The following is a 72,089-nucleotide window of genomic DNA, read 5'->3' as shown; positions in this document are numbered from 1 at the left end:
AAGCAGGACACCCTATACCATTTCAGACAAGTGGCTGTCCAGTCTCTTCTTGAAAACCTCCAGTGTTAGAGCACCCACAACTTCTGAATGCAAGGCATTCCACTGGTTAATTGTTATCATTGTTAGGAAATTTCTCCTTAGTTCTAGGTTGCTTCTTTCTTTGATTAGCTTCCATCCATTGTTTCTTGCCTTGCCTTCTGGTGCTTTGGAAAATAAATTCACCCCCTCTTCTTTGTGGCAGCCCCTCAAATACTGGAATATGGCTAGCATGTCACCTCTAGCCCTTCTTTTCTCTAGATTAGCTATATCCAATTCCTGTAATTGTTTGACATGTTTTAGTCTCCGGGCTAGACTGATGCAAATAATGAGTTAAGCAACACTGCTTTCTCTCTACTGTCTGTTACTTCCTTGCCATTGTTTCTCTTTAGTGGATTGATTTTTTTCTTGTTATTTATATGTTGGAAAAAACTTTTTTTAAAAAAATTATCTTTGACTTTTTTTTGCAAGTCTTTGTTCATTCTGAACCTTTGCTTTCCTGACTTCATCTTGGTAGATTCAGTCTGTCTGTTGATATTCTGCCTTAATTTTGTGTCCCTCTTTCCCTTTTTTTAACTTGTCCTTTTTCTCTTTCACTTTATATGAAATAGATACATATTTAACCATGCTGGTTTCTTCTTGGATTTGTTTTTCTTTTTCATTGGTATTGTGCTGGACTGGGCTTTTATTAACATGTTTTTCATAGATTCCCAAGCTTCTTGGGTTGTTCATCCCTGGAATTTTCCCAAGCTCTCTCTTTGTTAAAATAAGTTTCTTTTTTTTTTAATGTTTAAGAACACTGGTTGGAACATGTTTTATTGCTTGGGTTTGCATAATATTCACTCTCCCCCAAAATTCCTGCAAATTTAATCTATATCATTCCTTCTCTGTTAGTAAAAATGAGGTACAGTATAGCAGTCAACAATCAATCAGAATAGAACTGGAAGGGAGTTTGGAGATCTTCTAGTCCAACTCCCTGCTCAAGCAGGACACCCTATACCATTTCAGACAAGTGGCTGTCCAGTCTCTTCTTGAAAACCTCCAATGTTAGAGCACCCACAACTTCTGAATGCAAGGCATTCCACTGGTTAATTGTTATCATTGTTAAGAAATTTCTCCTTAGTTCTAGGTTGCTTCTTTCTTTGATTAGCTTCCATCCATTGTTTCTTGCCTTGCCTTCTGGTGCTTTGGAAAATAAATTCACCCCCTCTTCTTTGTGGCAGCCCCTCAAATACTGGAATATAGCTAGCATGTCACCTCTAGCCCTTCTTTTCTCTAGATTAGCTATATCCAATTCCTGTAATTGTTTGACATATGTTTTAGTCTCCAGGCTAGACTGATGCAAAGAATGAGTTAAGCAGCACTCCTTTACTTTCTGTTACTTCCTTGCCATTGTTTCTCTTTAGTGGATTGAGTTTTTTTTCTTGTTCATTAATATGTTGAAAAAAACTTTTTTTTTAATTATCTTTGAGTTTTTTTGCAAGTCTTTGTTCATTCTGAGCCTTTGCTTTCCTGACTTTATCTTTGTAGAATCAGTCTATCTGTCGATATTCTGATTTAGTTTTGTGTCCCTCTTTCCATTTTTTTAACTTGTCCTTTTTGTCTTTCAGTTTATAAGAAATAGATACATATGTAATCCTGCTGGTTTCTTTCTTTCTTTTCTTTTCTTTTATTTGTCGAGTACATATTAGATAATATATATAAGCGTGAATTGAATACATAAAATTATAAGGCATATAAAGGCATATAAATCTAATTAAAAATAAAAAAAATAAAATAAAATGAATACAATTAAAGGGAACAATAGGACAGGGATGGTAGGCACGCTGGGGCTCTTATACACACCCCTTACAGACCTCTTAGGAATGGGGTGAGGTCAACAGTAGCCAGAGTTAGGTTAAAATTTTTGTGGTTTGGGGATGAAACCACAGAGTCAGGTAGTGCATTCCAGGCATTGACCACTTTGTTGCTGAAGTCATGTTTTCTGCAATCGAGTTTGGAGCAGTTTGCCTTAAGTTAGTATCTATTATGTGTTCGTGTATTGTTGCGGTTGAAGCTGAAGTAGTCATTGATAGGTAGGACATCATAGCAGATGATTTTATGAGCTATGCTTAGATCATACCGAAGGTGGCATAGTTCTAAATTTTATAAGGTATTTTGTTGCAAGCAGAAGAGTGGAGGACTCTTCTTTTGAAATATTTCTGGACACATTCAATGGTATTAATGTCCGATATGCAGTGCGGGTTCCAGACAGATGAGCTGTATTCGAGAATTGGTCTAACATATGTTTTGAATGCTCTGGTTAGTAGTGTAATATTACCGGAGAAGAAGCTACGCAAGATTCTTGGATTTCTTTTTCTTTTTCACTGTTATTGTGCTGGACTGGGCTTTTATTAACATGTTTTTGATAGATTCCCAAGCTTCTTGGGTTGTTCATCCCTGGAATCTTTCCCAAGCTCTCTCTTTGTTAAAATAAGTTTCTTTTTTTTAATGTTTAAGAACACTGGTTGGAACATGTTTTATTGCTTGGGTTTGCATAATATTCACTCTGCCCCAAAATACCTGCAAATTCAATGTATATCACTTCTTCTCTGTTAGTAAGAATTAGGTCCAGTATAGCATTTCCTCTAATTCCCTCCTCTACTTTTTGGATGATGAAATTGTGAGCTAGGGTGGTCAGGAATCTTTTCAATCTTCCACTTGCTGCAGTTTGTCTCCCAGATGATATCAAGGTAGTTAAAGTCCTCTGTTAATACTATGGGATGTTCGTTTTTCTTTTATTTTTACGTAATTGATGATTTTAACTTGTTACTTAAATTAATTAACTTAAATTAATTAATTTGTTAATGTTCTGCACTTTATCTCCTGCTTTTTTATATAGTTTAATGAGTAATCAACAATAAAGTATTTTAACATGTTCATGAGTATTAGGTTGGAGTTGTTAAAATCTAGTATTTTGGAATTGATCTGTCCCAAAATATAGCATAGCATTCTTCATTTGCCTTTTCAGATGAGTGATGCATTTGTTTCAGAGTCTCAGAATGAAAAAAGTCAATTCCCTTTTTTCCACCGGATGCTCCCCCCAAAAGGGATCACGTACCCAGCAATTCTCCAACTGCTCCTCCATTTTAGATGGACTTTGATTGGTCTCATTACTTCAGACACAGAGGAGGGAGAGAATTTCATGAGGACTTTTACTCCTACGCTTGTCAGAAATGGAATTTGTGTTGTTATATCACGACGATTCTCAGACACTGGATATACAGCAGCTCACAGTGATGATGTTTCTAAGTGGAGACAAGTCAATGTCTTTGTGAACTACATAGAAAATATTAACATTTGGGACAGAATTTGTAGTTTCCAGTTTAAATTTGACACTATGCCAGGACCGATTGAAGGGAAAATCTGGATCTTGGGAGCCATCGAGTATTTGGTATTGAGTAGGGTGGATCTTTACAAATACGCCCATAGTATTTAGAGCTTTGCTTTTCAGGAAAAAGGAAGGCCAGAAGATGATGCTGTTGGAAGTAAACTCTATGTGAAATTGGAAGATCGTTTTTTTCACTGTTCTTTTTCAAAGCACATCTTTTCTGTCAAAAGTCGGAAAAGATGTACCCAGAAAGCACCCCTGGAGCCTATACCAGAAAATAGAAGCAAGTGGATCCCTTTTCACCTCCGTTTACACAGTGTTGTTAAGACTCTGGCCCATGCCTTGAAAGCTGCATATTCTTCCAGATCCAGAAGGAGAAGCAAGAAGGGTGACGAGAGCATGGAGGCGTCAAAGCTGCAGCCATGGCAGGTATGGAGTTCCTCCCAGGATGCATAAAACCCCAAAGGAGAGGTAGAAGGACCTTCTCAACCTCCTTGTGCTACAAAAGGCCAAAAGGCTGGCCAGACTAACCACACAGAGAATCACATTGCAGGGATGGAGGATAAGAAGCTTTGGCTGAATGCTGGCAACACCAAGAGGCTTTTGCTGCGTGGATCTTTAGGATCTAATAATTTAACATCTTTAGTTCTGGACAGGGTTTCGCTACCCCTGAAAAACTGGTTCAGAACTTTTGGGTTCTTCTGGACTCACAACTCCTTGAAGAGCAGGTGGCAGTCACAGCTAAGACAGCCTTTGCACAACAGTGTGTTGTGCACCACTTGCATCCTTTCCTGGATCAGGAATCCCTGTGTTTAGTCACTCAATTTTTGGTCATCTCCTTCTTGGACTATTGCAATGCATTTTACATGGGGCTACCCTTGAAGAGATTTGGAGGCTACAACTGGTGCAGAATTCAGTGGTGTGGACAGTTCTTGGGATCCCTGGGGTAGCCCATGTTACATCACTGCTCCACTAGCTGCACTGTGTACCAGTTTGCTTCCAGGTGCAATTCAAGGTGTTGATTGTAACCTTTAAAGCCCTGCATGTCATGAGTCCAGGCTACCTGAGGAACCATTTCACCCCAGTGGGACAGGCCCAGCCCACCCATGCCAGAAAAATGACATCTTGTGGGTCCAATCAATTAAGGAATTCATGCTCCAAACTCTGGAAATCCTTATTTATAGAGAACAATTCTCTTTTGGACGTATCATTTCTGCTAAGATGCACAATAACATCAAGATCCTTGCTAGCATTCTTGACAATCCTAACAATTCACCACCTTTTCTCTGCTGGCAATTGTACCAGGCAGATACTTTATCTCCTTCAATACACCACATCCTTTCCTAAATAGATACCTCTTACAATTGAGTCACCAACCAGAATATGGCTTCTGTTTTTAGATACTGTACTCACCACCCATGGCTGATTTGCAATACCAGATGCAGGCCTTCCCTTATCAAGGTAACTTTTCCTGCATGGACCACCATCCCCTGCCCAATTGAGTCTTCATCATCAGAAACAGCTGGACCTACCCCCTTAGTTTCCCCATTAAGTTTAGCAGGGATAGAGCAACTCTTATGCAGGGATACATCAAAGTCATCTTTGATGTAAAGTCCACATTTCTCACTCTGCCAGATCCAACGAATTGTCCATACTGCCCTTCTCATGCAGGATCTTTGTGAAATAGGGGGCTAATAGTGGAGCACCTCAACAGAGCACACACGCTGAATTGGTCACCTAATTTCAGATTGAAGAGCACACGCTAAAGACTTTAGACAGACAATCTGTTCATGTATAGTAAACTAGTAATCTGCATACAAATAGGCAGTATTCAAAAAAAAAAAAATTGGAAGCACTTTATTCTTAAAATGATATCAGAATAAGTTTGTCCAGCTGGTGGGCTGCCCCCGGTTCGCACCAGTTCTATAGAACTGATAGTAAAACCGGTGGTTTTACTATCTACTATTTACTATTTTACTAAAGACAGCAAGAGGAGCCATGTCTTGCTCCACACACCCCAAAATAATAATGTTGCATATCCAGGAAGTTGAAGAGTTCTGATTGGCTGTGATGAAATAAATAAGACCTCCCTGAAAATAAGACCAAGTGCTTATTTCAGAGTTTAAAAAAATATATAAATATATATATATATAAATATATAAGACAGGGTCTTATTTTCAGGAAAACACAAAAATTGTTTTCCACCACTCCCCAGTTATACAAGGAGCATAGAAAATCATTTCAGTACAATTTTTAAGACTATTTTTATACATTTAGTTATCATATTATTCAGTCTTCACTTAAGATTCAGATTTCTAATCATCGCATCAGAAAATATATTGCTGATACTTTGATGAAATCAAGTTATATCACCAGCATTCTCATAATCTATTAAGAAAGTGTAATGATATTTGGATATATGGCATACCAGCAGGCTACATATTGGGATATTGTAAATTCAAATCCTGTCTTAACCATGAAAGCCATCTGGGTTACTTTGGCCAATCACTCACTCTCAGCCCGATCAACCTGATGGATCCCAGGTTGATTCAGTCTGATGGATCCCAGGTTGACCCATCCCAGTTGATCAATCTCTGCCCAACTAATCTCACAGGGTTGTTTTTTGGGGGGAGATTGGTATTGGTGGGAAATTTGTGCTATGAAACTTGTAAGAACTCATAATGTACCTTACAATAATGTAAAATTAGCTTATGGGGTCATGTTTCCCATCTGGTCTACTTGGAAAAAGATTAGCCTGGCAATTTTCTTCTTGAGAACTCCACGTTTCTTTCTCCCTCCCTCCCCCCAAGGCATTTATGAATAATCTCATTGTTTGTTTGTTTAATTTTTTTTGTGATGTGTTCTAAAATATTCCGTTTAATAGGCAAATTATATTTTGCCAATACCTATTCTTTTTCACATATCATCTACCAATTTATCTGAGCCAGATTTATCTGAGCATTTTTTAGTTGTGAAGATAGTGGTAACACTTGTTCTCCTAACTCACTATGCTTGCAAGTTAAACAACTTTGAATTAAAGTTTCAAATGTGAAAAGACCACCTGTGATAAGAAACCAAGTTTTCTGCTTTTAAAATTCCTGGATTTTTATTCTAGTTCCATCCATTTCTGGAGAAGAATGAGTTTTTCAATATTTCCCATTGGAAATTGTACGTGGACCAAAATGGAGATGTAGCAACAGATTTGAACGTCATAAGCTGGCTGCTTCTTCCCGGACGGGCTCCCATCAATGAGCAACTGGGGAGTTTTGAGAGGCAAAGATTTACTGCCAGTGATGAAACTCTGTCATTGCTAAAGTCAGTCAACAAGGTGGGAGAAATATTGCTGTCTTTCATCTTTTTCCTATAGCCTGAGCCTCCATTTCAGGTTAGAACAGAATAATAAAGTTGGGAGGGAGCTCTGAGCTCTTCTAGTCCAACTCCCTGCTCAAGCAGGAGACACTGTCCCATTTTGGACAAATGGTTGTCCTGTCTCTTTTTGTAAGCCTCCAATGATGGAACACCCACAACTTCTGAAGATTATTCATTGGTCTATTGGTCTATTGGACTATTCAAGCTATTCCCTTGGTTGATGACTTTCACCATTAGGGTTCTCTTTAGTTCTACGTTGCTCCTCTCCTTCATTAGTTTCAACCATTGTTTCTTGTCTTGCCTTTTGGTGCTTTGGAAAATAGTTTGAAACCCACCTGACTTTGTAGGAGCCCCTCAAATATTGGAACAGTGATCACCCCTAGTCCCCCCTAGTCCTTCTTTTCATTAGACTGGATATACCCATTTCCCGTAACCATTGTTCGTATGTTTTAGCCTCCAGTCCCCTGATCACCTTAGTTGCTCTTCTCTGCACTCTTTCCAGAGTCTCAACACTTTTTATATTGTGGTCACCAGAACTGGATGCAGGATTCCAAGTGTGGTCTCATTAAGGGTTTGTAAAGCAGTACTAGCTCTTCATGTGATCTTGATTCTGTTCTTCCATTAATGAATCCTAGGATTGCATTGGCTTTTTTGGCTGCTGTTGATTCATATTTAAATGTTGAACTACTAGGACTTCTACCGTGTTTCTCCAAAAAGACGACCCACCTTGAAAAGAAGTCCTATTGTGTTTTTGAGCACATGTAATCAGAATAAGCCCCACTCACAAAATTAGTCCTAATTAAGACCCTGCCCACCCTGATGTTCAAGGCACACAGGTAAAAAATAACCTAGGGTGGGGATGGGGGTAGAGCTGCCCTACTTACCAGGCCTCGCACACCCTGACACCTGCCTCACCTTCTTCTGCGGCTGCTTCTCCTGCGGCCACTTGCTGCCACTTGCACCCATCACTCTGGTCTCTGTTTTGTTTTTAGATGCCTGCCGGAAGGCACCTGCAGGTGATAACAGAGCTCCGGATCAATCCTGCTGGGCGGGGCTGTCGGCGCTACCATCGTGAAGTGAGTCAATAATTGGAACCCTCCAAATATAAGGCCTAGCCAGTTTTTCAGGGGTCAAAAAAAAAATAAGACCCGGCCTTCTTTTTGGAGAAACACAGGTAGATCCCCCTTAAGCGAAGTTTCACCTAGTCTATACCTATACAGTTGGTTTTTCTTTCCTATTCTTGCCTAAATGCAGAACCTGTCAGTAGTTGTATCTCTTGCAACTACTTGGAACTCGTTAGAGAGTTCAGGCTTATCTGATTGAAGTATAGAGTTTCTTTGGCTAAGGTTTATTTTGACCTTTGATTTTTATGGATGGTTAGTCCTAACATATTTTCTTTGGCATTAATTGTTTTTCTGCTTAGTCTCTGCCTGAGTCCAAATGTGTGGAAAGTTGTCATCCTGGATTTGAAAAGCGGGCTCGAGAAGGAGAGCCAGTTTGCTGTTATGACTGTGTTCCTTGTCCAGAGGGGACCATCTCCACTCAGGAAGGTAGGTGACACCAAAGAAAAGAGGAGGCATTGGGGAAGTAGATTCATCCAGAGCATTTTTCTGGAAGTGCAAGTTAAAAGACTGATTGAAACTCACCTGTTTTCTTCTTTATTGTAAAAGTGCACAATTTCTTATCTAATGGGAAGAACAGCAAAATGATCTTGAAAGAGAGGCTGCCAAGAGATAAGAGGGTTTGCCATATTAGGCAATCTGCATTACTACCATATAAAAGCTGTCTTCTAGATTTAATTTGGATATTTCCTTCCATATTTTGATTTCTAGGAAAATCAGATTTCTTTGAAACTTGAGGAAATACCTTAGTATAATCATGGAAAGAATCTTCCAATGTATTCTATATGGGCCTCCCACCAAGAAGTTATACTGTTCCACAATGAGGTGCTGTGGACAATTTTGGGGACATCTCATTTCACCCACATTTCCACTGTTCCTGTACACACACACACACACACACACACACAGAGAGAGAGAGAGAGAGAGAGAGAGAGAGAGAGAGAGAGAGAGAGAGAGAGAGAGAGAGAGGGAGGGAGGGAGAGGGAGAGGGAGAGAGTATATATTGTTGTTATTCGTGAAATTGTATCCAACCCATCATAACCCAATGGACAACATTCCTCCAGGCCTTCCTGTCCTCTACCATCCTCTGGAGTCCATTTAAGCTCATGTCTACTGCTTCAGTCACTCCATCCAGCCACCTCATTCTCTGTCATCCCCTTCTTCTTTTGCCCTCAATCTTTCCCAGCATTAGGCTCTTCTCCAGTGAGCCCTTCCTTCTCATTAGGTAGCCAAAGTATTTGAGTTTCATTTTCAGGATCTGGCCTTCTAAAGAGCAGTCAGGGTTGATCTCCTCTAGAACTGACCGTTTTGATCGATTTGCAGTCCAAGGGACTCGCAAGAGTCTTCTCCAGCAACATAGTTCAAAGGCCTCCATTCTTTGGCACTCAGCCTTTCTTATGGTCCAACTTTCACAGCCATACATTGCATATGTGTGTGTGTGTGTGTGTGTGTGTGTGTGTGTGTGTGTGTGTATTTCTCTATGTAAGTTTTCACGGGTATATATACTGTACACACACACACACACACACACACACATATGTATGTGTGTATGTGTGTGTGTAAAAAGTTAAAAACTCGGGTATTTTCCCGCATCATTAAAAATCTGTTGGTTAAAATGCTTAAAATCCTGATTAAAATCTCATCTTAAAATCCTCTAAATTCTCAACAAAATACTTTGTAAGGTCTTTTGAAACTTTGGCTAGAATCCTAACCAACACTTTAAAGGTTTTCTTTTTTTGGCAACGTTTCGACAAGCTCTCTAACTTGTCATCATCGGGCCCCTACCATCAGTTTAGAAGCTGAGGTCGGAATTGTCACTTTTCTATGTTCGCTGCTGCTGACGTATGCTGGTTTTGTTGGGAATTTAGAGGATTTTAAAATGGGATTTTAATCAGGATTTTAAACATTTTAACCAACAGATTTTTAATGACGCGGGAAAATACCTGAGATTTTAACTTTTTACATACATACACCCACGAAAACTTGAGAGCTCCGGAATTTAAAATGTTAAAATAATTAAAATTTTATTTTACTAACTTGATGAAAACTTGGTAAAATTTTAAAAATTTAAGTTCCGGAGCTTGCAGGATGTCTGCGTCTTTCTTTAGTATGTATATGTATATGTATATGTATATGTATATGTATATGTATATGTATATGTATATGTATATGTATATGTATATGTATATGTATAGATTTATAGATTTATAGATTTATAGATATGTGTGTATATGTGTGTATGTACATATGTGTGTATGTATGTATGTGTATACACACACACACACATATATCACAAACATGCACACATGCACATACATACATACAGGTATGTGTGCATGTATGTATATATATATATATTATCTTTATTTTGAGGAGGTCTTAAAACATGCATTTGGGGAAATGTTCTTGGTATCTGATGTCCTAAGAAGCTATTTCTTAAAATGTGAATGGAGAGGTTGTTTTAAAAAAATATTCTTTGATATTCTTAGATATAGAAAAATGCAGCAAGTGTCCACCTGATCAATATCCAAATGAGGACCGAATAAAATGTATCCCCAAAATTATAACCTTCCTGTCTTACGAAGAATACCTGGGCATCATCCTGGTCTCTTTTGCCCTAATCTTGTTCCTAACCACGGGCCTTGTTTTAATCATATTCATTAAATACCTAGAAACTCCCATTGTCAAAGCCAACAATCGGGACCTCTCTTACATCCTCCTGGTCTCCCTCCTGCTTTGCTTCTTGTCTTCTTTCCTTTTCATTGGTCAACCAAGAAAAGCCACCTGTCTTCTCCGACAAACACTTTTCAGCATCACTTTCTCAGTTGCCATTTCTTCTATCTTGGCCAAAACAATCACAGTGGTGCTGGCTTTTCTGGCCACAAAACCAGGAAACCAAGTGAAGAGATGGCTGGGGAAGAGCTTGGCCAACTCCGTCATCCTTTCTTGTTCTGCTGTCCAAATTATCATCTGCTCCATCTGGCTGTGTGTTTCTCCCCCATTCCCTGATTTTGACCTCCATTCCCAGCCTAGAATGATCATTCTGCAATGCAATGAAGGCTATGATGTCATGTTCTACATCATCCTCAGCTACCTGGGCTTCCTGGCTGTCGTCTGCTTCACCGTGGCTTTCCTTGCCAGGGATCTCCCCGGCGCCTTCAATGAAGCTAAGCTGATCACCTTCAGCATGCTAGTCTTCTGCAGTGTCTGGGTGACTTTTGTTCCCACCTACCTGAGCACTAAAGGGAAATACATGGTGGCTGTTCAGGTCTTCTCCATCTTGGCCTCCAGTGCTGCTCTGCTGGGCTGCATCTTCATCCCCAAGTGCTACATCATCATTCTGAGGCCAGACCTGAACACAAAGGAGCATCTTACAACCAGAAAAACTGTAGAAATATGAGACAGAGGAATTTTAGGTCTTAACCTTTTTCAATAGCCTGCACCAAGATAATGGTCCAAGCTCTTCTCCATACATAAGCAGGCCAATGATTGTCCCTACCATGTTTAAAGGGCATTTGGAAGATAATATACCAAACTGGATAAAGTAAAATTCAAAGATGTCCATTGAGCAGAATATCTGCCAATGTCCTTAGCCTACTTGAGGCCTCAGATGCCACACCCAGATTTTTTAAAATCTTGACCTGTGTGCAATTAGATTCTTGTTGCTATGCCAGAAATAATGTATATAATGGGGGCAGGGTGTTCGTGGTATGTTGCAGTAGTGGGTTTCAATTTTTTTTGCTACTGCTTCTATGGGTGTGGCTTGGTGGGCGTGGCAGGGGAAGGATACTGCAAAATCTCCATTCCTCCCCCACTTCAGGGGAATGTTACTGAAAAATCTCCATTCCCACCCCACTTCAGGTGACATTACTGCAAAATCCCCATTTCCTCCCAATCAGCTGAGACTCGGAAGGCATAGAACAGATGGGGATGGGGCCAGTCAGAGGTAGTATTTACCGGTTCTCCGAACTACTCAAATTTTCCGCTACCGGTTCTCCAGAACTGGTCAGAACCTGCTGAAACCCACCTCTGGTATGGTGGTAAAGTTCCATTATTTTGGTAATGTTTTTTTTAGGTACAAGAGCCTTTCAATCACCTCCTGGGGGAAGGTCTAAGTCATCTTTCTATGGCCATCTTCTCCAGCCTTCCTCTGAAAATTGGTATATCAAATAATAAAAGTGAAATGCTTCCTGAATGTCACTGAATTCTGTTCTTTCAAAACAGAGCTGATGTGAAAAAGAATGAAAAGATGACATTATCAGTATGCAAGTGACAGATACTGAGGTTAGAGGAGTGGATTTATGTAAAATATGGACTATATGAGAAAGAAAAAATGCTGAGTAAATATTTTGATGGTTGTATAATCGATACTATAATGGAAGATAGTATACTTTTTAATAACAATTGATATTGTCGCATGTATGTTTATGTAGATATGATTAGAATGATTAAGATGATGATGTTTATATGTTAACACTTTGGACACTTAGAAAACACACTGTTCAACATAGAAATGGAATATGTGATATAAAACAATAAAGAATATTTAACAATAGTATGCAATAGTGTGAGCTGATTTTTTTCAAAGAAAAAGGAAATTATTATAAAGATGGTGGTTGCTATGAAAAAACAAGTGATTTGTCCTGTTGGAGATGATAGAAAATTTGCTACAGGAAATCATTATCTCCTTATTTTGTTCAGACATTCCACTGTTTCTACTGACCCCCCTACAGCATGGAAAGTGGGCTACAGAACATTATACATATACATCTTAGATTTTGTAGAAGGCCAACGTGGTGGCAATCTGAGAGGAGATGTCCATTTTAATTCCTTCAAAGACAATGAAAATGTCCTTCTACCTTCCATAGCTTTAGTTAGGGACACTGACCCAGGGGTGAAATCTAAAAATTTTCCCTACCGGTTCTGTGGGCATGGCTTAATTGGTGGGTGTTGCTTGGTGGTCAGGTGACCTGGTGGACATGGCTTGGTGGTCAGGTGACCCGGTGGCGTGGCCAATAATAATAAATAATAAAAATAATAAACAAAGTACACAAAACAATAAGAGGTACCAAAAACCAACGTTTACACTTTACACACACATAACACAACACAACACAACTCACTCACACACAATGTAAGAGCAGCTGCACTTCACCCAAAATGCCCCCTGAAACAAGCAGGAACTTCACACATCCACAAAAAGCTCAAAAACCAACTATCACACTTTTTCCACACAAAATGCCACATACAGCTTTGTGAGATTTTGTGTGTTTGTGCAGTTAGAGTGAAACACTACAGAAACATACCAAATCTCAGAAAGCTGCACAAATTTTTTATTTTATTATTTTATTATATTTTATTTATAGTTTTAGACAAAAGCAGCTAAATTTAAAACTTCCTTAACTTTAAATTGCTATGTCTAAAAAAAATAAATAAAACTCCTTAAAAAAAAAAACCCAATTAACTATTTTTTTAAAGCTCCCCCAAAAAACCCAAACCCAATTACTTACCAAATTGAAGGCACAAGGCAGGCAGGTAGACAGATTGAGTTGCTAGCTGATGCAATGGATTGCAGCAGCTGAAGCAAGGCATGAAAAGTGAGCGAGCCCGAAAGAAGCAGCAAGCCACCAAGTGGGCAAGTGAGGACCGGGAGATTGGGTGGGCATGGGCGGGGGGTGCAGGGATTTTTGTTAACAGTTCTCCGAACTACCCGCTGCCATCGCTAATGGATCGCACGATCCTGTCTGAACCAGGAGCATTCCATCCCTGCACTGACCTAACTAAATAGCTGATCTAACAGCTGAGAGAGATCCAACACACCATCCCAAGTCATCCTGGAATCTGAATAATCATCATTAAAGTTGTAACACAGGTCAGGTGTACATTGGAGAGGAGTCATGGCAGGGGTGAAATGCTCCCGGTTTGGACCGGATCGCCCAATCCAGTAGCAATGGCGGCGGGTGGTTCGGAGAACCAGTAGCAAAAATCCCTGCACGCCCCCCCCATGTCCAGCTGAGCTGTGCGATCATCAGAGGCTTTTTTTTTACTTTTAAAAGCATACTCTCCTGGTGAAGTCTAGTATAAACTAAATTAAAACCAAGAAAACCAAAAAGAGAAATATTTTACTCTCTCTTTAAAGTTACACTCTGACTTTCTTTTTTCTTTTTCTTTTTTTCTTTTTTCTTCTTTTTTCTTTTTTCTTCTACAATCTATCCTGTCTAATCATTTAAAACAGGGGTGTCAAACTGGCGGCCCACGGGCCGGATGTGTCACACGCAGACCACACCCACCCTGGCTCCGCAAAGGCAAAAAAGTCACAATAGGTCACGATAAGTCATGTGACGCAATCGAGTTTGACACACGTGATTTAAAAGAAATGCAAATTCATGTTTGTGGACTTTTTATGCCAAAAGTTGATAAGTGTGTTCCAGTCACCAATAAATGTAGATATTGTCCATTCTCTAATCAAAGAAGTCATCTCAGCAAGTTTGGCAATTTCACCAACCATTCCTTGGTGGAAAGTACCGAATTCTTTCCAAATTTGATGTTCAGGCACTTTACTTTTCCACTTTACGCTTTGTAAGTAAAGCATCTCCTTGTTCCTACTCCAAACATGGCTTGTCTGTGAAAGGCTGGGCAAAATGTCCAGAGAAAGAGGAACAGGTGACTTTCTCCCAGGAAGAGAATGAAAGATTCTGTCCATGGACAATCACATCATTTAGCTCACTTTCTGGACTGTGACACAGGCCTTAAGAGCTATGTAGTCATCCAGGTTCACAAACGATCTGCCCATTACCACCAGGATACTCCTGCTACCCACTCTAACTCAATCCCCCAGTTCTCCATTCTATGCCAAGGTGTACATATCAATGTACCTTCTCAATGAACCAAAGAAGAAACATAACCTTCCTGACAACTGACCCAGATAAACCAGGAATACTCAACCTCCCCTTTCAAGATCTTGGCAGTCTTGGGAGGGGGGTCACACACAGCCTCAGAGATATGAAGGTCAAATAGTAACACCACCATTAAGTGCATCCATATAACCAGAGGAAAGGAATCCATGTCCCTTCAAACTAGTTTTTTCGTAGGTGTGGCACCAAATTGGTGTCAAGGAAAAAAAAATATTGGGCCTCTATCTTTCTCCATATTTTACACAATGATACAATCCAAAAACATTCAGTGTCCTCAGCCTAGAGTGGCACCAAATTCCAGAGCTCTGGGTGATCCTCATTACCCAGCAGTCTCTGGAGAAAAGATTCCATGTTGAAGGATAGCAAAAGTCAACAAAATAGGATGCTGCATTTTCCTCCAGCATCATTTTCTGGACATGTCCTGACAGGAAAGACCACAACCACTAAAGAACATTGCCCTCATCTGTAATTTTTCACTAACATGCTGTACTCCAGCTTCCTTTCGGCAAATGGAGCCAAGGAAGAAGTTTAGGATCCCCAGAGGAAAAGTTGCTTCTCACTGTAATTATCACCATCCTGCTTTTTGCAATGTCATATACTTCTCCAGTGATCAATGTAAACATCAGACTGTGCTGTTAAATGTACCTTTTTCTCCTCTCCAGGTGAATTTTACTTTGTCTCTGTCTGAATCAGGAAAGCCCCTGTCTCTTGTGTGAGGACTTTTAATTCTTTAACTCTTCTTGTTTAAAAACGGGAAGCAGATTGATTCATCCCCATGAATTATGAACCTCCTGCTTCTGTTTCTGATGCTACTGTTGTCCCTGCCGGTCTCTGGGAATCTTACAATGAAATGTCGACTGACTTTGGGGCATCAGGATGGAAAAAAACCATGGAGCTATTACCGACCAGGAGAACATCTCATTGCTGTTATCACCACTGGCACAAAAATATTGAATATTACGTTCCCTTTCAATGTAGCTCCTTTCAGTCAGTCTCATTTGTAAGTCATTCAGGAGTCATTGTGTGTAAGTCACACAATGGAGTTGTGTTCCCTCAATTTCTAATTTTAACACTCTCATTTTGTTCTCCTTATTCCACTCTCTCCTATATTGCAGCACCTGTCCTGCCTACTTTCCTGAATCATTTTGATTTCCATGTTTATTTGTCTAATTTTGAGGAAGAGATTCAAATCCAAAGATGGAAAAGAAAAAGAAACTGAAATAAGTCCACATTATTTTCCTCTCCCTGTTCAATCTTGAATTCATGACTTGAATAATGACTTTTGTTTAAATTAGTGATTATTGTAATTTCCCCTGCCCAGCTTAGTTCAAATACTGTACAACTACTCATTGATCCTTATAGAAATACAGGATAACTTATTTTTAGAATTGGTTTCTCAGTTACTTTTGAAACATCATCTTCCTTTTATGGCAGTTCTACTTTAATTATTCAATTATTTTGAACCTTGATTACTGGGCAAATGAAAAATTAGTACTGCCAGAAAGAATAGTGTACTTCAGATTCCTAATTAGGTGGAGTACTGTATCAATTCCATTTTCCCAACATTTATTAAAATTAAGTGAAGATGGGTGAGTATCATTTGTCTCTGGGTTTGAAGTCAGTATTGGCTTAAGACGCCATAGGCTTCAAAAGACAAAATGTTTGGACAAGTTTAAAATTTAAAACTTTAAATTTAAATTCAAAATTTAAGGCAGTATGGGAAAGGTGGTACAAATGGTGGAATAATAGAACAAGACTATAAGGATATGTCTATTTCTAATAATGATAGATTTGAAGATACTTGATATGTACATAATATAAATATGTAACCGCACGACACCTCAGATCTTAACTGAGATTTGATGTTTTCTTTTTAAAAAACTTTTTAAAAAATCAATAAAGTATTATTAAAAAAAATGTTTGGACAAGTTTGAGGAAAAATAGAACATTGTTGTTTCTGTTGATGAAAATAACATGACCATTTTTACAGGACTTTATCTACTGCTCATTCAAAAGTGGATGCTTTATTTTCATTAGTCAAACAAAAATATAAATATATATACAGGTATATAAATATATTTTGCTATTGATGTTGATGATAAAATAAACATTTTTTTACAGTAGAAAGTCTTCTGATCAGTCTAGAATCCTACGCTTTATTTTGGTTATTCAAGTGGCCAGTAAGAATTCCCAGCTCCTACACAATCTCACACTTGGCTACAACATACATGACAACTACATGAACACCATTGGCACTTCAGATGCCTTGCTGGACATGCTCTCTACTGGAGAAGCCAATGTTCCCAACTACAGCTGTGGAAGGAAAGACAACCTTTTGGCTTTTATTGATGGGGCTGACAGGGACATTTCCATCCAGATGTCAAGATTACTAGGCCCCTACAAAGTCCCACAGGTTTGTATTTGTGCCAGAGTTGTGTTTCAGCAGTCCTGGAGAACCGGTAGCAGAAATTTTGAGTAGTTTGGAGAACTGGTAAATACCACCTGTGACTGGCCCCGCCCCCACCTATTCTCTGCCTCCTGAGTCCCAGCTGATCCAGAGGAAATAGGGATTTTGCATTATCCTTCCCCTGGAGTGGGGAGGGAATGGGGATTTTACAGTACCCTTCCCCTGCCATGCCGACCAAGCCACATCCATCAAGCCATTCCACACCCACCAAGCCACACCCACAGAGCCAGTAATAAAAAATTTTATTACTGATGTGTGCCTCTTTATCTAGGAAAGTGAGTGGATTGGTAGGCTGGATAAGTGATAAATCCAACTATATCTTCCCTAGCTCAGTATTGGTATAAAATTAAAGCTAGGGAAACCGACTGAATCCCAAATTCTGCCTGTTAAAACAGACAGCCTTTCAATTAAAGACTGCTTGGACTGTATAAGTTACAAATCATATTAAGAGATGTGATCTCTCTCTCCCTCCCCCCCCTCTCTCTTTCTCTCATACAACTGGAGTACAAGGTAAAAAGAAATAATCTGGGACATCAAAGCAGGGAAAGATAAATTCTCAGTAAGTGTGGCACATTGAAGTGGATGAGTGTCTAATAACTTCTTTCCAAATTGTGAAGTATTTGAATATTGAAATGGCTGAACATTTTAGGATGGTATTTACATGAAAATGTCGCCCTAAGCAAGATATGTTCATATCAGATTTAACCAATTCCCTTATAATGAAAAGATGTGTATTTTTGGAAATCCAGAGATAGAAAACTTAACACATCTATTATTTTAATGTCAATTGTATAAGAAACAGAGAGATCAGTATCCTGGACTGCACATTAAATGAATGACCTATTGAATAGAATGGAATGGAATGGAATGGAATGGAGTGGAATGGAATGGAATAGAATAGAATAGAATATGGTTACTGGCTAATCAATAATACAATATTATAATATGTTCATGACAAAAAAGTTGGATTTGGTGAAAGCTAATAACTGACCCTAAATACAGCATTCTTCACTGCTTTTTCAGATCCGTTTCACTGCTTCAGAAGTTCTGAGTGATAAAAGTCAATTTCCCTTTTTCTACCACATGCTCCCCAAATTAGGGATTCTCTACCCAGGAATTATCCAAATTCTCCTCCATTTCAGATGGACCTTGATTGGTCTCTTTGCTTCAGACACAGAGAAGGGAGAGAACTTCATGAGGACTTTTATGCCTGTGCTTGTCAGGAATGGAATTTGTGTTGTTATATCACAACAATTCTCAACTACTGGACAAATAGCATCCTTCAGGGATGCCCTCTCTAAGTGGAGACAAGTCAATGTCTTTGTTCACCTCATAGAATATTTTTCCGTTTGGGACAGACTTCTTCTTTTCCATTCAACACTTAAAAGTTTGCCAGAACCCATTGAAGGGAAAGTCTGGATAATTGCAGGCTTCGGAGAACAGCAAATAAGAAGACACACATTTCTCAAATATGTCCATAGTGTTTGGACCTATGGTTTTCAATGGAAAAAAAGGCCAAAGGACAGTTCCTTCGATCCAGATCTCTTTGTGCAACCACAGTTCGGAGATCAGTCACTTCACTGTTCTTTTTCAAAAGGCATCATTTCTGTCAAAGGCCGGAGAAGATGCACTCAGAAATCTCCACTGAAAACAAAAGTAGAAAGAAACAGGATCTGGAACCGATATAACCATGTTGCTTACACTTTGATTAATATTCTGGCCCATGCCTTGAATGCTTCATATTCTTCCATATTCAACAGGAGAAAGAAAGATAGAAAGGAGAGACTGGGGGCTCAAAGGCAGCAACCATGGCAGGTATGGGGTTCTGACCAGGGATGGGTTCTACTTACCTTCACTACTGGTTCACAATGGGAGCAGGCACATGCTTACTTCGCTCGCTCGCGCACACTTCTGGGCATTCGCAGATCGCATTTGATGACGTCTGGGTGGCTGGGCGGAGCCTCCCGCTGCCGTTACTACCAGTTCTTGCGAACCGGTCTGAACCAGGCACAACCCACCACTGGTCCTGACGATGATCCATCAAACTTACTTTCTTCGGAGGGGGAACCATCTCAACCTTTTTCTCCCAAAGGTGCTTTTTGAAGAGGCAACTGGACTTTCTGGGTTTTCTTTGAAGATGTTTCACTTCTCATCCAAGAAGCTTCTTCAGCTCTGACTGGATGGTGGGGAAATGATTTATACTCCTTGCAGAAAGCCCCCACCTGCTCTGTTCTATTTCTGTTCTAGTTCCATCCATTTCTGAAGAAGAATGAGTTTTGCAATCTTTCCCACTTGAAACTCTACTTGAACCAAAATGGGGATATAGCAGCAGATCTGAACATTATAAGCTTGATAGTGCTATCCAGGGAGGATCCCATTACAGAGCAACTGGGGAGTTTTGAAAGACAGAGACTTACTATCAACCAAGATACTCTTTCACAGCTAAAGTTGCTCAACAAGGTGGGTGAAATATTGGTGTTTTTTCTGTTTTCCAAAGCCTTGAGACACTTTTCAAGTGGCTAAGCCTATTCACCAATACAGTGAGAATTGAATGTGGGGAATAGAAATCTTATAGTTTTCTTAAATGGCTTGGAAGTCTTCAGTACAATAGGCAAGGTATTGTTCAGATGCTGTAATGTGGAACACTATATCAAATTGATTCAGCCATGTCCCACATGGGATGCTGGATGTTGATTTAGGACACAAATCATGTCTATTTTGTGTCCCCTGTGCAACCTGTTATCTGTATAAAACTGGTCAACCTTATACTGTCTACCATGGACCTCACACTATTCCTAAAAGGTCCATAAGGGGGCATGCATAAATGCACCATCCCTACCATCCCTGTCCTACTGTCCCCATTTATTTGTACTCATTTCCTGTGCTCATGTCCATGTTTATACTTACACCTGTTATCTTGTCCATGTTTGACAAACTAAATAAATAAATAAAATACCTCCATTTTTCATTGATGTTACTTCTCCTTTTCATTGATGGTTAGTTCTAACACAGTTGATTTGCCATTCCTTGTTCTTCTGCTTAGTCTCTGCCTCAGTCCAAATGTGGGGAAAAATGTCATCCTGGATTTGTCAAGCGGGCTCGGGAAGGAGAGCCAGTTTGCTGCTATGACTGCATTCCTTGTCCAGAGGGGACCATCTCCACTCAGGAAGGTGGGTGACATCACAGAAAGGGGTACTGGATTCATGCAGAGCACTTCGATCAATGTGCTTTTTAAATGAGACACATCTAAGGTTGACAATTTTGTGGGTCTTAATTTTCAAGCTGCTGAATTTCTTCCATAATGGGAAGAATAAGAAAAACACTTTGAAGGATGAGGTAGGAGGCATAAGAACATGGTGGATTGTGCAAGGTTACTTGTGTCAGAGGAAATATCTCTTTTCTTGCCAGTTTGGAACGGTCCTTGTATGTTCACCTTTCTTAGGAACATCTGAATTGTTTGAAATTGAGGACTGGTTCCAGGTCAATGGCTTTTATTCATCCAAGCCAGTTTATATTACAGGGCAAAAGATATATCAATCAGTCAGTCAGTCAGTCAGTCAGTCAGTCAGTCAGTCAGTCAGTCAATCTTTATCAAGATCATGGAACCACATAAGCAGAAAGATGTGATTCAGGGGACCATGGAGGAAGAATGTTTGGGTTTAAGGGACAAGAGAAATACACATAAAGACTCACCATAAAAGACATGGAGAGGTTAGATATAAAAGGAAGGATGTAAATTAAATTTACAACGATTAAGGGTAAAAATTGCCTTTTTTAATTTCTAATGCTTTAATTTTCCATGTTATGGATTAAGAGGTAAAACACAAATATTGTTTATAGCCCAGTTTAACAATTCCACTTCAAGCAGAATCACCATCATGGATTCCTTGGTTGGACTGCTCCTGCATCTTCCGTTTTCTTCTTACCTTTACAACCTTTTTGGATATTAAACAATGAAATGCAAACAGTTACAACAGCCACAGAAAAAAGGAATATAGTCATGTTTCTAAGAGGAAAAAAAAAGTATTACCTCCATTATTGGGATTAAAAGGAACTAGGTCTAATAGAAAGTAGGGAGAAAAGAGAAATAATTAACCAAGCAATCTACATAATATCCATGTATGCCAATGTGGAACTCATTCAGTCTTTAAAGTAGTTATTAAATCTAGAAATTATGGTAATAGATTGCTGTTGCTTTTGATTTTTAGAAGCTAAAGTTATTGCAAAGAAAGATAATAGTTTCTTTTCTTGAATTACTTCAGCAATTAATTTTCCCTAAGATCCTGGTTTACAAATTTATTTAGTTATTAAAATGTATTGGCTGCCAATCTTACAAGATGGTATCATATTTATATTGCTGCAATCCCACACAATGGGTCTCTGGGTGTCATCCAATTAAAACAACAATTGAACCTTGTACAAGACTGGATTAAACCTATAATACATTAAATACCAAGATTGAAGAAGAATAGAATAGAATAGAATAGAATAGAATAGAATAGAATAGAATAGAATAGAATAGAATAGAATAGAACAGAACAGAACAGAACAGAACAGAACAGAACAGAGTAGAATTTTATTGGCCAAGTGTAATTGGACACACAAGGAATTTGTCTTGGTACATATGTTCTTAGTGTACATAAAAGAAAAGATACGTTCGTCAAGAATCATAAGGTACAACACTTAATGATAGTCATAGAGTACAAATAAGCAATCAAATCATATTAGGAAACTGTCAATATAAATTGTAAGGATACCAGCAACAAGGTTACAGTCATACAGTCATAAGTGGGAGGAGATGGGTGATAGGAACAATGACAAGACTAATAGTAGTGCAGACTTAGTAACTAGTTTGACAGTGTTGAGGGAATTATTTGTTTAGCAGAGTGATGGTGTTCGGGAAAAATTGTTCTTGTGTCTAGTTGTTCTGGTGTGCAGTGCTCTATAGTGTTGTTTTGAGGGTAGGAGTTGAAACAGTTTATGTCCAGGATGCAAGGGGTCTGTAAATATTTTCACAGCCCCTTTTTTCGACTCGTGCAGTATACAGGTCCTAAATGGAAGGCAGGTTGATAGCCATTGTTTTTTCTGCAGTTCTAATTATCCTCTGAAGTCTGTGACTGTCTTGTTAGGTTGCAGAACCAAACCAAACAGTTATAGAGGTACAGATGACAGACTCAATAATTCCTCTGTAGAACTGGATCAGCAGCTCCTTGGGCAGTTTGAGCTTTCTGAGTTGGCGCTGAAAGAACATTCTTTGTTGTACTTTTTTGATGACGTTTTTGATCTTAGCTGTCCATTTTAGATCTTGCAATATGGTAGAACCTAGAAATTTGAAGGTATCTACTGTTGATATTGTGTTGTTTAGTATTGTAGGAGGTGGAAGTATGGGAGGGTTTCTCCTAAAATCTACCACCATTTCTACCGTGTTGAGTGTGTTCAGTTCCAGATTGTTCCAGTCACACCATGAGGTTAGTTGTTCAACCTCCCATCTGTATGTGGATTCATTATTGTCTTGAATTAGATCAACCACTGTTGTGTCATCTGCAAACTTCAGTAGTTTAACAGATGGATTGTTAGAGATGCAGTCATTGGTATATAGAGAGAAGAGAAGTGGAGAGAGCACACAGCCTTGGGTGTAGGGGTGAAATGCTCCCGGTTCGTACTGGATCGCCTGATCCGGTAGTGATGGCGGTGGGTGGTTCAGAGAACCAGTAGCAAAAACTCCTGTGCCCCCCCACCATGCCCAGCTGAGCCGCACGATCATCAGAAGCTTTTTTTTTTTTTACTTTTAAAAGCATTTTTTCTACAACCTCTTTGGCTGAAAAAATGCTTTTAAAAGTAAAACAAAAAAAAAGCTTCTGATGATCGCGCAGCTCAGCTGGGATCATCAGAGGCTTTTCAAAGCATTTTTTCTGCAACCTCTTTGGCCAAAGAGGTGGTAAAAAATTGGTCTGAAAAGCTTCTGACGATCCCAGTTGAGTTGCCTGATCGTCAGAGGCTTTTCAAATAATTTTTTTCTGCAACCTCTTCGGCCGAAGAGGTGGTAAAAAAATTGGTCTGAAAAGCTTCTGACGATCCCAGCTGAGTTGCCTGATCGTCAGAGGCTTTTAAAAGCATTTTTTTAAGAACCTCTTCAGCTGAAAAGGTTGTAGAAAAAATGCTTTGAAAAGTTTTTTTTTAAAAGTTGGCCACGCCCACCCAATCACTTTACCCCCACCACCACCACCAAGCCACGCCCACAGAACCAGTAGTAACAAATTTTACATTTTACCCCTGCTTGGGGGGGCCCTGTGCTAATTGTACAGGTTTCTGATGTGATTCTGCTTAGCTTCACATGCTGCTTCCTGTTTGTTAGGAAGCTTATGATCCACTTACAAGTGTGTTCAGGTACCTGTAGCTGGTTTAGCTTAGTTAGAAGAGTGTCTGAATGATGGTATTGAATGCTGAACTAAAGTCTACAAAGAGGACCCTTGCGTAGATATTTGGAGATTCAAGATGTTATAAGATGTAGTGCAGAGCCATATAAACAGCATCATCTGTTGATCTATTTGCTCAGTATGCAAATTGCAAGGGGTCTAACAGTTGACCTGTGATTGTTTTCAAGTGGGACAGCACTAGCCTTTCAAAGGTTTTCATGACTACAGATGTTAGAGCAACTGGTCTGTCATCATTCAGTTCCTTGATGGTGGCCTTCTTCAAGACTGGGATGATAGCAGAGCATTTGAAGCAAGAAGGAACATAGCACATCTCTAGCGATTTATTGAAGATTCAGGTGAAGATGGGGGCCAATTGGTCAGCACAGACTTTTAAGCAAGAAGGAGTTATCTTGTCTGGGCCTGGAGCTTTTCCTGGCTTTTGTCTGTGAAATAGGTCTTGTACTTCCTTTTCTGTGATCACTAGGGGTTGTGAACCCAGTGGGATGGGGTCAGTTGTAGGAGACTTGGTGTTGTTGGTGTGTCTGAGATGGGGGTTGTGGAGATAGATGGCTGTAGTTTCCTTTCAAACCTGCTGTAAAACACATTCAGGTCATCTGTCAGTTATTGATTTCTTTCAGCCTGGGAAGGAGGTTTGCCATAACCAGTGATATTTTTAAGAGTTTTCCACATGTTTGCTGATTCATTTGTTGAGAACTGATTATTTAGCTTTTCAGAGTAGGAATACATCAAGATATTACATATGATGCAATTAATGCACAGGGCCCTGGTACCATGAGATGCCGAGGCCTGTTGAAAGGATACAATTTAAAAAATTATTATCAATGGTAGTGGTAATCTGACCTTGGGGATAGTTAATGCTTTTATTTTTCAGGAATCGGTGGTCCTACCATTTTTCTTGAAGGATGTGATTGTGCACCTCATTCTAAAAAGGCTTTCCATGACAAAGTTTTGTCCTGTGTACAATACTTTTAGTAAGTTTGTTAGAGCATGATTGTCACTCAGGTGCAGTATTCATAGCTGAGGTACAGTTCCAAGATGGCATTGCTTGCTTTTGTACTTGACCTCCTGCAAACATCCTCGCCCTTCTGGATTTCTCAGTGACTTTTGATACCATAAATCACTATATCCTTCTGGACTAGCTTCTTGGTTTGGGAGCGGCAGGCAGGGTTTTCCAAAGGTGGGCCAGCATCTCCTTCATGAGAGGGAGTGGGTACATATTTTCCACACTGATCATGTTCAGATTATGGTAGTCAACGCAGAGGTGTAAGGAGCCACCTTTCTTTTCGTGGAATAATACTGGGGCTGCTATTTTTGGTCGGGTGGGTTCGATGAAACCCCCTTTTAGGTTTTTGTTGATAAACGCTCTGAGTTTGTCTACTTCTCTGGGGGACATGCAGTACATTTTCGGTTTCGGGAATTTAGCCCTTGGTAGGATCTCAATGGCACAGTCTGTGGCACAATGGGGTGGAAGTTCATCGGACGCCTCCTCGCTAAATACCTCGGCCAAATCTTCGTGAATGATTTCAATTGGTGTTCTTGGGGAACAGAGGTAAAAATTGAGGCCCTGCAATGTGGCATTCCTCAGGAATGGAGTTTCTGTCCTTTCCTCTTTACCTTTTACATGAAATTGCTAGGCGAGGTCATTTGCAGTCATGGGCAATTGATCAGTCATTGATATCAAAGTACACCACCCATGGCTGGGTAGATGGTAGTGTTGTGATGCTGAGTATCCGGAGGCTTTAGAAAGGATGGGGAGGAAGCAGTGGTGAAATCTGAACTGGTTTACTACCGGTTTGCTGGCTGCGCATGCATACTGCGCACCACGCACCAAATGTGAGGTGTGCATGTGTGCAGTGCACATCAAAAGGAGGCATGGGGTAAGTAGAACAGCACGGGGGTGTGTGAGTGATCAGCTGTGGCATGCAATCTTTTTTTTTTTTTTTACTTTTAAAAGCATTTTTTTTCAACCTATTTGGCCGAATAGGTTTTTAAAAAATGTTTTTAAAAGTAAAAAAAAAAAGCTCTGATGATCGCATGGCTCAGCTGTGATCATCAGAGCCTTTTTTTTACCTTTTAAAAGCATTCCCACCATTCGGGTGGGAAAAGTGAGCAAGATGGAAAGAAGCGGCAGGCGGGCAAGCAGGCGACTGGGCGATTGGGTGGGCATCCAATCGGAGCGGGGGAGGGGCAGGGATTTTTTGCTACTGGTTCTCCAAACCACCCGCTGCCATCACTACTGGATCGGCTGATCCGGTCCGAACCGGGAGCATTTCACCCCTGGAAGGAAGCAACATTGATTCAACCATAGCAAATGGCTTCCTGTTTTTGCCTCACTAAATGTTTAGTGATAAATCAGCTATGACTTTGAATGGAATGACACTTCTCTGGATAGAGATGGCTCATAATTTGTGGGTCGTCCTAGAAACAGGGCTACTATAGGAGGAGTGCCAGATGCTGGGGATGGAATCAACAAGAGGAAACAGCCTAAAGTCTCTACATAGCCAGAGATGGATTAAGTCCAACCCCTCTTGAATTTGGTTAATCCTTATGTATTGCCAAAATAGTGCTAACATTAGTTGAGTAGATTCTTGTGAGTAGGCAGGAGCAATAAATGAGCTTAATTGGAACTTCTCATTTAGTCCTGGTCTTCTACACCTGACAGCTACTCCTCGATATTCATGTGATAGTCATGGTTAGAGGGACCTTCACGCAGATTACTCTTGTACAACAACTTTGTTCTTTCCTAGACTGAGGGGCATAGTACTTGCCTTGGTCACTTCTTGTTTGAATTACTACAATGTACTCTACGTGGGATTGCTCTGGAACACCACTTGGAATTTATAAATTGTCCAGAATGTAATGGCATGCACAGTATTGGGTTCCCCTACATTCATGTCTAGTGTTTGAGCTCCACAGGCTCCCAGTGTCTTTCTAAGTGCTTTCCAATTCACTTTTAAAGTCCTACATGGCATAAGATCAGGGTATCTACAGGACTTCCTCTCCTTGAGGATATCTGCTTGTACCGCAGGAACAAATTCTGCACCTAGTGGAAGATCAAACAGATTCCTGAAAAACCTAGCAGATAACTTTGTCCCCCCCAAAAGGCAGAGAAGGGAATAGAGGACCAACTGTATTGGACTTAATTCTCATTAACAGAGATGAAATGACAAAAGGCATTGAAGTTACAGGAACCAAACTGATGAGGTGTTTGACCCCTCCCTCAGGCTCAGCCTGATCATTTCCTACAGTTCCAGGGTGTCAGTGAGACTTCCTCTCCATCAGGATATTTGCTTTTCCCACAAGGGCGGATATAATAGACAGGCTCCAGGTCTGTTCCCTAAAACATTGCTACTTTGTGGGTCCTAGAAAGCCTGCTGTCAACTTTCTAAATGACTTTGGCTGAAGTCCTGCTTACTTTCTCAGTTGCGTTTCTCAATTGCCATTCTTGGGGGAAAGGGGCAGTCAGAAGGTTGGAATGTGATGCCTTAAACCGCTAGACAAAACGTTGACCAGACTCAGTGTGAGAACCAAGGTCATGGCACTGAACATCTGCAGAGACTGAAGGTCATACTGGATTGATTGCTTAACGTGACCTAAGACACCTAAGGCAAGGGGGGGGAGTTTGTCAGAGTTTATTGCAGCACACACAACCAGACACACAATTAAATAATTCTGCAGGATTCATCTACGTAAGAAAATTTCTTTATATACAATACCATACATCAGAAGTCAGCCTACAGAATCAGGAACACAGAAGCAATATTCATAGAAGCAAGTCATTACAGAGTAGAGACATACAGAGGGCATATATTGTACAGAGGCTCAATTTACAGAGGTCAAACCAACTCTTATATACAGTTCAGCAAGTCTAAGCCACGCCCAGACTCCAAACTGTCTCTTATGGTCCCACATACAAACAAATACTATGTTTCAGTTTCCAAACAGCCCCCATTGGCTGACCTGTTACCATGTCTATCCAAACAGTCCCCATTGGCTGATCTGTTGCTATGCCTATTCAAGTCTATGGATATTCATACTCTGACAACATTTCTATTCTTTTGACTACCCTAAAGTGCAGAAATTACTTACAGTTAGCTTTACCTTTCTACGTGCTGATATGATGTACTAAATAAAAAGCCTGACTGAAGCCTCAGAGTCCTGATTCAATTGGGTTCATCACTTGGAACCATGACACATGCCTTTTCTGTTGCAACTCCTGTTCTATTGAACACTTTAGCCTTGAATTTCAACAGTCCCCACCCCCACCCTTTTAAAATTCTGGCTCTTCTCCCAGGCATTGGGATAAGGTAAGGTTAGGGAAGGCTGAGAATGTGGTGGCTTGCATCAGTGAAGGGTAGTTTTGGCAACAGCTGTTTCTCTTTTTGGGTGCTTGTTGTTATAGCTGTATATATTAAGGGTTTTTTTTTTCTGGACTGTTCATTTTCCAAAATTTGCTTTAAGATGACCAACCAGGTCTTTCTCTTTTTGGTGCTTAGTGTTATAGCTGTAGATATTAAGGGATTTTTTTCTGGGCTGTTCACTGTCCAAAGTTTGCTTTAAGATGACCAGCCAGACAAATGTTTTATATATGTATGCAGGGTCATATTAATCATTTACTATGGCTTCCCTGTCTCTCAGTATCAGCTATTATTTATTTTGTATGGTATAACAGAATGCAGCATTAATGCATACAATTCACAAAAGCATCAAAATCACAAAAAGTGCCCTTGAGATGATGCAGTTCTTGCAGGGAACCTTCTGAGGGGATATTCCATCACAATATGAGGTAAGGTTCGTGGGATATTCCTCACAGTCACAGTAAGTATTATCAAGCTGTCTCCATTTGTTTTGTTTTTTTCCCCAACATTGGCACCTGCTGTGGTTGGTCAGTATCATCTGACAGACAAGGAAGATCTTTCTTGAAAGGTGAAAAGAGATATAAATGAAATATTGCTTTTTGTTTTCTCAGATACTGAAAAATGCACCAAGTGCCCAGATGATCAATATCCAAATGAGAGCAGAGTCCAATGTATCCCAAAAAGAATAATCTTCCTCTCCTATGAAGAACATCTGGGCATCATCCTGGTGTCCATTGCCCTACTCTTGTTCCTATCCACAGGATTCATTTTAATCATATTCCTTAAATACCTAGAAACTCCCATTGTCAAAGCCAACAACCGGGACCTCTCCTACATCCTCCTGGTCTCCCTCTTGCTTTGCTTCTTGTCCTCCTTTTTCTTCATTGGACAGCCAAGGAAAGCTACCTGTCTTCTTCGACAAACTGTATTCAGCATTGTATTCTCAATAGCTGTGTCATCTGTGTTGGCCAAGACAATCACGGTGGTGCTGGCATTCTTAGCCTCAAAACCAGGGAACAAAGTGAGAAGATGGTTGGGGAAGAGCTTGGCCAATTCCATCATCCTTTCTGGTTCTGCTGGCCAAATTTTCATCTGTGCCTCATGGCTTGGAATTTCTCCCCCATTTCCTGACTCTGACCTGCACTCCCAGCCTGGAGCGATCATTCTTCAATGCAATGAAGGCTCTGTCACCATGTTTTATGTTGTCCTTGGCTATATGTGTTTCCTAGCTGCCATTTGCTTTACTGTAGCTTTCCTGGCCAGGAATCTACCTGGAGCCTTCAATGAAGCCAAGCTGATCACCTTCAGCATGCTGGTCTTCTGCAGTGTCTGGGTCTCCTTTCTGCCCACTTACCTGAGCACCAAAGGAAAATCCATGGTGATTGTTCAGGTCTTCTCCATCTTGGCCTCCAGTGCTGGACTGTTGGGTTGCATCTTTTTCCCCAAATGCTACATTATAATCCAGAGGCCAGATCTAAACACTAAGGAACGTCTAATGATAAAAGTAGGGAAATGACTGTGATATTGTTTCTTAGGCTCATAGCATTTAATTTTTTCATTGCAATTGTTGGGCTTTTGTATACTTCCTTTGCATCCATGTGACAATTAAGGTTATTTAAAACTGAAGGAAATAAACATATAAAGAATGTAAGTCTAATAAAACTAAATTCCACATTATCATCAAACAGTAAAATAAATAATTAATAATTAAAATTGTCATGCATCCAGGGATGAACAAGCTAAGAAATAATATTAAATAATATATTAAGTAAAGACAGGTGAATAGAAAAGTCTCCCCAAAGACAGGGGAAAGAAATCTTTTGCCTGAACTGTCTTGAATATGAAATTCTAAATCTGTGTGAACATGGTCATTTTCTCTATGGCTTTTTCTTGAAAGTAGGTGTGAGCAGTGGAGCTGGGTGTCAAGATCATGTAGATGACCCCACTTTCAACACTCTGGATATCTACACCAGACATTTCTGGAGGTGTTAGGTGACTTCATAGATCTTATGGGATCTCAGAGTTCCATGACTCTGTGTTCAGTCATAACTATCCTAACATCCTTTCTGGACATGTCCAAAAACTGCTGCAAAACAGCACCTGAAAGGCTCAACATCCTCTGTGAAGACCTGATCCAGATAAGGAAATGGAAAACAGCCATGAATCATATTGGTCTCCTATCCAAACAAGCCATATGTTCCCTTTGTATCCCAAATGTGAAGCTTTCAGCATTCACCTATGTGAATGGGAAAATCATCTAAGATAGAAAATGGCAGGAGAGCATCCCTGAGGCTTCACTCTCTAGACTCGACCAGGGAGATGCAGGAAGAGTGCACCTTCTCTGGAAGCTGCCTAGAGACCGTCTTTGCCACACCCAATCATAGGGAAAGGATGGGAGCTAAATCCAAAACAGAGAAGGAAGGAAATCCGGAGGTCCAATTGTGGAATTCCTTTTGGGAAAAGTGTATTTTCTAAAACTAGCTGATAACCCCACTTTGTTTGGAACTATAAAATTATTTATCAATGGAAAGATAATTTAATCAAGAATGTAATGCAATAACTTTTATGAAGGATTTTCTATTACTGTAGAATAGCAGTTATAAAGAAGAAAAGTGAAACACATAGAAAAAACGAGATATACAAAAATTATCACCATGTCAGTTAATACTTAGTTGGGTAACCTTTAGCATGAATTACGGCCTTACAGCGTCTTCCCATGGAGTGAACCAAGTATTTTAGTTCTGCAGCTCTTATAATGTGAAACCAAGATTGAATGATTTCTTCTATTAACTGGGTTTTATTGTTGGGTCATTCTGACTAACAAGTTACTTTAGTCGGCTCCGTAGATTTTCATTTGGGTTAAGGTCTGGGCTATTCCCAGGCCATTCCAGCAGTGGAATATGATTATCTTGAAACTCAAAAAAAAAAAAAAAAGTGGTGTTATTAGCCATCAGACCTCAAAAATACACTTTTCCCAAAGGGTTTCCACAATTTTGGCCACTACTGTATATGTGAATGGGAAATCATCTAAGATAGAAAATGGCAGGAGAGCATCCCTGAGGCTTCACTGTCTAGACTCGACTAGGGACCTGCAGGAAGAGTGAACCTTCTCTGGAAGCTGCTTAGAGACCGTCTTTGCCACACCCAATCATAGGGAAAGGATGGGATCTAAATCCAAAACAGAGGAAGGAAGGAAATCTGAAGGTCCATTCTCTGCTCTTCCCTCTTGTACTTAATATATATATTATATTATATACAATAGTGGCCAAAATTGTGGAAACCTTTTGGGAAAAGTGTATTTTCTAAAATTAGCTAATAACTCCACTTTTTTGGGAGTAGTACCTTAACATTATATATCAATGGAATGATAATTTAATCAAGAATGTAATGCAATAACTTTTATGAAGGATGTGCTATTACTGTAGAAAAGCAGTTATAAAGAAGAAAAGTGAAACACATAGAAAAAATGAGATATACAAAAAATATCACCATAGAAAAAATGAGATAAACAAAAATTATCACCATGTCAGTTAATACTTAGTTGGGTAACCTTTAGCATGAATTACGGCCTTACAACTTCTTCCCATGGAGTGAACCAAGTCTTTTAGTTCTGCAACTGTTATAATGTGAAGCCAAGATTGAATGATTGCTTCTATTAACTGGGTTTTATTGCTGGGTCGCTTCTGACTAACGAGTTTCTTTAGTCAGCTCCATAGATTTTCAATTGGGTTAAGGTCTGGGCTATTCCCAGGCCATTCCAGCAGTGGAATATGATTATCTTGAAACTCCATTAGATAATGGTTAAGAGGAGTTTCTAAGGTCAAGCTAGGTATCCAAAAAAAGGCCCTTTCTGTTGAAAAACCACAATTAGGTAATACCCATTGGCATGAAAAGATAGAGTTATTATTAGTTAAATTTGGAACCTCTTTTTTCCCAGAGAGATTTAAGGCAACTAACAATCAGGATAAACAATAGTATTCAAGGATGCTCCATATGAAGTGATAAGCTGAAGACCAAATCTAAGTAACTTTCTTTTTCAAATTGTCCCTCTGTCAAGGTTCCAACAGATGCCCTAATTAACTCATGAGTTTCAAGCCAAGTTTCAAAAGAAATCCAATGATTTATTAGGAGCAGAATGTCAGCATCTACTCGAGTGAGGTCTACTCTGCCGCACATAAGTTATGGCTCACCTTTGACCTGGTTTCCCCCTTCCTCTCAGTCTGTGTCATAAATCACATTCTCCAACAAGGCACTCCTGCAGGCTGTAGAAACACGCCTCACAAAACGGCTTTGGTAATCTGAGATCCAGTGTTGGAAGAAGGTTTGCATGGAATGTGCTCCCCCCTTGCTGCCCATGGCAACTCGAGAGCAGACTAGAAATGCTGTGTGAGTTGACACCCTCATTTCTTCCAAGATGAGGAAGGGCTTTTCTTTGGCTCAAGTCATGTTTCAGTGCTTCTTCTTCTTTTTGCATTAGGGCACATCAAAACAGTCATTATGATTTCATGTGAATTGAAAGCCTTGGACTTGCTCCCTAGGAGCAGAAGACCTATTCTTCTCTCTCCTTAGCATGAAAGACAACTATGGATAACTCTGACTAGGTATTTACTGTTTAAGAACATCACAGATTAGAAACCTGCCCAACCATGGCAAGTTAAACCTGAATTCCAAAGCACATTTTCCAATGGTATCAACACGAAGTGCATCCAGTCTTGATTAGAATAATCCTTGCCTCTTTTACCCCACTGGGAACTTGGACATTGGACAAAAATTGTTTCATTCCATTTTGCTAATCTAAGGCAAGGAAACAAGACAAGTTGATGCTATCAACATCAAAATCCCCAGCATTTGATGGCAATGGCAATAGCACTTAGACCTATATACCACTTCACAGTGCCTCACGGCATTCTCTAATTGGTTTACAGAGTCAGCATATTGACCCCAACAACAACAACATCACTCCGCCTTCCTCTGACCAGGTGTGAAAAATGTCCTTGGTTCCCAAGACAAAGTATTTTGTTTTGGCTACAAAATCCCAGCTATCTCAAATCCCACCCACCCCCTGTATCCCTCAGCTCCGTTGTGGCATCACTGAAGCTGTCAAAATGGCATCAATCAGGTCAGCTTCAGGATTGACACCTTGAGACAAACATCTCCTCTCCAATAGTCACCATGCTGGCCACCTACAAAATCCCACAGGTAAGTGCATATCACCCTATAGTCTTTCCCCATGGTGTAGGAGTCATCAGAAAGAGGTGCAGTTTCTGAGCAGATCTGCAATGCCTGCAACCAAACAGATATACAGTGCTTATATCCAAAGCTTTATTTTCAAGAATTGGATTTCTCACTCTATCACACCAACTATCATACAGACATCTGGTATGGAAGATATACTTTTTCCCCTCTCTGATATAAAAGAAAGAATATTTTATATACACTACTTTCTTAGCATCCTTTTTCAGTCAGCTACATTTTTGTTCCTCCGTTTCAAAGCGATAAAACTCCCTTCCTCTTTTTCCATCAGAGGTTCTCCAGAAAAGGAGCCAGTATCTGGGATTGTCAAACTTCTCCAATGGACCTTGACTTTATCCCCATGCTCCTCCAAAAAGAGCAGGGATAAAGGTTTGTTGTTTCTGTGTTTTTGTTGTTTTGTCATATGCCACATCAAATATGACTGATTTGATCCTGCTAGTTTTTTCAAGAAATGGAGTCACATTACTGTCATTATTTACTATTCAGAGGCGATGATTGACTTTTGAGTTCATGATTTCACAAACGTCTTACTTATAAGATGATAAAGCCCACCACAGAAAAAGTGATACCAGGGTTCCAAGTAACAGCCCCAACGAAAGACAACTTGAGCTTCTTCAAAGTTACATTTTATTAAAGATGTCATATTGGCACATATGGGAAAACCCGAATCTGAAAGTTTCCAGGTTTTCTCCACCCAAAGGAAAGTTCAAGTCCCTGCTCAACACCCACAAGTCCATCACATGGTCCAATCCAAGCACCATCCCAACTGGAGATGCCTCCCAGTTCCAGCCTCCCAGGTGTAGGGCAAGATGATCTTGACTCCTTGAGAAAGGAATGTTATTATGACTATACATCACCTTGGCTCCACACAATTCCCCCCTTCCAGTTTCCCACAGTAGTATATGTGTGAAGATCCAACAAAAAAGATGGCTTCTAGGCCTGACAAGTGACAGATGTGCAATTTCACTTTGCAGTTGTTATGAAGGCCCCTCCCCTTTCACAAACTCTCTCTCTCTCTCTCTCTCTCTCTCTCTCTCTCTCTCTCTCTCTCTCTCTGTCTCTCTCTCTCTCTCTCTCTCTCTCTCTCTCTCTCTCTCTCTCTCTCTCTCTCGTGAAATAGCAACATCTAACAATATTCAGGACCAATATTCTGGACCTGTGAAAACACTCTCCCATGAGGAGATTGAAAGATCCTGTCCATGGACAATCACACCATTTAGCTCACACTCTGGACTGTGGCACTGGCCTTAAGAGCTATATATTCATCCAGGTCCACAAACAATCTTGTAGTCAGACACTAAGAGTAAAAGCCGAGGTCTGTAAAATGGGAATGGATTCAAAAAGAAGATCACACCTCCCCAAGAATGGCCCATCTTCTGCATATCACCATAAGGATAGTCCTGCTACCCCCTCTAACTCACCCCCCCCCAGTTGTCCCTTTTATGTCAAGGTGTTGTTGACGGAAATGTCTATCTGGGTTCAGTTCCAAGTGGGGGAAAAAACATTGGTTTTTAATGGTGGACAGGATCACATGCCTTGATGATGTTGGATGAAGAAAAAAAGGGAAGAGATGCTGAGATTGCCTGAGTTTTATACCCTCTCCGAGCTTTTGAATTTGAGCTTGTATCCTGATTGGGTGTCAGACTCCCATGGAGCCATGCAGGGGCAACTCTGTAGGCTTTCCTGAGTCCCAAACTTGGTTGAATCTTGCTGGGTGATGATGTAATGAAGGGGCTTTGGGCAATTCCTATCATGGTGTAATGGCTTTGACCTGGTTTGGATCTTGAGTGAGGGCTCATGTCCTGAGGGCCATGTCTTTTGTGTTGAAGATAAACTGGCCTAGCCTTTGTCTTGTAGATAGGTTGGCACCAAAATAACTGCTGGGGGGGTGGGGGGCAGGGAGCTGAGGCTCTGAGTTTGTCGTTAGAAACATGTTTCTCCTTTAGGGAAATATAATACTCTGCCTTTTTAATATTTGCTAGAATATTTCATTTTCCTTAGAGAGGGGTGAGTGCTAACTTCCTACAGTGTACATATCAATGTACCCTCTCTCCAAACAAGAAACAATCTTTCTGACAAGGGACCAAGATAATAGCAATAGAACTTAGATTTTAATACCATATTATAGTGCTTTAAAGCCCTCTTTAAGCAGCTTACAGAGTCAGCATATTGTCCCCAACAATCTGGGTCCTCGTTTTACCGACTGTGGAAGGATGGAAAGCTGAGTCAACTTTGAGTCAGTCAGGACTGAACTCTTGGGAGGGAGCTGGATTAGCCTGCAATAGTGCGTTCTAACCACTGCACCACCATATCTCCTCCTTTTCTTGGTGTCAAGCAGAGGTGGGTTTCATATCATTTTATAAGTGGTTCGCTGTGCACCAAAAGTATGAGCATGCCTGTGGCCTTCCGCGCATGTGGGCGGCTTAGAAAACGTGGCTAAATAGGACGGCATAACGACAAAGCAGGTGGACGGGGCACACCTGCAGGTCGCCACTACCGGTTCAGTTGAACCGGTCTGAAATGGCTGAATACCACCACTGGTGTCAAGGGGGTGGGGGGAATAAAATAACTCTGGGTGACCTTATTCAGCAGTCTCTGGAGAAATGATACCATGTCGAAGGACAGCATAAGTCAATAACATAGTATCATTTTCTGGACATGTCCTGACAGGAAAGATGACAACTGCTACAGAACACTGCCCTCACATTGTAATTTTTCACTAACATGCTGTACATCAGCTTCCTTTCTGCAAATGGAGCCAAGGAAGAAGTTCAGGATTCCCAGAAGAAAAGTTGCTTCTCACTGTAATTATCACCATCCTGCTCTTTGAGGACTCTCCTTCTACTTCTCCAGTGTCTGACTTTTATGTAAACATCAGATTGAAGCAAACTGGAGGGGATCTTGCATAGGAAATGATAAATGCTTCAGGTCACACTCTGTGTTGTGTGGATTTTAGAATAGGCAGAGCTGTGCTGTTAAATGTACCTAAGTTTCTCTCCTTTCCAGCTGAACCTTGGTCTTGTCTCTGTCTGAATCAGCCATTGGCTCTTGTGAGAGTGCATTTAATGCTTCAAGACTTGTTCTTATTCTTGTTTAGAAACAGGAAGGGGATTGATTCATCCCCATGAATTATGGACCTCCTGCTTCTGCTTCTGGTGTTACTGTTGTCCTTGCCCGTCTCTGAGAATCTTACAATGAAATGTCCTCTGACTTTGAAGCACCAGGATGGAAAAAAACCATGGAGCTATTACAGACCAGGAGACCATCTCATTGCTGTTATCACCACTGCAACAAAAATATCTCCTATAATATTCACTTTCAATGCAGCTCCTTCCAGTCAGTCTCACTCGTAAGTCATTCAGGATGATGGAGTTGCATTCCCTCCATTTATAATTCTAACACTCTCATTTTGTTCTCCTTATTCCACTTGTTCTTATATTTCAGCACCTGCCCTATCTACTTTCCTGAATCATTTTGATTCCCATGCTTTCTTTGTCTTATGTTGAGGAAGAGATTGAAAGCCAAAGATGGGAGAGAAAGAAAAATCTGAAATAAGTTCACATTATTTTCCTCTCCCCGTTCAACCTTGAATTCATGACTTGAATGCTGACTTTAGTTTAAATTAGTGATTATTGCAGTTTTCCTCTGCCCAATTCATTTCAAATATAACTTACCCATTGATATTTACTTCCTGATCCTTATAGAAATACAGGATGACTTATTTTTAGAATTGGTTTCTGGGTCACTTTTGAAACATCCTCTTTCTTTTATGGTGGTTCTACCTTAATTATTCAATTTTTCTGAAACCTGGTTACTGGGCAGATGAAAATTAGTACTGCCCCAAAGAATTGTGTATTTGCAATTCTTAATCCAGGTGGAGGGTTGTATCAATTCCATATTCCCAACATTCATTAAAATTAAATGAAGATGGGTGAGTATCGTTTGTCTCTGGGTTTGGAGTCAGTATTGGCATTAGGCCCTGTAGGCTTCAAAAGACAAACTGGATTAGATTGAAAAAAATGTTGTTGGTTCTGTTGTTGATGATAATAATATGACCATTTTTACTGGAGTTCATCTACCACTCATCCAAACATGCATGCTTTATTTTCACTAGTCAAACAAAAATATTAGCCGTGAGCTGGGAGCCATGGCGGCTCAGTGCTTAGAAATGCAGTAGTACAGGCTATTTCTACTGACTGCTGATTGCCAGCAGTTTGGAAGTTCGAATCTCACCAGGCTCAAGGTTGATTCAGCCTCCCATCCTTTACCGAGGTTGGTAAAATTAGGACCCAGCTTGTTGGAGGTAATAGGCTGACTCTGTAAACTGCTTAGAGAGGGCTGTAAAGCACTGGGAAGTGGTATATAAGTCTAAGTGCTATTGCTGTTGCTATTAAAACTATATAAAATATATGTTGCTATTGATGGTGATGAAAAACATTTTCTTTTACAGTATAATGTCTTCTGATCAGTCTAGAATCCTACAGTTTATTTTCATTATTCAAGTTCTCAGTAAGAATTCTCAGCTCCTGCACAATCTCACACTTGGCTACAACATCCATGACAATTATTTGAACACCATTGGCACTTCAGATGCACTGCTGGACATGCTGTCTACTGGAGAAGCCAATGTTCCCAACTACAGCTGTGGAAGGAAGGACAATCTTTTGGCTTTTATTGATAGACCTGACAAGGACATCTCCATCCAGATGTCAAGATTACTAGGTCCCTACAAAATCTCACAGGTTTGGTGGTTTATATTTCTATAGCTAATGTGAGTGGGGTTGTGGTAGGTGAGCAATTGATCTAATCCTATCTTCCCTATGAAAATCAAAGGCTGCTTTTAATCATGGCAATTATAGGGTTGTGGCTGGGATTGGGATCCGCATTGTTCAGTGGGCAACGATGAAATTAACATATTAATTTCAGTAGGATGGGTAAGCGATAAATCCAACCATATCTACTCTATGGAATTCAAGAGCTGCTTTTCTCTATGGCCACTCTAGGTATGTCATCTAGTGATGGGACTGATATTGGTGGGGGGAGCATTAAAGCAATCATATCATATCATATCATGACAGCCTCTCCATTGCTTTGGGGGCTTCTGCTGCACACTTGTGAAGATTAGGAAGCGCTCTGTGTCCAATCACAAGTTCTTCTGTACAAAAGGAAGCACTGATGGAAAATTATTATTTTCTATATCAACTTAGCCAAACTAACGATATTTCCAAGGTTGTACAAATCCCTGTTTCATGAAAAGAATCCCAATGGCTTCTCTTATCTAAAGTTTATAAGACATACAACATATAAGACAAACTCTGCCCCCAATCTGGAGTCCTGACAGGGCTCAAGGCTGATTCCTTCCATCCTTTCAAGGTTGGTAAAATGAGGGCACAGATAGTTGAGGGGCAATATGTTGACTTTATAAACATCCATAGAGGGCCGTAAAGCATTATGAGACTGTATATACCCTTTGATTCAGATGGAACAATCTGGAGCTGAACACCGTTAAAACTGTAGAAATGAAAGTGGATTTTAGGAGGACCCCTCCTATTCTATTTGCTGTCCTTATAAACCTTATTAGTACTTATTAATAAATCAAACACAAAAGTTATGGTCTTCGGAAAATGACAGGATAGCCAGGTATGGCTATTTGATGGTATAAGACAATAGAACAAGTAACCCCATTCCTTATCTTGAGGTATTTTTTTTCTGAGGCTTCAACTTGGCCCCCTCATCATCAAAGGAGCTCACTTAGGGCTAGAGCATGGCAGTTTAGTGATTAGATTTTTTTTTAAAAAAATTAACTATCCCATTTATTTAGCCCCATTTGATAAATTATATAAAGCCAAGATTTGCCTGCGCTCTTATATCAAACTGAAATTTTGGTTTAAATTTATCACTACTAGAACAAATCCAATCACATCACCTGAAAAATAACTTGGGGGTGGGGCTGAATTGGGATTTCAAAACTTCTTTATCTAAAATCTGGACACATTTTTTTTTAATCATAGCTATCCATCTTCTTTTGCCCCATTTATTAAAATGCATAATTTCAAGGTTATCCCCCATTCTCTTTAACAGAGGTGAAGTTTTGAGTCTAAATATATTACTATTAGAAACAACCCAATCACAACATCTGATGACTATCTTAGATGTGGATAAAAGATTTTCAGCTTGTGCCTCAGAGCTGAATTGGAGGGAGGTTTTTTTGTCTAAAATTGGGACATATAATTATTGGTATAAAATTAAATCTATGGAAACTGACAGACTCCCAAAATTCTGCATGTTAGAACAGACAAGTTTCAATTAAAGACTGCTTGGATTGTATAAATTACAAATTATATTAAGAGATATGATCTCTCTCTTGTAGAATTGGAGTACAAGCTAAAAATATTGTTACAGAAAGAATCTGGGCTATCAAAGCAGAGAAAAATATAGCCATTCTCAGTAAGTCTGGGACATTGAAGTGGATGAACATCTAATAATGACCCTTCCAAATTGCAAATATGTAAATACAAAAATAGCTACACATCTTAGGGTGGTATTTATACAAGCAAGAGTGGAGCATCCTGACACAATGTTTAAATACGGGAGATACTGTATAACAGAATAACATTTGGAAGGGACCTTGGAGGTCTTCTATGTCAGGGCGCTGATTAATCCCATTCTGCCTTTGGGATAATTGCACCTTGATTAAGAGGAGTGGATCGAGGCTTTTCCTTGCAAGCATACTTTAAGAAAACAAAGCCCGAAGATATTTCTTCTAAGAAAAAACTCATTTATTTGTTATAAAGAAAATAAAACATCTAACTATCTAAATAAAATTAATTGTTACATTTTTGCAAAAGTTCATGCCGGCTATTTCTCAGCCGGACCTTTCTTGGCAAGAGAACAAAAAAGAGTGTGTGTGGAGGAATGTGGGTGGACATGCGCAGTTTAGCTTACTGATAAGGATTCTTGGCAAGCTACGGAAAGTCTGATAGTCCAGAAATGAGAGCTCAGCTGGTAAATTAAAAAAACGCAGTGACAATCCCCTTCTTTTGCCAGTTGAGCGAATATCAGGTACATCATCAAATAAGGCACATCTTCTTATGCAGATACTCATGTTGAGCTGCTGGAAGTGGTTTGTTGAGCATATCAGCAATTTGATCATGTGTAGATACATACTGCATTTTAACAAAACCTTTTTTCACTAAATGTTTTATGTTTTGATAACGGATGTCAATGTGTCTGGACCTAGAACCTGTGAAATGTGATTCAGAAATATAAACCACTGATTCATTGTCTTCCATCACAGTGATTGGTCTGATCGGGTGTGTCCAGATATCTGTGACTAAAGCATCAAACCAAGTTAGAGAATTGCATGCATCTGAAACACAAGCATATTCAGCTTCAGTAGATGAACAAGAAACAAAATTCTGTTTATGTACTTGCCAATAAACAGGACATCCATTTAAGAACATCATATAACCTGAAGTACTTTTACATGATTTCTTATCACTTGCCCAATCAGAATCTGCATAACAACATAATTCTGCATAATCAGTATGTGTTGGTTCTAACAATAACTTCATGTGTTTAGTGTATTTTAGGTATCTCAATAATTTCTTAACGCATGTCCAATGAAACTGTTTTGCCTTACCTACGTGTCGAGACAGGAGATTAACACTAAGTGCAATATCGGGTCTGGTCCAACTACTAATGTACAACAGTGACCCAATAACTGAACGATAAAGTGTTTGATCCTCAAACTCAGGACTTGCTTCTTGTGTCAAGTTATGAAAATCTGTTTGCATGGGTGTCTTTGTTGTGTTAGCATCCTTCATGTTGCAATGATGCAAAATTTGTTCAATTTTATCTTCTTGTGAAAGACTAAACCCCTTCTGTGTTTTTTCAATCTAAATAAGTGTTAATGTGACCTAATGATTTCAATGTGAAGTATCTCTGCAAAGCTTTGGCAAAAATTTCACTCATTTGCTTATTTGGACCAATGTAAACAATATCATCAACATAAACAAGAACTATCTCATATGCACTGTTAGATCTTTTTGTGAACACGCACTCATCAGTTTCAGACTTAATAAAGCCCATTGAATTTAGTTTGTCATTAAGACATAACTATCACATTAAACCAGACTGTTTCAGACCATAAAGACTTTTGTTTAGGAACCAGGTATCCCCTTCTTGCTGTCAGAATCCTGGAGGACTTCTCACGTAGATCTCTTCATCTAGGTCTGCATATAGATAAGCTGTGTCAACATCGAACTGGAAAACTTCTAAACCAAGGATAGTTGCAGTTGCTAAAGCGATTTTTACACTCTCAGTTCGAACTGTCGGTGAATAGGTATTTGTGTAGTCCTCAGGATAACATTGAGCGAAACCCTGAGCTACAAGTCTGGCCTTGTATAGTGACTCACCATTTGCCTTCTTTTTGATTCTGTAGGCCCATCGAGTGCCAATGATCTTTTTGTTTGCTGGAGGTTTTGCAGGTGTAAACACCTTAAGTTTCTTTAGACTGTCCATTTCAACCTGCATTGCTTCATACCATTTGTCTTGCTCTGAATCAGGAAGCTGCTTGATTTGTGTGAAATTATCAGGTGGAAATGTAACATTGCAAATCAAAGGCAAGGGTGCTTTTGTCAGTTGCCAAGAATATCGTTGTGGAGGGATTCCTTTTGTGGCCCTCTTGGAAGATCTCAGAGCAACAGTCCAGTCTTCTTCTGCTTCGTCCTCATCCTCACATTCATCGCTAGCATCAGCATCCGCGGCTTGCAAAGACAGAACATCGGGTTGAGAAGAACCAGTGGAATCTTGATCATCAATCTGCGCAGCATCAGCAGTATCATCTCTAAGAAAATAAACTCCAGGATCATTGGAATGAATCCTGGACCAGTCAATATCTTCCTCAAAATTAGCAGATTGGGAAATCACAATTACATGTTTAGAGTCAATAAATTTGCTCCATTTTGAGTTATCATCAATACCCATAAATCTCAGTCTTTTTGCTGCTGGACCTCCTTTTCTTCTTTGAGCTAAGGGAATGTTCACCATAGCATATGAACCAAAAATATGGATGTTTTTAAGATCGGGCTTGTAGCCATACAACATGAAGAAAGGAGTCTGATTCATCACATTGCTCCAAGTATGGTTGACAATGTAATTAGCATGTTTTATAGCTTCACCCCAGTATATCATACCAAGGTTGACGTCTTCTAGGAGATAACGCATCATGGTTTGCAGGACCCCTTGTCTTCTCTCTACGACCCCATTATGAGCCGCTGTGTAAGGGGCCGAAGTCTGATGAAGAATTCCATTCTTACGCATCCAGTCCTGGAAACGCTGAGACATGAATTCGGCACCACGATCACTCTGGATTCTGGCGATGCGAACTTGGTGTTGGGTAGAAACAAGGGCTGCAAAGTCTTTAAAGATCTGAAAAGTCTCAGATTTTTCTTTCATAGGATATACATATCCATATCTAGAGTAATTATCAACAATTGTTAGAAAATATTTTCTACCACCAAATGATGGCGGAAAAGGACCAACTATGACAGTGTGAACCAAATCAAAAATGCGTGTTGACAGGCGTGTAGCACGTTTGGGAATGGCTGCTGCTTTGGATTTGGCCTTTTTGCAGACAGTACAATCCAAAAACACCTTACACCCCTTTAGATCCAAACCTTTTGCGAACTCTGGTATCTTCCTAAGAACACAGAAACTGGCATGCCCCAATCTTCTATGCCATTTATGGATACATCTAGAATGCAAAGGTTTACCAGTTAGTGAATTTTCAACATTAACAGTTTTATGAGGAACCTCAGGCTTGCTCTGAGCAACCTGTTTCCCAATTTTCTTTTTGTTGGCTTTAGGAGCCTTTGGAGCAGCAACAGGATCTCTCACTGGAGCATCTCTCTCTGGGCCTGTGCTCTCCCTTTTTGGAGTTTGTATACTTGCCTGTGTTTGTGTTTTAGGCTTTGGCTTTAAGTAATAGACACCACCAATTAATATGGTTTCAGCAACAATATCTCCATCTTTAACTATGTAGCTTGCTTTTTCAAGGTGGTGAACCTGGAACTTTAACATTCTAGACAAGTGACACTGACTAAGCAAATTACTGGTTGCTGTTGGTATATAATAAACATCAGGAATGAATTCATCAAGCTCTTCAACATAAACAGTTCCTTTTCCTTTGACCTGACAAGGATGATTGGAAAAAGAATAAAGTTCACGTAGTTCAGGTTCAGGCTCGTGCATCTCTGTGAAAAGTTCCTTTCTGTAGGTAACATGCAATGCTGCACCACTGTCCAAAATCCACAGGAATTGTCTGTCGTACTCTGGTTGAGGTTGTGGATCATTGGTTAAAGCCAGTGTGGCGAGTGGAGCTTGTGGATCATGCCGGGGACCACGACGACCTTGTCTTCTGCCTCTGCCTCTGCCTCCTCTGGAATCTGTTCCTCTGGGCTGGTATGTGACGGGAGCTGGAACTCGTTGGGGACAATCCCGGGTGGCATGTCCCACACGATTACAGATGTAGCATCTTGGCATCCTTGGAGCATAGGTCCTTCCTCGGAAGGGGTGCCTAGCTGGAGCTCTTGATGCAGGTGGTCCTCTCAAGTGTGGCATGGCTAACATAAGTGCTTCTTCTTCAATTAAAAGTCTGCATACATTGTCCACTGTGCATTGAGCAATAGGAACTTGGTTAATCTTTGTAATGGCATCTTTCCATTCATAGTTCAAAGAGTTAATAATAATGCTGATCATTTGAATATCTTCAATAGGATATCCTCTTTCTCTCAATTCTTTTCTCAATCCTTTCAGTTTGGTCAAATGTCCTCCAATTCGATCACCAGGTTTCAATCTCGAACCATGGAATTGAGACATGAGCAAACATGAAGATTCAATTGAAACAGGCCTGTAGCAATTTTCCAATTGGGCCCAAATTTGTTGGGCTGTTGCATCAGGCGAAAATGTAACCTGCAGTTCAGTATCTATGGACATCAATAATGTTGTGCAAGCTTTAGTTTCTAAATCTCTTATTGCAGGAGACCATGGCTGAGCAGGGGGATTAAAAATCATACAGTGAGTGCCTTCTCTGCAAAGTAACAATCCAATCTCACTGACCCAAGCCTTATAATTCTGTCCTGACATCTTTAATTTGGACTCACCAGCTAGTGGAGCAACAGAAGATGCCTGTTGAGGAATGTGCATTTGAGGTGCTGGCTGTGGAAGTAAAGGCACTTGTTGCACTGGAGGTGGACCAGGAGCTGGCCCTGGTTGTACAGCTGGAGGCACATGTGCATGCATTTGTGGCTACTGTGGCATTTGAGCTGCAATATTGACATGGCCTGCTGGAGACCCAGTCATTTGCCTTTGCTGCATTAAGCGTTGTTGTGTTCCATCTAAAAGGACACCAGCACCACCAGGGGGTGCTGGAGATTGAGCCTGTGGAGACACTTGTGGCATTGCACCCTGAATCTCTGAGTGAGTTGAAGACATCTCTAATAGAGTCTTCTGTAATAGTTCAAAATGTTCATGTAGGCTGTGATGCCTTTCAGCTTTCTTTAGTAAATTACTTTCACCAGCAGATGGTGCTGCAACTTTAGTTTCGGGCAGCTCAGCTCTTTCTGCTTTCCTGGCTTTTGTAATTTGAGAATAGAGATTATCACCATGTGACAAATGTGACATGTGCATAGCTCTCTGTTCTGATTGGCCTGACACCAAATCCACCAGGGGGTGTGTCTTTGGCTCCGAAGAAGAAGGAGCCAAAATGGCACTTTTAGAGATTTTGAAGTCACAAGATTCTCCCTTATCTTGCTCAAGCATAAATAAATCCATTTTTGCCTGGGATAGCTTCTGTTCAAAAATTTCTATCTGGTCACGATAGTTTCTTATAGCTTGCTCTTTAGGAGTGACCCTGAAGGTTTGAGAGGGATAATAAAATGTTTCTTTCTCTGCGTAGGAGTAAAAAGGCTTTGCCGTTTGTGGAGAATCTGGCTCTGCACCAAGCGTTACAAAAACAGAAGGCTCTGGGAGGACTGTTTGAGAGCATGCATATTCAGAAGGAGACACTACTGACCTCAGTTGTAGCACGTTATCTTCAAAAGCAGTTTCTCTCTTATCTCTCTCCTGATGCTTTTTAAGAGCATTTCATCTGTTTCTTCTCCTCCCATGGCTCCCACGGCTTCTAGTTCCAGACATGTGGCTGTATCAAGGGGCTGGAAGTTTGAAATCCTCCTTTCTGCCTCTTCTTCATAGGAGAGGTTGAAATCATTAATAGGGAATGCTCTGAGTTTCATTTTGCCCTTTTTCTTCTGTTTCAGCATCTTAGCAGACAATTAATTAGCGTTCCTCGGTCGCAAAAAAAAAATCTGTCTAATTAGCCTAGAGGTCTTATCAAAGTAACAAAGCAAGGAAAAAGCCATAATTCAACCATCCTCTGCTACCAGGTGTCAGGGCACTGATTAATCCCATTCTGCCTTTGGGATAATTGCACCTTGATTATGAGGAGTGGATCGAGGCTTTTCCTTGCAAGCATACTTTAAGAAAACAAAACCCAAAGATATTTCTTCTACGAAAAAACTCATTTATTTGTTATAAAGAAAATAAAACATCTAACTATCTAAATAAAATTAATTGTTACATTTTTGCAAAAGTTTGTGCCGGCTATTTCTCAGCCGGACCTTTCTTGGCAAGAGAACAAAGAAGAGTGTGTGTGGAGGAATGTGGGTGGACATGTGCAGTTTAGCTTACTGATAAGGATTCTTGGCAAACTCTGGAAAGTCTGATAGTCCAGAAATGAGAGCTCAGCTGGTAAATAAAAAAACTCAGTGACATTATCTTCCAACCCCCCTGCTTGAACAGGAGCCCCTATACCCATGAAGGTGAACCTATGGCACGTGTGCCACAGGTGGCACGTGGAGCCATATCTGTGGGCACGCGAGCGTCGCCCTAGCTCAGCTCCAGCATGCATGTGTGCACTGGCCAGCTGATTTTCGGGCCTTCCGGGCCCACTGGAAGTCGGGAAATGGGCCATTTCTGGCCTCCGGAGGGCCTCAGGGGGGTGGTGGGGAAGGCTGTTTTCACCCTCCCCAGGCTCCAAGAATGCCTCTGGAGCCTGGGGAGGGCGAAAAATGGGCCTACCGGGCCCATCGGTAACCTTTTTACCATTGCGTACCAAAAGCGGGGGGAGCGCAGGGGGCATTGAATTATGGGTATGAGCACGCACACACGCAACACCCCCCCCCGCTTTTGGCACACAATGGCAAAAAGGCTAGCCATCACTGCCCTATACCATTCCAGACAAGTGGCTGTACAGTATCTCCTTAAAAATATCTAGTGATGGAGCACCCACAACTTCAGAAGACAAGGCATTTCACTGGTTAATTGTTCTCTCTGTTAAGAAATTTCTCCTAAGTTCTAGGTTGCTTCTCTCCTTGATTAGCTTCCATCCATTGTTTCTTGTCTTGCCTTCTGGTGCTTTGGAAAATAATTTGACTCCCTCTTTTTTGTGGCAGCCCCTCAAATATTGGAACACTGCTATCATGTCATCCCTAGTTCTTCTTTTCACTAAACTAGACTTGCACTTTTGGAAATCCAGAAACAGAAGACTTAACATATATATTATTTCTACGCCAATTGAATATTTAAAAAGAGAGATCAGTTTCTTGGACTGCACGTTAAATGAATGACGTATTGCAAACCTTATATCAAAACTTCATATTTTCTCTGTAGACAGAATTTAAAACTTACGTTCAATATGGTTCTTTATTTGAACAAAAAAGTTCAGCTGAAATCTGCAAACGTGGACCTGACTGCAGAAGAAAGTATGTCTGATACAGAAATATGAATTGTGTTTTTTATTTTGATTCTTACTTAATTTGTTTGTTTGTTTGTTTGTTTTGTTGCTTTTTTCTGGTCTTACTAATGTTCTGTGTTTAATATTCTGTATCTTGATATGGTTACTGGCTAATCAATAATACAATATTATAATATGTTCATGACAAAAAAGTTGGATTTGTTGAAAGCTAATAACTGACCCTAAATACAGCATTCTTCACTGCTTTTTCAGATCCGTTTCACTACTTCAGAAGTTCTGAGTGATAAAAGTCAATTTCCTTTTTTCTACCACATGCTCCCCAAATTAGGGATTCTCTATTCAGGAATTATCCAAATTCTCCTCCATTTCAGATGGACCTTGATTGGTCTCTTTGCTTCAGACACAGAGAAGGGAGAGAACTTCATGAGGACTTTTATGCCTGTGCTTGTCAGGAATGGAATTTGTGTTGTTATATCACAACAATTCTCAACTACTGGACAAATAGCATCCTTCAGGGATGCCCTCTCTAAGTGGAGACAAGTCAATGTCTTTGTTCACCTCATAGAATATTTTTCTGTTTGGGACAGACTTCTTCTTTTCCATTCAACACTTAAAAGTTTGCCAGAACCCATTGAAGGGAAAGTCTGGATAATTGCAGGCTTCGGGGACCTGCAAATAAGAAGAAAGACATTTCTCAAATATGTCCATAGTGTTTGGACCTATGATCTTCAGTGGAAAAAAAGGCCAAAGGACAGTTCCTTCAATCCAGATCTTTTTCTCCAGCCACAGTTTGGAGATGAGTCTTTTCACTGTTCTTTTTCAAAAGGCATCATTTCTGTCAAAGGCCGGAGAAGATGCACTCAGAAATCACCAGTAAAAACAAAAGTGAAAAGTAACAAGATCTGGAACCGATACATCCATGTTGCTTACACTTTGTTTAATACTCTGGCCCATGCCTTGAATGCTGCCTATTCCTCCACGTTCAAGAGAAGAAGGGAAGGGGAAGAAGAGAGGTTGGGGGCTCAAAGGCTTAAGCCATGGGAGGTATGGGGTTCTCACCATGAACCAAACTTACTTTCTTTAGAGAGGGAATGCAAGGGAGGGGGAAAACATCTCAACCTTTTTGTGCTTCAAAAGGCCAACAAGTTTGACCAATTCAAGCACTTGTGGTTAATGTTCCAAAGAGCGGGTACCATGGAGAGAGAGAGAGAGAGAGAGAGAGAGAGAGAGAGAGAGAGAGAGAGAGAGAGAGAGAGAGAGAGAGAGAGAGAGAGAGAGAGAAGTAGATGTAGATATAGATGATATAGTTAAAGATATAGATAGATATAGATATTAAACATTAATTTTATATGCATTTTTAAATAAATTCCTGTCTTTATGAATTTGTGATTAGCATTTTAGCATTTTATATTTATAATATGAAGAAGACCTTGAGACCAAAATCCCAGTTAAAGCTTCTTTAAGTGATTGGCTGCTGAGTGTTGGCATTAAAACAATCAATGAAGGGGAAACTGAACTTATCTGGTTCACTGGATAAGCTCTAAAACTGCTCCTCTTTTTAGAATGTTTTTCCTCTCATTCAGCTAGAATCTCCTCTCTTGTGATTGAACTCAGTTTTCCATTTTTCCATGTCCAACACTCTGGAATAAAAAGAAGCTTCCATGTAACATCTTTCAGTTATTGGAAGAGTGCTGTATCCTCTGTTTTCCAGTCAAGAGATCATTTCAGTTGGAAAAGGTGCTCCCAGACTCCTTCTGATTTTCAGCCCTCAAAGAGCAACATGGCTCTTCTCCTACTTGTCTTTCTTAAGGCTAAGATCAACTCCTTTGATCTTTGTCTTGATTTCATTGCCTTTCCTTAAAGCTGATCCAGCATTTGTGTTTCTCAAAATGTAGGTCTTGCAAGATGACTTTCTACTTGTCTTAATTTCTCTCGAAACCAGGATGTTCACTCCTGAGACTTTTATGGATGCATTTGTCTTCATTCCATGAGCATCACACTGACAACTCACATTGGGTTTGCAATCTATGATTTTGAGATCGTTTTCACAAATATTCTTATCAAGTGTAGTTTCCATCATCCTTTCCCCAATGCATCATCAATGACATTATCATCCAACTACATATGCTAATTATCCAATCATTGATATCCTACCAATCTATTATAATCAGTGACCAGTATACATACTTACCAAACACACACATAAACACACATACGTGGATATACATACTGTATATAAGAAAATGTACAAATGAAATCTTAATGAAATGTCTATATTAAAGCTGCCATCCCTTTTTTTCTTATAAGATATGCCTTACATTGTCAAGTCCTAGTTGCTACAAATCAGATACTTTTCTAATGGCTTTTGTTTATGTATTTATCTGTATTAGGAAATTATAAATGTTTTTTTTTTCTTGATGCTTTGTATCTTTAAATAAGTTCAAAATAGTTTTGTCTATCAATTGGTATAAATATATTATTCAAAAATCATGATTTCCCACCTCTACTTTTCCATACTACAGAAAACATAGAAGAATAGATGACCAAGGACTAATTACTATTTAGTGAGTTTTATGGGGAACATTGAACATTATTGAATACAATAGTAAGACATTTTTTATCCAGATAATTTTTTAAAAAATATTTTATTAATTTTTTGATAAACACAAAACCAAAAACATACATACAAATATATGTATGTATGTATGTATGTATGTATGTATGTATGTATGTACACACACACACACACACACACACACACACACACAAAGATACAAAAAAAGGAACATTTTTTATGTGGAATTGTGTCCATTTACAAAACTTATCACTATAAAGTACTTACGCTCTATATATTTTACTTCATCAAATTTTGTTATGTCTGAGCCTATTTCATCTTTCTCTTTTTAATCCATTTGTACCATTTCTCCCATGATACATAATACTCCAAGTCTGTCATTCCTTTCAATTCCAATGTTAGTTTGTCCATTTCAGCACAGTCATAATTTTTTTTAATTATTTGACCCTCGGAGGATGTCTTTATATTTTTCCAACATTGCACAAAAGCCAATCTTGCCGCTGTTGTTATATGTAGAATCATATGTCTTGTCTTTTTATCGTAGTTTTTTCCCATTATTCCCAGGAGGTATAGTTCCGGTACAAATTCCAGTTGAGCACCTGTTATTTCTTACAACCATTTTTTTATTGTTTTCCAGTATTTTTTTGATTCTGGACACAGCCACCATGAATGGGAGAAGGTACCCTGCTTCTGTCCACATTTCCAACAATTTGGGACCAAATTTGGGTATATTTTTGCCAATCTTGAGGGAGCCAAATGCCAGCAGTTTTATCCAGATGATTATCATACCATCCAGCCATCACTTAACTAGATTCCTAATCTCATCAAAAATTGTTTTAATGAAATCAAGTTATATCACCAGCAATTCCATAATCTATTTAGGAAGAGTAATAAGATGGAGCCCCTATGGAAGGATCGGATAGAAGGGGGAAGCCCACAGCTGTATAATGTAAGAGAAAAAAGTGAGAAAGGATTTGCCTAAATTTTCAGGCTGAAAAAAACGTTGGTAGGAAAATTGTACATTCAGAATTGCAAAATTCTGTCAATGTAGCATTTAAAGTAAAGTAGAATTACCTCATCTGTCCATCTTTCATGTCTGGTTTACCTGGAACAACATCAGCCTCACAAATTTCTTCCTGACAAATCCATGCTTTCTGGTAATCACCCTGTTGTTTTTAAGGGCTTTATGAATAATCTCTGCATTTATTTGTTTGTTCAATTTATTTGTGACCCAGTCTAGAATGTTCCCTATACTTTACCAATTTTATCATTTTTTAATCTTATCAATTTATATATATATATATATTGTCAACATATGGTTGGCAAATTTTGCTGAACCTTTTTGTTTCTCTTTTGAGGATACTGATAACACCTGTTTTCCCAACTCAAGATATTCGCAAGTGAGACAACTGTAGTAGATAGATTCAAATATGGAAAAAAAAAATGTGTGGTAAAAAAAAAAAGAAACCCGGTTTCTGCTGTTAACATTTTTGGGTATTTCTGTTCTAGTTCCATCCATTTCTGAAGAAGAATGAGTTTTGCAATCTTTCCCACTTGAAACTGTACGTGGACCAAAATGGTGATGTGGCAGCAGATCTGAACATCATAAGCATGATGGTTCTCGCCAAGGAGGATCCCATTACAAAGCAACTAGGCAGTTTTGAAAGACAGAAACTTATTATCGACCAAGATGCTTTTTCACAGCTAAAGTTGCTCAACAAGGTGGGTGAAATATCGGTGTCTTTTCTCTGTTTTCCAAAGCCTTGAGACACATTTCAAGTGGCTAAGCCTATTCACCAAATACAATGACCGCCAGTGAGAATTGAATGTGGGGAGTAGAACCCTTATAGTTTTCTTAAATGGCTTGGGAGGCTTCAGTACAATTGACTTGTACTGTTCTTGTACTGTGTTCTTCATTTTCAAATTGATTCAGCTATGTCCAACATGGGATGCTGAGTTTATTTTTTTTATTTTTATTTATTTATTTATTTGTCAAGTATGTATTAGATAATTTATATAAGTATAAGCATGGATTGAATACTTAAAAGGAACACAAATAAAAGGAACATTAGGAGCGGGACGGTAGGCACGCTGTGCTCTTATGCACAGCGTGCCTGTCTTATAGACCTCTTATAGACCTCTTAGGAATGGGGAGAGGTCAACAGTAGACAGTCTTAGGTTAAAATTTGGGGGGGGGGGGGGTTGGGATGAAATCACAGAGTCAGGTAGTGCATTCCAGGCATTGACCACTCTGTTGCTGAAGTCGTATTTTCTGCAATCGAGAGATTCACTTTAACTTTGTATCTATTGTGTGCTCGTGTATTGTCGTGGTTGAAGCTGAAGTAGTAATTGACAGGTAGGGCATTGTAGCAAATAATATTATGAGCTACACTTAAGTCAGACTGAAGGCAAAGTTTTAATTCTGTAGGACACAAATCATGGCTATTCTGTGTCCCCTGCGCAACCTGTTATCTGTACAAATCTGGTGAAAGGGGACATCCTTTCCAGGTGATGCATTGGTTAGAATGTAGTCTTGCCAGCTAATACTGCCCACAGCCAGGAGTTCAGTCCTGTCTGGTTCAAAGTTGATTCAGTCTTCCATCCTTCCGAGGTCAGTAAAATGAGGAGCCAGATTGTTGGGGGCAATATGCTGACTCTGTAAACCAATTGTCTGGTGGTTCAGCAGACTGATAGCATTGTGATTAACACCAGCTGTCTGCAATTACTGTAAGTTCGAATCTCACCAGGCTCAAGGTTGACTCAGCCTTCTATCCTTTCTAAGGTAGGTAAATTGAGGACCCAGTTGTGGGGGCAATAAGCTGACTTTGTATAAAATATACAAAAGTATGAAGGCTATTGCTTAATGCATTGTAAGCTGCCCTGAGTCTCCAGAGACGGGCAGCATATAAATCAAATTTAAAAAAAATATGAGAATGCTGTGAGGTACTGTGAAGTGGTATATAGGTCTAAGTGCTATTACCATCAAATGCTGGGGATTTTGGTGTTGATAGCATCAACTTGTCTTGTTTCCTTGCCTTAGATTAGCAAAATAGAATGAAACTTTTTTTGTCCAATGCCCAAATTCCCAGTGGGGTAAAAGAGGCAAGGATTATTCTTGACTACTTGACTAATGTTCATGTCTACGTCCATTTTTCATTGATGGTTACTTCTCATTTTCATTGGTGGTTAGTTCTAACATAATTGATTTGGCATTCCTTGTTTTTGTACTTAGTCTCTGCCTCAGTCCAAATGTGTGGAAAATTGCCGTCCTGGATTTTTCAAGCAGGTTCAGAAAGGGGAGCCAATTTGCTGCTATGATTGTGTTCGTTGTCCAGAGGGGACCATCTCCACTCAGGAAGGTGAGTGACATCACAGAAAAGGTACTAGATTCATCAAGAGCACTTTGATCAATGAAGTGGTGGGATTCAAATAATTTAACAACCGGTTCTCTACCCTAATGACCGGCTGGGTGGGCGTGGCCATGGTGGGAATGACCAAGGGGTGTGCCAGGCAGCACTCGGCATCCTTCAGACCCCTGGGAACAAAAATGGGCCATGGGAGTGCCGCAACCCCATACACCATTTGGGGCCTAGTAGGCCTCCCTGCAGCCTCCTGAGAGCAAAAATGGGCTGCAGGGATGGAGGCATGCCGCACCCTCCCGTGCCCCATTTTTGGCCTAGTAGGCTTCCTTGCAGCCCTTTGGGAGCAAAAACAGGCTGCAGGGGGGCGTGGCCAGTGATGAAATGTAAAATTTGTTACTACTGGTTCTGTGGGTGTGACTTGGTGGGGGGGTAATGTGACTGGGTGGACGTGGCTAACTTTATTTTTTTTACCTTTTAAAAGCATTTTTTCTACAACCAAGCTGAAGAGGTTGTTTTAAAAGCCTCTGACGATCCTAGCTGAGTTGCCTGATCGGCAGAGGCTTTTTTTTTTTAAAAAAAAAAAATTTTCTACAACCTCTTCGGCCAAAGAGGTTGCAGAAAAAATGCTTTTAAAAGCCTCTGACGATCCCAGCTGAGCCGCATGATCATCAGAGGCTTTTTTTTTACTTTTAAAAGTATTTTTTCAGCTGAAGAGGTTGTAGAAAAAATGGTTTTAAAAATAAAATAAAAAAAGCTTCTGATGATTGCATGGCTCAGCTGGGCATGGGGGAGGGAGGGATTTTGCTACCGGTTCTCCGAACCACCCACCTCTATCGCTACCGGATTGGGCGATCCGGTCTGAACCAGGAGCATTTCACCCCTGAGGGAAATGGGGGGACTTCACCGGGAAGGACTTCCCTTCCAGAAGTCCCCCTGGTGCCCCGTTTTCGGCCTAGTAGGCCTCCCTGCACTTACCTAGGAGCCAAAACAGGGAGCATGGGGACTTCTGGAAGGGACAGGGAGGGAAGGGGCCATCCAGAAATTTAACAACCGGTTCGGCTGAATTGGTACAGACTGGTTGAATCCCACCACTGGATCAATGGACTTTTTAAATGAGAGTCATCTAAGGTTAACAATTTTGTGGATCTCAATTTTCAAGCTGCCCAATTTCTCCCATAATGGGAGGAATAAGAAAAAGACCTTGAAGGATGAAGTAGAAAGAGACAGAAGAACATAGTGGGTTATGCAAGATTACTTGTGTTAGAGGAAACCTCTTTCCTATTTGCCAGTTTGGAACTGTCCTTGTATGTTCACCTTTCTTAGGAACATCTGAATTGTTTGAAATTTAGGAATGGTTTCAGGTCAATGGCCTTTGCTCATCCAACCCAGTTTATATTACAGGCCAAAAGATATATCAATCAATCAATTGATTAATCAGTCAATCTTTATCAAGGTCATGGAACCACATAAGCAGAAAGATCTAATTCAGGACCCCTGGAGAAAGAGTGTTTGGGTTCAAGGGACAAGAGAAATACACGCAAAGACTCACCATAAAAGACATGAAGAGATTAGGTGCATGGGGTGGGTTCTACTTATGTTTACTACCACAATGGGGCCGCACATATGCTCTTATTTATTTATTTATTTATTTATTTATTTATTTATTTATTTATTTATTTATTTATTTATTGGTTCGATTTATATGCCGCCCTTCTCCGGAGACTCAGGGCGGCTTACAATGCCTTAAGCAATAGCCTTCATACTTTTGTATATACCTGCTTAGTAGGGCTTTCGCCACCCCCCCAAGCAGTGTTCTTTTTTATACAAAGTCAGCTTATTGCCCCCACAATCCGGCTCCTCATTTTACCTACCTCAAAAGGATGGAAGGCTGAGTCAACCTTGAGCCTGGTGAGATTTGAACTTGCAATAATTGCAGGCAGCTGGTGCTACTTAATAGCACTTTAGTCTGCTGCACCGCCAAGGCTCTTTATGCACAAGTGCAGAAGCTTCTGCACATTGATGACGTCAGGGTCAGTGGGTGAAGCCTCCTGCCAGTTTTACTACCGATTCTATAGAACCGGTGTGAACCGGGGGCAACCCACCACTGGTTAGGTGTGAAAGAAAGCATGTAAATTAAATTTACAATTATTAGGGGTAAAATTTGTCTTTTTTTCCTAATGTTTTAATTTTCCATGTTATGGATTAACAGATAAAACACAAATATTGTTTATAGCCCAGGTTAACAATCCCAGATTCAGAAGAACCACCATCATGGAGTCCTTGGTTGGACTGCTCCTGCATCTTCCCTTTTCTTCTTATCTTTACAACTTTTTTGGATATTAAACAATGAAATTCAAACAGTAATAACAGCCACCAAAAAAAAAAAGAGGAATATAGTTGTGTTTCTAAAAGGGAAAAAAAAGTCTTACCTCCATTATTGGGATTAAAAGGAACTAGGTCTAAGAGAAAGCAGGGAGAAAAGAAAAATAATTAATCAATCAACCTACATAATATCTATTTATCCCAATGTGGAACTCATTCAATCTTTAAACAGTTATTAAATCTAGAAATTATGGTAATAGATTGCTGCTGCTTCTGATTTTTAGAAACTAAGGTTATTGCAAAGAAAGATAATACCGTATTTTTCAGAGTATAAAATGCACCTTTCCCCCCCCTAAAAGGCGGTGAAAATTTACGTGTCTTATACACCGCATGTAGCCCCACCCACCCACTGGCCCCCACCCTTTGGCCTCTGCCTCGCAGCAGTTACCTCCTTGCAAGCAAACAGCAAGAAAAAACAGCTCCTTTCAGCTTTAGCACAGCCTAAATAGGACAAGTAGATTGGATCGGCCTCCCGACTCTCAACTGATTTGCTCTCAGCTGTTTTGCGCAGGGCTCTGCTGCTTGCTGCAAAGAGGTAAATTGCTGGAGCAGATTTTTTTTCCTTGTGCTAATCAAGCTATGCTGAAAACGAAAATTAAAGTAAAGCAGGCTGTTTGCCGTTTGCTGCAATGAGGCAAAATTGCTCAGAGGCAGAGGCAGATTTCTTTTTCTTCATTTCCTCACCAAAAAAGGTAGGTGCATCTTATACTCTGAAAAATACGGTAGCTCCTTTCTTGAACTTCTTCAGCAATTAATTTTCCCTAAAATCCCGGTTTACAAGTTTATTTACCCTTTAAAATATATTGGCTGCCAATCTTACCACAAGCTATCAAATTTATATTGCTGCCATTCCAGACAATGGGTCTCTGGGTGTCATCCAATTGAAACAACAATTGAATCTTGTACAAGACAGGGTTAAATCTATAATACATTAAATACCAAGATTGAAGAAGGGAATACATCAAGATGTTACATATGATGCAACCAGTGCACAGGACCCTGGTACCATGAGATGCCCAGGCCTGTTAAAAGAATACAATTTAAAGAATTATTATCAATGGTAGTGGTAATCTGACCAGATGAATCTCCTACTGGACTGATTGGTTAACCGTTAATGTAACCTAAAACACCTGAGGGGGGTAGGAAATTTCTATTCTTTTAACTACCTTAAAGTGCAGAAATTACTTAGAGTTAGCTTCACCTTTCTACTTGCTGATATGATGTACTCAATAAAAGGTCTTTTGAGCCTGACTGAAGCCTCAGAGTCCTGATTCAATTGGGTTCATCACTTGGAACCATGACACATGCCTTTTCTGTTGCAATTCCTGCCCTGTTGAACACCCTAGCCTTGAGTTCCAACAGACCCTCCCCCACCCTTTTAAAATTCGGGAGACCTGGTTCTTCTCCCAGGCATTGGGATAAGGGAAGTTTAGGGAAGGTTGAGAAGGTGGTGGCTTGCATCAGTGAAAGATAGTTCTGGCAACAGGTCTTTCTCTTTTTGGTGCTTGTTGTTATAGCTGTATATATTAAAGGATTTTTTCTGGGCTGTTCACTGTCCAAAGTTTGCTTTAAGATGACCAGCCAGACAAATGTTTTATATATGTATGCAGGGTCATATTAATCATTTACTATGGCTTACCTGTCTCTCAGTATCAGCTATTATTTATTTTGTATGGTATAACAGAATACAGCATTAATGCATATGGTTCACAAAAGCATCAAAAAGTGCCCTTGAGATGATGCAGTTCTAGCAGGGAACCTTCTGGGGGGATATTCCATCACAATATGAGGTAAGGTTCATGGGATATTCCCACAGTCACAATAAGTCTTATCAAGCTGTCCCCATTTGGATTTTTCCCCCCAACATTGGCACCTGCTGTGGTTGGTCAGTATCATCTGACATCCAAAGAAGATCTTTCTTGAAAGGTGAAAAGAGATGTAAATGAAATATTACTTTCTGTTTTCTCAGATATTGAAAAATGCACCAAGTGCCCAGATGATCAATATCCAACCGAGAGCAGAGTCCAATGTATCCCAAAAAGATTAACCTTCCTCTCCTATGAAGAACATCTGGGCATCATCCTGGTGTCCATTGCCCTATTCTTGTTCCTATCCACAGGATTCATTTTAATTATATTCATTAAATACTTAGAAACTCCCATTGTAAAAGCCAACAACCGGGACCTCTCCTACATTCTCCTGGTCTCCCTCTTGCTTTGCTTCTTGTCCTCCTTTTTCTTCATTGGACGACCAAGGAAAGCCACCTGTCTTCTCCGACAAACAGTGTTCAGCATTGTCTTCTCAATAGCTGTGTCATCTGTGTTGGCCAAAACAATTACAGTGGTGCTGGCATTCTTAGCCTCAAAACCAGGGAACAAAATAAGAAGATGGTTGGGGAAGAGCTTGGCCAATGTCATCATCCTTTCTGGTTCTGCTGGCCAAATTTTCATCTGTGCCTTATGGCTGGGAATTTCTCCTCCATTCCCTGACTCTGACTTGCATTCCCAGCCTGGAGAGATCATCCTTCAATGCAATGAAGGCTCAGTCACCATGTTTTATGTTGTCCTTGGCTATATGTGTTTCCTAGCTGCCATTTGCTTCACTGTAGCTTTCCTGGCCAGGAATCTCCCTGGGGCTTTCAATGAAGCCAAGCTGATCACCTTCAGCATGCTGGTCTTCTGCAGTGGCTGGATCTCCTTCGTGCCCACCTACCTGAGCACCAAAGGAAAGTCCATGGTGATTGTTCAGGTCTTCTCCATCTTGGCCTCCAGTGCTGGACTGTTGGGTTGCATCTTCTTCCCTAAGTGCTACATTATAATCTTGAGGCCAGATCTAAACTCTAAGGAACATCTAATGATAAAAATAGGGAAATGACTGTGATATTGTTTCTTAGGCGTGTAACATTTAATTTTTTCACTGCAATTACTGGGCTTTTGTATTCTTCTTTTGCATTAATGTGACAATTAAGGTTATTTAAAACAGAAGGAAATAAACATATAAAGAATGTAAGAGTAATGAAATTAAATTCCAACATTATCATCAAACAGTAAAATAAATAAAATAATTAAAATTGTCATGCATCCAGGGATGAAGCTAAGAAATAAGATATTAAATAATCTTAAATAATATATTAAGTAAAGAGTAGAATAGAAGAGACAAGACTCCCCAAAGAGAGAGGGATGGAGTCTTTTGCCTGAGGTTTTCTTGAATATGAAATTCTAAATCTGTGTGAACATGGACACTTTCTCTATGACTTTCTTTTGAAAGTAGGTGTGAGCAATGGAGCTGGGTGTCAAGATCATGTAGATGACCCCACTTTCAACACTCTGGATATCTACACCAGACATTTTTGGAGGTGTTAGGTGACTTCATAGATCTTATGGGACCTTAGAGTTCCATGACTCTGTGTTCAGTCATAACTATCCTAACATCCTTTCTGGACATGTCCAAAAACTAGTGATCCTGCTGCAAAACAGCACCTGAAAGGCTCAACATCCTCTGTGAAGACCTGATCCAGATAAGAAAATGTAAAACAGCCATGAATCATATTGGTCTCCTATCCAAACAAGCCATATGATCCCTTTGTATCCCAAATGTGAAGCTTTCAGCATTCACCTATGTGAATCGGGAAATCATCTAAGATAGAAAATGATAGGAAGTAACTTGGTTTGACCCTCTGCTTATGTGCAGAAGGCTTTGCGCATGTGCAGAGGGTTCAAAATTGCACATGATGCATGCACGCACTTCCGAACCGGTAGGGAAGGTAAGTAGATTTCACCCATGATCTGGAGGTCCATTCTCTGGTCTTCCCTACTGTACTTAATATATATTCTGTATATACTATATATAAGAAAGGAGAAAGGGGAACCATCCTTCTCTCTGCCACCTTAATCATAACCGGAACTGTATTTGGAATAAAACTTCTCTGTGCATTCTGATGTTTTATGCAAGACATCTCTTTCTGTTGATTTTTCCATTTGATCTTTTTTGATCAGTTCCAAGAGCAGGGTCACAGTTCTCAGCCATTCCAATGGCCTAAGGGCCCCTGTAATACACAGGGATCACTATTGAGCATTACATGTCATTTCCAGCAAAGAGAAGAGGGGGAACCCAGTCTCTTCTATCAACTGTCACTCCTCAGAATGTTGCTGCAGCCAACTGTCACTGACTGGAATCTTGACTCTGTTGCTAGGCAACTAACCTAAGGGAACCTTCATTCTGCTCTTTGTAGGCTGCAGACCCCAAGTCGGAATTTCTGCCCCCCTCTGACCCATACAAAAAGACCCCAAAGGGGGAGACTCTCTGCAGCAACACAAACATTCATTGCATGTATCCGGCCCAGGGGCTGTAGTTTGAGGACCCCTGGTTTAGTGCAATATAAAAAATGCAAATAATTTTTCTGCGGACCACCAAAATTTTCTCACAGACCACCAGTGGTCCATGGACCACCAGTTGGTGACATCTCTACTAAAAAGATCCATTCATCTGGAAGCTGATTTACCTATACTATTGTGACTAAAAGTAAGACTGGATGCACTGCTATTGGTTTCCTTAGGAATATAGAGGAATATAAATTGAAGAAGCTTTCAGAATAAGAAGAATACCTCCTCCCCAGGTATATCTTCCTGCCTTCATTCCCATCTTTCTCCATTTTAAACAATGTTAGTGGTACTATTCATGCTTTGAATGTTTTATTGTTTCTTCTTGTTTATATTGATTATAAACTGCCTAAAGTCATCTTTAGGCAAGATAAGAAACATATAAGTTAACCACCCCACTGATGCCCTCGAAGTGATGTCCCAGTGTCTGGAGGCCATGCGGGTCTGGATGGGGAGGAACAGGCTTCGACTCAACCCTTCCAAGACCGAATGGCTGTGGATACCGGCGTCCCGATATAGCCAGCTGGTGCCATCGCTGGCTATTGGGGGCGAGTCATTGACCCCCACAGAGGGGGCTCACAACTTGGGTGTCCTCCTGGACACACGGCTGTCTTTAGAAGAGCATATGATGGCTGTGGCCAGGGGGGCTTTTTATCAGGTCCGCCTGATACGCCAGTTGCGCCCCTTTCTGGATCGGGACTCCTTGTGCACAGTCACTCATGCCCTGGTCATGTCACGCCTAGACTACTGCAATGCTCTCTACATGGGGCTCCACTTGAGGAGCACCCGGAGGCTCCAGCTGGTGCAGAATGCGGCCGCGCGGGTGATTTTGGGAGCAACGTGGCACTCCCACATAATACCTCTCCTGCGCGAGCTGCATTGCCTCCCGGTGATCTTCCAGGTGCTGGTTCTCATGTTTAAAGCGCTCCATGGCTTAGGGCCAGGATATTTGCGAGACCGCCTGCTGCTACCGATAACCTCCCACTGGCCAATACGCTCTCACAAAGAGGGCCTCCTCAGGGTGCTGTCGGTCAGGCAATGTCGGCTGGTGGCCCCCAGGGGGAGAGCCTTCTCTGTGGGGGCACCCACCCTGTGGAATGAGCTGCCTTCTGGAATACGATTGATACCGGACCTCCGGACCTTCCGTAAAGCCCTGAAGACGTTTTTATTCCACCAAGCCGGCCTAGCCTAAATGGTTTTTAATTGGGATTTTAAATTTTATGGATTTGGGGGTTTTAAATTGGGAAGCTAATGATTTAATTTTTTTAAATTATCTTAACTTTTGTATTTGTATGTTTTTTAATTTTGGCTGTTCACCGCCCTGAGTCCCCTCTGGGAGAAGGGCAGTATACAAATTAAATAAATAAATAAATAAATAAATAAATAAATAAATAAATAAATAAATAAATAAATAAATAAATAAATATTAAATGGTCAAAAACTGTTAATGGAGACTACTAAATGCCATTTTTGAAAAATAACAAATTTGTAAAAGTCATTTTTTTCTATATTATTTTAACATGGTTAGTTTCATTTCAGCAGAGCAGATTAGTTTCAGTTTCTCTGCACAGACACAGAAGCTGCAGACTAAGACACGCCCTGACTCCAGTCTGTCTCAGCTCCCAAACACCCCTCATTGGCTAACTTAGTTGCTATGCCTATACATTGGCTGACCTTGTTACCATGTCCTATTCCAGTTGATGAATATACTCTGACAGAATAGGTAGGAGTTATCTTTAACTTGCTGTGTAACTTAGTAATTGGAATGTATTTTCCATTTACTGAAAGTTGGATTCAGAGAAAAGGATTCAAGAAGGAGAATAAGATTGTGGGAGTAGCTAAAAGGGCCCAAGGTAAGACAAAGACAAGAATGGAGTAGAAGCAGGTAGGGAAAGAACCTGGGATTCTTCAGAGTCTTCCTGATTTAATAGAGGAAAAGAGATATCCTAGAAAGGAGAAAGCTTTATGTAAAAGAACCTGTGACAAATTGAAATGGAGAAGAAAAACATTCAAATATTACCTATTGAACAAATGTACATTTGTTTATATTAGCTGGAATAAATGTACAAACATGAGCATAATGATGTGGGAAGAATTATAATAGTTCCTTGTATTTGATAGAAGATATGAATTATGCCCACTTTGACTATCTGAAGGAGTCAAAGAACTTCAGATGTCCATATTTCTAAATGGAAAATGGTTGAATGGATGGAATTCTTATACCTCCTTTCCTTTGCATCTCAAAAAGACTTGTTAAAGAAAATTCCATCAAAATGATTCAATCAAATAGGCACCTAAAGGACCACAAAAGCAATCTATCCTTTGCAACAGACTGATATCCATGTCCTCATTGCCGTATCTCATTTCAAACACCCTGAGACAAAAAAGAGAACTTGATGCAGCCTCCTAAGAGCACATAACAAGCCACAGATGACAGCAGTCACTCTCTCTTTTCCCTTGGGGTCTTGGGGCACAGCCACAACCGAGGTGACACATATTCAATCAAGATGGGGATTACTCCAGGGATGAAATCTAAAATTTTTCCCTACCGGTTCTGTGGGTGTGGCTTGGTGGGGGGGTGTCCTATGACTGAATGGGCGTGGCCAACTCAAAGTCACTCACAGCCACGCCCACTCAGTCACAAGACCCCCTCCCACCAAGCCACACCCACAGAACCCAGTAGGAAAACTTTAAATTTCTATTCTGCCTGCGTATTACCTTTCTCCCGCGGCTCCGCCCACCTACCCCATTCCCTGGAGTCAGGGAATAAAACATTCCCCGACTCCTACTCCCACCTTTCTCCTGCAGCTGGTTGTCAGGGAAGGCAAGCGCCCAAAAGGTACTGGAGTCGCTCACTCTCCTTCTTGAATGAGCCGCTCTGGTCCACGCGCCAGCTGCACAAGCGCACATCCAACCTGCTGTCAAATTAAATAAACTGTGCACTTCCACAGTCGGCGCATGGACCAGAGTGGCTCATTCAAGAAGGAGAGTGAGTGACTCTGGTAAATTTCGGGCGCTTGCCTTCCCTGATAGCCAGCTGCGGGAGAAAGGTGAGCAGTAGGAGTTGGGGAATGGTGCATCCCCCACTCTGGGGAAAGGGGTAGGTTGCTACTGGTTCTCCAAACCACCGGCCATCATCGCTACCTACTCGTCCAAACCGGTCCAAAGCGGGAGCATTTCACCCCTGGATTACTCCTCTCTGGGCACAACCAGGCATCCCTGAGACATGTCAGAAAATATGATGGGTGAAACCAGCCTTGTTATCCATCATCCAAAAACAACAACCAGAATTCAGTATCACAAAACTTCTTGTAGAAAGACACTGAGATAAGAAGTCAAGATCTGTAAAATGGGAATAGATTAAAAAAAAAATTCTCTTTGTATCACCATCAGGGTGGTCTGCTGCCCCCTCTAACTCAATCCCCCAGTTCTCCCTTCTATGTCAAGGTGAACATCTCAATTTACTTCCTCTCCAAACAAGAATCTTTCTGACAACTGACTGAGATAAACTAGGAACACAGAGATACCCAACCACCTCTTTCAAGATCTTGGCAGTCTTGAGAGGGGGCTCATACACAGCCTCAGAGATGTGAAGGCCAAAAAGCTCCACTACCATGGAATACATCCACACAACCAGAAGAAGGGAATCCATTTCCCTTCAAACCAGTTTTTAGGTGGGTGTGGCACCGAATGGTGTTGTGATCTGCCAGCAGCCTGTGGAGCTGGCAGTGGAGTTGGACAGTGAAGAGGCTGGGGAGAACAATGGGCCAGTCCTTGCATCAGGGGAAGGCCCTGCTGAGGGCTCTGTGTTGGAGGCAGAGATGGGGCCAGAGCCATCTAGGGGTGATGAGCAGACTCCGGAGCCTCCAAAGGCAAATAGCAGAGAGGCAGAGGAACAGGAGGAGCCTGTTCCTAGTGCATGCACGCGAAGAGCTGCCAGAAGGCAAGAGCAGCTAAAGCAAAAGGATGACTCGGGAGTAAGGCCAGGAGATGATTGGCCCCTACCAGAAGGCTTAAAAGAGGAGCAACGGCTCTTGGGATCTTTGTAGGAAAGCAACATTGCTACATTTGTTTCTTGTCAGCATCTCTTGCTTCTGAACTTTTGCCAAGAAAAGCCATTGGCAGGGTGCCAAAGAAGACAAAGGTTGGTGATAAGGCTGAAGAACTGTTTATGAAGAATTTGTTTTGGATTTAATTTGGACTAAGCTGAGAATGAAGTAATTCTCAGCTGCTCCAATAAAATATGTTTGTTTAGGACTGATTGTGTCTGGACCATTTGGGCCTAGGTCACAACAATTGCTGTCAAGGGGAAAAAAGATCTATTAGCCCTATATCTTTCTTCATATTTATACAATGATATAATCCAAAAATATTCAGTGTCCTCAACCTTGAGTGGCACCAAACTCCATGGTTCTTACTCAGCAGTCTCTCAAGAAAAGAGTCATTTTTTAGACATATCCTGACAGGACAGATCATAATTACCACGGAACTCTACCCTCAGAAGTATACTGTATCTGTAATTTTTCACAAACATGCTGTACATCAGGAATAAATTCAGGATCCCCAGAGGAAAAGTTGCTTCTCACTGTAAGTATCACCATCCTGCTCTTTGAGATGTCTCCTTCTACTTCTCTAGTGGCTGCCTATGATGTAATCATCAGACTGAAGCAGTATGTAGGGCATCAGAAAAGGATAAATGCTTTCTGTCGCACTTTGTGTTATCTGAATTTTAGGACAGGCAGGGGCTATGCTGTTAAATGTACTTTTTTCTCCTTTCCAGGTGAAGCCTGGTTTGTCTCTTAATTCTTCAGGGCTTTTAATTCTTCAACTCTTTTTGTTCTTGTTTAGAAACAGGAAGGGAATTGATTCAGCCCCATGAATTATGAACCTCCTACTTCTGCTTCTGATGCTACTGTTGCCCCAGCCACTCTCTGGGAAGCTTAGAATGAAATGTCCACTGACTCTGGAACACCAGGATGGAGAAAAACCATGGAGCTATTACAGACCAGGAGACCATCTCATTGCTGTTACCACCACTGGAACAAAAATATCTCCTGTTATGTTCCCATTCAATGCAGCTCCTTCTAGTCAGTCTAACTCGTAAGTCATTCAGGATAATGGAGTTGCATTCCCTCCATTTATAATTCTAACACCTCATTTTTCTTCCTTATTCCACTTATTCCAGATGGATATGGCAGCACCTCTCCTGTCTAATTTCCTGAATCATTTTGATTTCCATGCTTTCTTTGTCCACATTATTTTCCTCTCCCTGTTCAATTCTGAATTCATGACTTGAATGCTGATTTTTGTTTAAATTAGTGATTCTTGTAGTTTCCCCCTGCCCAGCTCAGTTCAAATACATCTACTCATAACAAAAAAAGACTAAGTGGCTTAGACTGAAAAGAAGTATTTTGTTAGTTCTGTTGATGATGATAATAACATGATCATATTTACAGCAGTTTGTAAGAGTTTATGTAATGCTCATTGAAAAATGCTATGCTTTATTTTGATTAGTCAAGCAAAAATATCTCAAAAATATAAAATATATTTTGCTATTCATGATGATAAAAATGAACATTCTTTTACAGTAGCATATCTTCTGATCGGTCTAAAATCCTACGCTTTATTTTCACTATTCAAGTGATCAATAAGAATTCCCAACTCCTGCAAAATCTCACATTTGGCTACAACATCCATGACAACTATCTGAACACTATTGGCACTTCAGATGCCTTGCTGGACATGCTCTCCACTGGAGAAGCCAATGTTCCCAACTACAGCTGTGGAAGGAAGGACAACCTTTTGGCTCTTATTGATGGAGCTGACAGAGACATCTCCATCCAGATGTCAACATTAGCAGACACCTACAAAGTCCCACAGGTTTGTGTGTGTGCCTTTCTATCTAGTAAAAAGAGTGAATCGGTAGGATGGGTAAGCAATAAATTCAACCATATCCATTCTAGGGCATTCAAGAGTTGCTTTCCTCTGTGGCCAGTGTAGGTATATTGTCTAGTGATGGATGGGATTGATACAGGGGAGGGGAAAAGCAGCAAAGCAGCCCTATCATCTCATGACACCATCCCCATTTCTTTGGGGGCTTCTACTGCACCCTTGTGAAAGTAAGGAGAAGATCTGCGTCAAAATCAAAATCCTTATATTAAAACAACCACACATAACATCTGTGGACAGAATTTAAAACTTATATAAAATATGGCTCTTTATTTGAACAAAACAATTCAACTGAATTTGCAAATGTGGGTCTGATTTCAGAAAAAAAGGGAGTGATAAAGAAATATGATTTGCATTCTTTATTCTGATTTTTTTATTACTTCGTTTCTGTTATTGTATTTTTTATCTTCCTAATATTCTGTCTGTAATATTAGCTAATCAAGAATACAATATTCTAATACTTTTATGAGAAAAAGGTTGGATTTATTGAAAGAATGACAGCATTGTTCATTGCTTTTTCAGATCAGTTATAATAGTGTTTCAGCGGCTCTGAGTGATAAAAGTCAGCACTCATTTTTTTACCTGATGCTTCCCAAAAAAGGGTTCCATTACCCAGGAATCATCCAACTGCTCCTCCATTTCAGATGGACCTTGATTGGTCTCTTTGCTTCAGACACAGAGAATGGAGAGAATTCCATGAGGACATTGAGTCCTATGCTTGTCAGGAATGGAATTTGTGTTGTTATATCCGAACAATTTTCACCAGCTGGACATACAGGACCCCTCAGGGTTGCCATTTCCAAGTGGAGACAAGTCAATGTCTTTGTTCACATCATAGAATATTTTTCTGTTTGGGACAGAATTCATCTTTTCCATTCAACACTTACAAGTTTGCCAGAACCCATTGAAGGGAAAGTCTGGATAATTGCAGGCCTTGGGGAATTGCAAATAAAAAGACATATATTTCTGAAATATGTCCATAGTGTTTGGGCCTACAATTTCCAGTTGAAAAAAAGGCCAAAGGACAGTTCCTTTGAACCAGATCTCTTTGTGCAACCACAGTTCGGAGATCAATCTTTTCTCTGTTCTTTTTCAGAAGACATCATTTCTGTCAAAGGCCGGAGAAGATGCACTCAGAAATCTCCACTGAACACCAAAGTGGAAAGAAATTGGATCTGGTACCGATATAACCACCATATTTACACTTTGATGAATACTCTGGCCCATGCCTTGAATGCTGCATATTCCTCCATATCCAAGAGGAGAAGAAAAGAGAGAGAAGAGAAGCTGGGGACTCAAAGGCTGCAGCCTTGGCAGGTATGGGGTCCTGACAAAGATCCATCAAACCTACTTTCCTTGGATAATGAATACAAAGGAGAAAAGGAAACTATCTCAACCTTTTTGTGCTTCAAAAGGCCAACAAGTCTGACCAATCCAATCACTTGTGGATAATTTTTCGAAAGAGCGGGTACCATGACATATATATTTTGATCTTAAACAGTGTTAATTTTATAAAATATGAATGCATTTGAAATAAACTTCTATCTTTATAAATACATTTCATAGATTTGAAGGAGACCCTGAGACTTTCTAGCATAACCCCTCCTGTCTGCAGGAATCACAGTTAAAGTTTCTATAAGTGATGGCTGCTGGGTCTTTGCATTAAAACAATCAGTGAAAGGGTAACTGAACTTCTCTTGTTCACTGGATCAGCTCTAAAATTGTTCTTCCGTTTACGATGGTTTTCATCTCATTCAACCAGAATCTCCCCTCTTGTGACTGAGCTCAATTTCCATGTCCAACACTCTAGAATAACAGCAAACGTCTGTGTAACGTATTTCCAAAGCCTTTACTAAGAACTTTACTAGAACTTCATGTGATTTTGATTTGATCCCTCTATTAATGCAGCCTAGAATCTCCTTTTTTATTGATGTGCTGCCACACATTGTTGGCTCATATTATAACAGATTAAGAGAGTTGCAAGGAACCTTGTAGGTCATCTATTCAAATCCCCTGCCGAAGCAGGAGAACCTACACCATTTCTGACAAATGGCAGTTCAATCTCTTCTTGGAAGCTTCCAGTAATGAAGCTCCCACAGCTTCTGAAGGCAAGCTGTTCCATTGGTTGATTGTTCTCACTGTCAAAAAAATTATCCTTATTTCCAGGTTGACTCTCTCCTTGATCAGTTTCCGTCCATTATTCCTTGTCTGCCCTTTGGGTGCCCTGGAAAATAGTTTGATCCCTTCCTCTCTGTGGTAACTCCTCAAATATTGGAAGACTGATATCATGTCACCACTGGTCCTTCACTAGACTAGCCATGCAACCGTTCTTCATATGTTTTAGCCTCCAGTCTCCAATTCATCTTAGTTGCTCTTCTCTGCACTTTTTCTAGAGTCTCAACATCTTTTTTATAGAGTGGTGACCAAAACTGGATACAGTATTCTAGGTGTGGTCTTACTAAGGTTTTATAGAGTGGTATTAATACTTGATCATGATTGTATCTCTCTGTTAATGCAATTTAGGATTACATTGGCTTTTTTGGCTGCTGCCGCATACTGCTCGCTCATATTTAACTAGTTGTCCACTAAGACTCCAAGATCCCTCTCATCATTATTGCTATCATTTATTTACTTACTTACTTACTTACTTATTTAGTTAGTTAGTTAGTTAGTTAGTTATTTAGTTAGTTAGTTAGTTAGTCGCATTTCTATCCCACCCAACTCCCAAGGGACTCTGTGTGGCTTACAACAAAGAATAAAACAATGCGAACAATCCCATAAAAAAAGTTAAAAGAAAAACATTAAAACATTAAAACTTTAAAAACGTTAAAACACATGCACTCCAATTCGTGGCCGGGTCTCGCAAGATCATTATAACAAGATCAACGGCACCAGGCCTGCCGGAAGAGCCAGGTCTTCACCACTTTGCTGAAGGCCAATAGGGTAGGTCTGGACCTCAGGAGGTAATTGGTTCCAGAGATCCGGGGCAGCCACAGAGAAGGCCCTCCCTCGCGGGCCCGCCAGCCAACATTGTTTAGCTGACGGGACCCGGAGGAGACCGACTCTGTGGGATCTTACCGGTCACTGGGAACTATGTGGTAGAAGGCGGTCTCGAAGATAGACTGGCCCTGAACCATATAGGGCTTTAAAGGTAATGACCAACACCTTCTATTGCACCCGGAGACCAATAGGGAGCCAGTGCAGCTCATGGAGAATTGGTGTAATGTGGGTGTATCTAGGCGCACCCACTAAGCCTGGTTTCACCCAGTCTATATGTCTTCTTTTGGTTTTTCTTGCCTAAGACTTTACTTTTCTCTACATTGAATTTCATTTTGTTAGATAGGCCCCAGTGTTCAAGACTGTCAAGATCCTTCTGGATCTTGAGCCTATCTCCTAAGGTGTTAGCTATTCCTGCCAGTATCATCCACAAATTTGGTCAATTCTCCTTCTATCCCCTCATCTAAGTCATTTATGAAGCTATTAAAGAGTCTGGGTCCAAGATAGAACCTAGGTTACTGTTTTTTCTGCTTGGTTGGGTGGCCTGTATTATACACTGTGGCAATGTCATTCTTTTTTTCTATTATATTGAGTCATATGCATTTTAAGAGGTTTTTTTTCCTTTGATTTTGTGTATTTCTGTAGCAGTATAGTGTTCCTTTACATACAGTGCAACTCCACCTCCTCTTTTATGGGATCTGGATTTTTTGGATCAGTTTGCATCCTTCTATTACTATGTTCTAGTCATGGGTTTCATCCCATCACATTTCTGTAATGCCAACTATATCATATCAACCTTCATGTATTAATAATTCAGGTTCACTGTATTTGTTCCCCAAACTTTGTGCGTTTGTATATAGGCACTTGAGATCTTTATGTCTGAATCTGGGTATGCTTCCTATGTGTCCTATTTGGTGTTTGAGTTTGTCTTCCTTCCCATTCCTCCTGACCTCATTATTTAACTTGCTTTCTAGGGGCTTTTGCTTGGAATTAGGTCCTGGAGATCCTAAAGATTGGTCACCCTCCCCCCTCAATTTTAGTTTAAAGCCCTCCTGATAAGATGAACCAGTCATTTTCTGAAAATATTCCTCCTAGTCTTTGGGAGGTATAGCCCATCCCTTGCCAAAAACCCATCATGGAGGTAGTGCAGACCATGGTCCAGGAATCCAAAGTTTTTTTGGCCACACTAGCCCTTCAGCCATTTAAGTGATTCTCCACTAAGACTCCAAGATTTTTTTCACACTTACTGACATTAAGTCAAATTTCACCTAGTCTGTACCAATACATTTGGTTTTTCTTCCCTACATGTAAAACTTTACTTTTATCTACATTCATTTTGTTAGATAGAGCTCAATGTTCAAATCTGTCAAGATCCTTTTGGATCTTGAGCTTGCCCTCTGGGTGTTGGCTATTACTGCCAACTATATGATTGACAAATGTTATTTATTTTATTTGTCAAATATATATAAGATAACAGGTAAAAGGATGAACATAATTTGAATACATGAAAAGAGTAAGTAAAAAGGAATATTAGGACAGAGATGGTAGGCACACTGGTGCACTTATGCACGCCCCTTACATACCTCTTAGGAATGGGGAGAGGTCAACAGTAGACAGTTTAAGGTTAAAGTTTTGGGGATTTGGGGAAGAAACTACAGAGTCAGGTAGTGCATTCCAGGAATTGACCACTCTGTTACTGAAGTCATGTTTTCTGCAATCAAGTTTGGAATGGTTTACTTTGAGTTTGTATCTATTATTTGCTCATGTATTGTTTTGGTTGAAGCTGAAGTAGTCATTGACAGGAAGAACATTGTGGCAGATAATTTTATGTACTACACTTAGGTCAGACTGAAGTCGCTGTAGTTCTAAGTTGTCTAATCCCAAAATTTGAAGTCTAGTGGCATAAGGTATTTTATTGCGGTTAGAGGAATGGAAGACTCTTCTCGTAAAATATCTCTGGACTCTCTCGGTTGTATTTATATCCGATATGCAATGCGGGTTCCAGACAGATGAGCTGTATTCAAGAATTGGTCTAGCAAATGTTTTGTATGCTCTAGTTAATAGTACAACATTACCAGAAAAGAAGCTATGCAAGATTGGGTTAACAACTCTTAGTGCCTTTTTGGCAATGTTGTTACAGTGGGCTCGGGGCACTTTTTTTTTTTGCTGAACCTTTCTTTTTTCCCTTTTGAGGACAGTGATAACACTTTGCAACTGAGACAGAAAGTAGCAAAAAGACTCAAATCTGAAAAAAAAAAATAATGTGGGATGGAAAAACCAAGGTTTCTGCTTTTAACATTCCTGGATATTTCTCTTCTAGTTCCATCCATTTCTGAAGAAGAATGAGTTTTGCAATCTTTCCCACATGAAACTGTACTTGGACCAAAATGGTGATGTGGCAGCAGATCTGAACATCATAAGCTTCATAGTTCTCTCCAGGGAGGATCCCATTAGAAAGCAACTGGGGAGTTTTGAAAGACAGAGACTTATTATCAATCAAGATGCTCTTTCACAGCTAAAGTTGCTCAATAAGGTGTGTGAACCATTGGTGACTTTTCTCTGTTTTTCAATGCCTTGAGACACTTTTCAAGTGGCTAAGCCTATTCATCAATACAGTGAGAATTGAATGTGGGGAATAGAACAGGGGTGAAATTCAGTAGGTTCTGACAGGTTCTGGAGAACCGGTAGCAGAAATTTTGAGTAGTTCAGAGAACCGGCAAATACCACCTCTGGCTGGCCCCAGAGTGGGGTGGGAATGGCGATTTTGCAGTATCCTTCACCTGGAGTGGGGTGGGAATGGAGATTTTGCAGTATCCTTCCCCTGCCATGCCCACCAAGCCACGCTCACCAAGTCACACCACGTCCACCAAGTCACGCCCACAGAACCGTTAGTAAAAAAAATTGAATTCCACTACTGGAATAGAATCCTTATAGTTTTCTTAAATGGCTTGGGACGCTTCAGTACAATTGGCAAGGTATCCTTCAGATGCTGTCATATAGAACATTGTTTCAAATTAATTCAGCCATGTCCTATGTGGGATGCTAGGTAATAATTCTTTAGAATGTATGGCTATTTTGTGTCCTAACATATTTCATTTGTCATTCCTTGTTTTTCTTCTTAGTCTCTGCCTCAGTCCAAATGTGTGGAAAATTGTCATCCTGGATTTTTCAAGCAAGCTCGAAAAGGAGAGCCAGTTTGCTGCTATGATTGTGTTCCTTGTCCAGAGGGGACCATCTCCACTCAGGAAGGTGAGTGACACCAAAGAAAAGGCTACTAGATTCTTCCAGAGCATTTTGATACATG

At 40.2% G+C, this 72,089-nt stretch overlaps 3 protein-coding genes across 3 annotated transcripts; all 3 read left to right on the top strand.

Annotated features, from left to right (window-relative positions):
* The first annotated feature begins 3,805 nt into the window (after nucleotides 1-3,805).
* Nucleotides 3,806-11,296, top strand: LOC148115943 (vomeronasal type-2 receptor 26-like). The gene is made up of 4 exons (XM_087885312.1): nucleotides 3,806-3,835; nucleotides 7,768-7,851; nucleotides 8,199-8,325; nucleotides 10,386-11,296. The coding sequence occupies exons 1-4, from the start codon at nucleotides 3,806-3,808 to the stop codon at nucleotides 11,294-11,296; spliced, it is 1,152 nt and encodes a 383-aa protein (XP_087741438.1).
* Nucleotides 11,297-13,486: 2,190 nt separating this feature from the next.
* Nucleotides 13,487-29,749, top strand: LOC148115942 (vomeronasal type-2 receptor 26-like). Its single transcript, XM_087885311.1, has 3 exons — nucleotides 13,487-13,531; nucleotides 20,321-20,447; nucleotides 28,684-29,749. The coding sequence occupies exons 1-3, from the start codon at nucleotides 13,487-13,489 to the stop codon at nucleotides 29,586-29,588; spliced, it is 1,077 nt and encodes a 358-aa protein (XP_087741437.1). The 3' UTR covers nucleotides 29,589-29,749.
* Nucleotides 29,750-47,081: 17,332 nt separating this feature from the next.
* On the top strand, nucleotides 47,082-64,623 carry LOC148115941 (vomeronasal type-2 receptor 26-like). Its single transcript, XM_087885310.1, has 3 exons — nucleotides 47,082-47,148; nucleotides 57,580-58,240; nucleotides 64,620-64,623. The coding sequence occupies exons 1-3, from the start codon at nucleotides 47,082-47,084 to the stop codon at nucleotides 64,621-64,623; spliced, it is 732 nt and encodes a 243-aa protein (XP_087741436.1).
* The last annotated feature ends 7,466 nt before the right edge of the window (nucleotides 64,624-72,089 follow it).

Source organism: Pantherophis guttatus, chromosome 2 (genome assembly GCF_059756535.1).
Source record: "Pantherophis guttatus breed Tessera chromosome 2, ASM5975653v1, whole genome shotgun sequence".
Classification (NCBI taxonomy): domain Eukaryota; kingdom Metazoa; phylum Chordata; class Lepidosauria; order Squamata; family Colubridae; genus Pantherophis; species Pantherophis guttatus.
Note: the sequence above shows the minus strand (reverse complement) of the source record. Positions and strands in the feature narration are given on the sequence as shown.

Coding starts and splice junctions, on each gene's coding strand:
- LOC148115942 (XM_087885311.1), top strand. CDS start 13,487: ATGAAAAGTGAGCGAGCCCGAAAGAAGCAGCAAGCCACCAAGTGG. Junction 13,532..20,320: donor AGCAGCAAGCCACCAAGTGG/GCAAGTGAGGAC, acceptor TCTTCTGCTTAG/TCTCTGCCTCAGTCCAAATG. Junction 20,448..28,683: donor GACCATCTCCACTCAGGAAG/GTGGGTGACATC, acceptor TTGTTTTCTCAG/ATACTGAAAAATGCACCAAG.
- LOC148115941 (XM_087885310.1), top strand. CDS start 47,082: ATGGTTCTTTATTTGAACAAAAAAGTTCAGCTGAAATCTGCAAACGTG. Junction 47,149..57,579: donor GGACCTGACTGCAGAAGAAA/GTATGTCTGATA, acceptor TCCTATCCACAG/GATTCATTTTAATTATATTC.
- LOC148115943 (XM_087885312.1), top strand. CDS start 3,806: ATGGAGGCGTCAAAGCTGCAGCCATGGCAG. Junction 3,836..7,767: donor CAAAGCTGCAGCCATGGCAG/GTATGGAGTTCC, acceptor TTTTGTTTTTAG/ATGCCTGCCGGAAGGCACCT. Junction 8,326..10,385: donor GACCATCTCCACTCAGGAAG/GTAGGTGACACC, acceptor TGATATTCTTAG/ATATAGAAAAATGCAGCAAG.